The following is a 66,563-nucleotide window of genomic DNA, read 5'->3' as shown; positions in this document are numbered from 1 at the left end:
GCTCATCTTGGTCCCCGTACAACCTCACCCAATGACAGAGCTACTGGATTCAATCAACTGGAGCTTTGAAATTGACAGAAGACTGCTAGGAATAAGGACATTTACTGGAGCAAACTTCCTTTAGGCCCAGTCACTGGGGTTTCCAGACGTGTTATGGATTCTAAGGCAACAAAGGGAAGTTATTTTGAGATGTTTGACACCTGTGATAGTTAACGCTTATTGTGCCAACCTGGCCGATAAACACATATGGGATTAATTGAAGAGTGGAGAGATAATTGGTTCGCTGAGCCTCACCTTTCTTGTTCTCTGGTCTCTTGCTCTCTGATGGCTGGACTATTAACTAGTTCTCTGCCTCAGCTAGCAAGGCTCACTTACTGTGAGCCATCCCTGGGGAGAAACCATATGGACCTACCCTGATGCAGCCCTGGGTGCAGGAGAAGCTGAGTGGAGACCCCTGCCAGCACTGAGATGCTTCCATGTTCACTGGTTTGGCGTTCCTCTTGCATTTGGCATCATTGCGTGTGTATTGTGAGTTTGAGGAGGACTTTGTCGATCGACATCAGACATATGGGCTAATGTTGGACTTATGGACTTGGGAAGCTTAATGTATAGTTATCCTTCACATAATGCTCTCTTATAAAATATGAGTGTTTATGAATTTTGTTTCTCTAATCTACCTAGACTAACACAACACCTTTTAATGAAAAGATGTGAAAGAAGCAGTAGACAGAAGTCCAATTGGGGAGTTCTGATTCGTGGTTTCTGCAAGTCATGTCTTCTTAAAAATATAGAATCATTAAAATGTGATCTCACTGTGCACAGATGGGAAATATGCACTATTTATATTTATCAAAATATAATTTCCTTGTAATTCAATCCCTTATATATTTGGAGTAATTTTTAATAGCCTTTCCCCCAAGGAATCTGGTAGATAGTGATTAAAGAGTCAATGCCCATCTCTACATGCTCAGTTCATGCATGTCATCATTATTTACACATTCTATTCTTAAACTGCATTGAAGATGACACTAATAATGAAAACACAATGAGCAGCAATAAACTTAAAGAGCAGATAGTTTTCACATTTTCTAGTCCAAGCTTCTCCAGAAGTAATTAAGTCCTCTCTAACCAACAAACAAACCTGGGCTATGGAAAGAATATTTTGCAAATGAACCCTTGGAAATGTTATCATGACCCAGCAGTTTTGTTGTTGTTTTTTTTTTTTCAGCCAGTTTGTTTTATTGGCACGCTCGGCTCAGGCCTTGACTGTTTACTTGCGCAGTGGGTACAGCCACTCCTTCCACTGCTGCTTCCTGGTCTTCAGGCTGTCCTCGTGCTTGTTGAGGCGGCTGAGTTTTGTATCTCTGTGTTGGAAAAAAACAATGACCCTTCCTACTGCTTTGTAAGAATAGCTCAGGGGCATCAGAAAAGGTGGAGACCACAAGCCAGATGGTCAGCCAAAGTATTTGCGTAGTTGGCGTGATCAAAGTGATTAGCAAAGGTGGTTAATAATTGCTTTCCCCTCTTGGATTTATGAATCTTTTGAATGATCTTTTTCACAGTGCTATTCATTGACAACCAAGGGTAGATCAATGGGATAGAATTGAGAGTCTAAAAATAAATCCACACATTTATAGTCGGTTACTTTTTGACAAGGGTATTATGATAAGTTCATGGGGAACGAATCGTCTTTTCAAATAACTGTTCTTGGAAAGCTGGTTGTTCACAAGTATATGCCACATGCAAACATTAATTCAAAATGGAGCCAACACTTAAAACGTGAGACTGAAACAATAAAATTCCTAGAAGAAAACAAAGGTATGCCCCTCTTAAACCTTGGATATGGCAATGGGTTTTTAAAGACATCATACCAAAACAACAAGTAACAAAAGAGGGGGAAAGGTTTTAAAGAGACAACTTTCAAACAAATCTATTAAAAGATCAATTTATTAGAGGCTCCTACAGGTCTTACAGCATTCCATGCATCAACTGTATCAGGCATGTTCGTACATATGTTGCCATCGTCATTTTCTAGATATTTACTTTCTATTGAGCCCTTGATATCAGTTCCTCTTTTTTTCCTCTCTCCCCCCTCCCACCCTGATGATCCCTTGATAAATTTTAAATTATTATTTTCGTATCTTACACTGATCACTGTCACACTTCCCCCATGATTTCTGTTGTTTGTCCCCCTGGGGGGTGGTGGTGGTTATGTGTCTATCATTGTGATAGATTCCCCCTTCCAACTCTTCTCTCCCACCTTCCCCCTAACCTCCTGGTATTGCTACTCCCATTCCTGTTTCTGAATTCCCTGTTTTGGGAGCTCCTATCTCTTATCTGTACCTGTGCATATGCTCCAGTCTAGCCCGCTGTGAAAGACAGGACTGGGGTCATTATAGTGGGGGCTGAAGAAGCCTCAAGGAACCAGAGGAATATTGTGTATTTCATTGGTGCTATACTGTGCTCTGGTTCACTTATCCTTTCCTTGTGACCCTTCTGTGAGGGAATTCCCCATTGTCTACAGATGGGTTTGGGGGCTCTGCTCTGACCCCTCTCATTCTCAAAACATAGTTTGTTGCTGTTGTTTATTTGTTTGGGTCTTCTGATGCCTATTACCTGATTCCGTTGATACCTCATGATCACATAGACTTGTGTGCTCTTCCATATAGGCTTGTTGCTTCTCTGCTACATGGCCACTGTTCAACTTCAAGTCTTTAAGACCCCAGATGCTATATCTTCTGATAGCTGGGTACCATCCGCTTTCTTCACCATGTTTGCTTATGCACTCATTTTGTCTTCAGTGATGGTGCCAGGAGGATGAGCGTCACAGAATGCCAGGCTGTTAGAACAAAGTGTTCTTGCCTTGAGGGAAGGCATGCTCAGAGGCCTTAAGTTTGCCCACTACGTCAGTGTATTGCCATATAAATATATGTACATATGCCAATGCCTCTATTTTTATTAATTAATGTAGTTATATATGCACACAACTATGCTTATCTCTTTGCTTCCTAGATCTTCCTCTATTTCCTTTTACCCTCATTCTGCCACATCATCATGCTTGCCCTTTTTCCACCTAAAGATGCAACTTTTAAAAATAATATAATAACAAAATCACAAGAAACAAAAGGGGAAAAAAGATTAATTGAACTTCATCAAAATGAAAAACTTTTATGCTTCAAAGGATATTATCAAGAAAATGAAATGACTACCCATATACTGGGAGAAAACATTCACAAATTATATATCTAAGGTCTAGCATTCAGAATTTATAAACAACTTCTACTCAACCAAATAACGACAACTCAGGATTGATGGAGCCACAGGGACAGCTGTAGAATAAGGGTGTGTGTATGTAAAAGGCAGGCAATGTCAAGGAGTCCATGGAGAAAAAGATTGTATGGAAACTGTAGTAACAATTGTACAGTTCCACTGGATATGATGGAAATATGGAATAATATGATATCTGTTGTATTATATCACATCCCAGCTAATAAAAAGAAAGACAACGTTCTCAAATTAATTGTGGTAATGATTGTACAATTCTTGATATGATTGAACTATTGAATTGTATGATGTGTTAGTCTGGGTTGACTAGTGAAACAAATCCAGGGACATTCATATGTGTATAAAAGAGAACTTTATATCAAAGAGCAATTATATATTAAGAAATATCCCAGCCCAGTCCAGATCAAGTCCATAAGTCTGATATTAGCCGATATGTCCAATACTAGTCCATAAATTCCTTTTCAGACTCATGCAACACATACAATGATGCCGAATGCAGGAAGATCACAGGCTAGTGGGTGGAAAGTCTTGTGGATCCAGTGGTGATGGAAGCATCTCAGCACTGGTGTGGATCTCCATGGGGTTCCTCTAGCTCCAGGGCTCTGGCTCCATCATTGTGTCTCCATGAGGCTTGTCAACAGGAATGTGAAGCAGAGAGTGTGTCTCCCACCTCCAGGGAGGAAGACAGGAGTTCCCAGAATCTTCAGGAGAAGGCCATGGCCACACAGAGGCCTCATTGGCTATGACTTGATTGACAGGCTAACCTCCACCTCGACACTCAAGTTGACAGGAGATTATGTAACTGCCACATATGATATGTGGATTATGTTCCAATATTGCTGCAAAAGTGAAAACAATAAAAATACAAATTACTTAAAAATGGGCAAACTCTTTTAGTAGAAAAGAGTTTTATCCAAAGAAGAGATATACAAATGGCCTATAAGCATATTAAAAGATGTGGAGCATCATTAATCATTTGACAAATTCAAATCAAATTCATAGTTAGATGCCGTGTCACAGCCATTAAGATGGCCTTAATAGAAGAGGACAATACTTAATAAATATTGTCCAACATGTGGAGAAATTAGAACACTTGTACTTTGCTACTCAGGAGTGTAAAACAGTACAGCCACAGTGGAAGCTTGTCAGTTCCTCAAAAGAAGAAACATTGAGTTACCATATCAAAACAAACAAACAAACAAAACCCCCATGCCATCGAGTCAAGTTCAACTCCTAGCGACTCTAGGTGGGTTTGGGGGGCTGTAAATCTTCACAGGAACAGAGAGCCTCCTCTTCTCCCCACAGAAAGGTTGGCAGGTTTGAACTGCCTAACTTTTGGCTAATAGTTCAATGTTTGCCATACAGCCCAGAAATTGCCCTCCTAGGTATATACATATGAAATGTATGTATTGATTCTGAAAACATTAGCACACACAAAGTGGTATATTAATGTTCATAGCAATGTCATTCACAATAGCTAAATGGTAGAAGCAGTCTAAAAAGCATATCAACTGAGGAATAGATAAACGCATGTGATCTATCCATACAATGAGATATTCTTCAGCCATAAAAGAGAAAAAATCCTGATATTGCAGCAGCAGGGACGAGCATTGAAAACCTGAGACTAAGTGAAAAAGGGCGCACACAACACATCACATGTTGCATGATTCATATAAAATTTATATAAATAAATGTATATAAAACAGCCAGAATAGGCCAATCTGCAGAGAGAAAATAGACATCCCTGGGAGCCCCATGGGGCCGTGCTACGCTGTCTTACAGGGTCACAATGAACCCGAACCCACAGAGCAGCAATGGGGCAGGGAGATGATTTCTAAATGAGTAACATATTGGGCATTCAGGCAAGAAGATTTTTATTGACAGAGATACAATTAACAAAAGGTAAAGACTACTGCTTTGATGACTGGCGAGACAGGGCAAAAAAATCAAGAAAATTGACAGTAGAAAATTAGCCAAAAAATACCTTGGATATGATGATGTTAAGCTTAGCACCATGTAGTGCTCTTTTCAGAACAATTTTATCAGTGAACAGTTGTTTTTATTTTGCTTCCCAAAACACATGTGGATTCTGTCTGTTCTGTTACTGTAACAATAAAAGAAAAATATTCATAATAAATACGCTGAGTTTCCCCGCCCCACCCCAAAACAGAAGAAACTTAGTAAAAGACACTAACACTAACTTCTATAAAGTTTAGTTTCTATGAAGACTATTGAGGTAATGTTTGTACATGATTAAAATAAACACAAGTCTGAGAGTTCCCGACTGGAAAATTCTCCAAAATGATACACAACTAAAGAGTTTTGACTCACTTCTACTGATCATGTAGTGGCAAGTTGGTAGTAAGCAAATTTCCATTCTGTGTGGTCCCTCTGAGGAGGCTACGCCTTCTATATTATGTCCCAGATGGTATATTATGCACGAGACTATGTACTATAAACGGTTTACTTTCAGTACCAGGGGCACCTGACCCCAGTCATGGTATTTTCAATCGCCTCATGGGCAAGTTGGACATTGGCTAAGGAAGACCGAATAAAGAATCTGCACATTTGGATTATGTTGCTGGTGAAGAATATTGAGGTACCATGGATGGCCGTAGAACGACGAAATCTGTCTTGGAGGAAGTCCGGCCAGAACGTTCCGTAGAGGCGAGGATGGTGAGACTTTGTAATTCGGACATGCTGTCAGGAGAGAGCCGTCCTTGGAGAAGGGCTTCCTGCTTGGGAAAGTAGCAGGGCAGCAAACAAGAGGAAAAGCGTCCAGAAGATGGGTTGACACAGTAGTTCTATTGATGGGCTCAATCATAAGAACAGTTCTGAGGATGGTACAGGACCGGGGTGTTTTGTTCTCATCTACATTGGGTTGCTATGCATCAGAACCAACTGGACAGCACCTATCAATAACAACTTGGGCTATTTGAGTAAAAATCCAATATATATGGTGATAGACATATATTGTCCTGCGAGAGACATATTCTTCTGTGAAACAACACAGGATGGAAATTTCCTTAGTCCCAAGTTACTCCTCCATGATCCAAAGCAGACAAATCCTCATGAGGAGTAGGGTTGGATCAGGAACATGATCCCTTCTATGGAGGAGGAAAATCCAGGATCAGAGAAGTGGGGCCTCTTCCCCAAGGGCAGTAATCTTCCACAAGCTCATGCTACCAAAAGGAAGGACAGAAGCCTTTCAGTTCAGCTGGCTTGGGCTGCAAGGTGGCCGTGGCAACCTGGCTCTCAGCTTGGTGGCTGCTCATTAAATATGAAGCCCAAGCTGGGAAAGAGCTAGTGGGGCAGGTCGGCCAGCAAAGGGGCAGGCATTCCTCTCAGCGTTAGATTCTTGCAGAAAAGTGTTCACAGCAGGGTTTTGGAAGCTGAGGCCATTCGCCAGCATATTGCTCATTCGTTTTCTTTGGGAGTACACTTGGAAAACCCTGGCTAATAAAACCTGGCAACTATGTTTGCCAGGGCTGGGTAGACAGATCATTCTATTTTGCTTTGTCGCTTTCAAGGGTGTGTGCAGGCCCGTCACAGACCCAGGGCTGTGTGGCAGACTTCCCATACAGAGCACTCTGGAGAATGAGGTCCGTCAAACATTTGAAGAGACAAATCACAGACTACAGGGAGACTGTTGTCTTTTCCCAAGGCGAACGGGGAAGAGAAATGAGACGTTGGTCCAGACGACGTCTGTGGTTCCAGCTGAATTAGTCAGTCATGCCAATACCTGGCTAGCGGTCAGAGACCTGACTGCAGAAAGAACTGCAATATTCTTCTTCTCAGAGGACATATTTACGTTGTTGTTAGGTGCCATCGAGTTGCCTCCAACTCCCGGGGACCCTGATAGACAGTGTGAACAAGTTAGCCTGTTGTTAATTCAGCACTGGAAATGTAACACCGTTTGGGATTTCATCTGTAGTTACTCAAGGATGCTCTGATTCAAGAAAGGGGAAGCAGCAACATTTAGGAAGTAAAGGAGCCTGAAAGCTTAGGGGTACCGGTCTGAGGAAGGTGTAGGGGGTACTAGTCTGACAGTTAATGGAATACAGAGGGACTGGAATGATGGTTGGATAATCCCTTGGGCAAATGTAAACTGTGTCCTGTAAACCTTGCTCCCTTTTGTCCCATTGTTTGAAAGTCCGCTGATCATTGTGTGCTTTTAAGGGTCATCGAGTCCTCTCAACCCATAGTGACCCTATGTGCAACGGAGCATAACAGTGCCCGGGCCTAAGCCACACTCACAATTGTTCCTACGGTTCAACCCATCGTTGCAACCACTGAGTCAATCCATCTCATCAAGGGCCTTCCTCTTTTTCACTTCCCCTCCACTTTACCAGGCATGGTATCCTTCTTCAAGGACTGGTCTCTCCTGACAACAGATCCAAAGTACTTAAGATGCAGTCTCGCCTTCCTTGCCGCTAAGGAACATTCTGTCTGTACTTCTTCCAAGACGGATTTGTTTGTTCTTTTGACAGTCTATTGTATTTAGAATATAGCCTCTAAGACAAGTGGCAGACTCTTGTGCAATAATAAATTGTATGGCTGTTACTCACTGAGCTTTGGGATCTGTTATTACACAGCAATAGCTAACTGATACAGTCTATGAAGTATAAGGCATTGGACGGACCTTCAACCAATTATGAGGTGCATCTTCTATTACTACGAGCCCTGGTGCTGTAGTGGTTATGCATTGGTCTGCTGTGGTAGTTACATAATCTGGTGTCAATTTGCGACTTGAGAGGATTAAGAATGAAGGGGTGAAGGCTAGTCTGTCAATTGAGTTATAGCCAATGAGGTCTCTGTGTGGGCATGGCCTTCCCTCTGAGAATTCTGGGAACTCCTGTATTTTTTTCCTCGCAGGCAGGAGACACCTTTCTGCTCACTCCCTGGGAGACTCTCTACTGACAAGAAATATGCCTCTACGTTCTGGGAGCTAGAGAAGCTACATGGACCTGCTCTGACGCAACCAGACCTCTGGAGCCAGAGAAGTCATGTAGAGACCCCTGCCAGCACTGAGATGCTTACAACACCACTGGATCCACAAGATTTCCAACCCACTGGCCTGTGATTGTTCTGTATTCAGCCTCGTGGCTTGTGTTTTGTGAGTCTGAAGAGGACTTTACAGATTGGTATCGGACATATGGGCTAATATCAGACTTATGGACTTGATCTTGACCGGGCTGGGGCATTTTCTCAATATTCAACTGCTCTTGTTTATAAACTTCTTTCTTATATACATATGAATGTATATGAATTTGTTGCTCTTGCCTTCCTAGACTAACTCAGCTGCTATCTGCATGGTTGGCAGTTCAAAACCACCAGCATCCCAGGGAGAAAGAATGGGCTTTCTATTTCCATGAACGGTTATAGTCCCAGAAATTTATAGGAGTCACTATGAGTCAGAATTGACTCAATGGTAGTGAATTTGTTTGTTTTTTCTCCTATGGGCTAGTAGTACCATGTTCATCTATAATCGTTCAAAGTAGTCTCACACAGTTGTTTTGGGTGTGTGCATTCTCTCTGTTTTTAAGGGAATGTGGCTCTTCTCTAACTGAATGATTTAGAAACCAAGCAAGTTGCTGTCGAATCTGTGTTGATTCCTGGAAACCCCATGTCTGTCAGAGTAGAACAGTACCCATTATGTCTTCAACAGCTGACTTTTAGGACATAGACTGCCAGGTCTTTATTCTTAGGTTCCTTTTGGTAAAGTCACACTTTCAACCTTTTGGTTTGTATCTGAGTGGGTTAACCTTTTGCTCCACTCAACTCCCTCAAGAATAACTGGGAAGTTTATTGATCACCCTTCAGGTATGGAAATGGACTCACACCCATGGTAGAAGAGAACCCATTTAAGATCAAAAGGGCAGCATTTACCCAAAACTGGAGAGTTAGGACAAAGGCGGAATGGAAACAGGAACTGGAAGGAAGCAGGATAAGTGATGGCACATGGAGGGGATTGCAATGGACAAGTTGAAACAGCATGGGTATGGACTGTTGAATGTAAAACTGATGATCTATAAGCCTGCGCCTAAACCACAATCAGGTTGGTTCTGTCATAGAATAACTGGATAGTGTGCTAATCCTAGCATACATGTTCTACACCCATCATATTCCCAGAGCCAGAAGGACACTTACAGGAGGTGTGGTGAGAATTTACTGTGGACTTTGGGCGGGCTCTGCTTCTATTATCTCTCCACCCCCTTCCAGCAGCACAGGGCCTGGCATGTGTGAGCCATTGAATTTTATATTGAAATCTGCTAGTGGCAAACTGAATGACTCTCTTCAAGGCTGTAGTAACCTCAGGTTTGTGAACCAAACCATAAAATATCCCCAGTCCAAAGTACTCAGAAAGCTTAAGTCTGTTCTAGGATCACTTTTAGAAACCCAAAATTCCCAAACCATCAAACTCCAACGTACAATAAAAGAACTGGTGAGAAATAGTGCCTTTTTAAATTTAACGATTTTCTTGTCACTTAATTCATAAACCATACATTTCAATAGCTCAATCATTTTAAGAAGAGTTGTAAAATCACTACCACAAGCAATTTCAGAACATTTTCTTGCGTCTTATATGCACTGTTATTAGCTCTCGGTCTCCCCCCAACCTCCCCCACCATACCCACAAGGCGCCCTTCATCGTTACTGTCTCCATAGATTTACTCATCCTGATTTCATACACAGAAAAACATTAAAATAAAAGCACACCAAAATAAATAAAAAACCCAAACCCACCTAACAACAATAACAAAGTAAACCAGAGAAAATGCTCCATCTAAAAGAAAACAGAAAATATTAAAAATTAGAACACATTTAAAAGGGTCAAAGGGAGATCAAATGATAAAATACCAAATTTTAACCTCACTGTGTCTACAAGGAAGAGAAATAAGTAGGTTTCAATGAACAAATTCTCCTTCACAGATGGGAAGAAGAAAGCTGGGTAATGTGTGTGCTGGATTCCCCCCAGTCTTTAAAATAAAAAAAATTAAGCTCTATCTTTTAAACTGGCCCCTAAAGCCAGTGATTCTTTTTTTAATTTAATTTTGATAAATCATTTTATTGGGGGCTCTTACAGTCCTTATAACAATCCATACATCCATGTGTCCAGCATATGTGTACATTTGTTGGCATCATCCCTTTCGAAACATTTTCTTTCTACTTGAGCCCTCCTCATTTTTACCCTCCCTCCCTGACACTCTCAGCTTCATGAACCCTTGATAAATTATAAATAATTATTTTCATATCTTACACGGTCCCCTGTCTCCCTTCACCCATGTTTCTGTTGTTCATCATCCTGGAGGTGGGGATGGGGTCACAGGTCAATAATGGCAATCATCCCCTTTCTCTCCCCACCTTCCCCTTCCTTCATGGTATCACTGCTCCACTATTGTTCCCGAGGGGTTTATCTGTCCTGGATTCCATGTGTCCAGAGCTCTTATCTGTACCAATGTACATGCTCTGGTCTAGTCAATTTGTAAGGTAGAACTGGGGTCATGATAGTGGAGGGGGAGGAAACACTAAAGAGCTAAAGGAATGTATGTTTTGTCAGTGTTATACTGCACCCTGGCTGGCTCATCCCTTCCTTGTGACCCTTCTGGGAGGGGATGTCCAATTGTCTACAGATGGGCTTTGGGTCTCCACTCCAAACCCCCCCCGCCTTGTTCACATCAATATGATTGTTGTTTTTTTGGGGGTGTCTTCTGATGCCTGATACCTGATCTTATTGATACCTCGTGATCACACAGGCCAGTGTGCTTCTTCCATGTGGGCTTCTTGCTTCCAAGCTAGATAGCCACTTGTTTACCTTCAAGCCTTTAAGACCCCAGACTCTATATCTTTTAATAGTCAGGCACCATCAGCTTTCGTCACACATTTGCTTATGCACCCATTTTGTCTTCAGCGATCATGTCAGGAAGGTGAGCATCACAGAATGCCAGGTTATTAGAACAAAGTGTTCTTGCATTGAGGGAAGACTTGAGAGACCCAATGTCTGTCTGCTACCTTAATACTTAACATATAAATATATGTACATAGATCTATGTTCCTATTGTTCTATAGAAATATATTTACTTTTGTATGTGCCTATATTTATAACTCTATAAATGTCTTTTGCCTTCTAGTTTTTCCTCTATTTCCTTTTACTTTCCTCCTGCCCCACTATCATGCTTGAAGTTCATATGGCTCTCATTAATTCTACTCAGCTACATTGCACTTGATCAAACCCCACCAGACATTCTCTGCCTTCCTTGCCATCGATTTCAGATCACTTTTTGTTCCCTGGTCCCAGGATTTGTTGATTCCCCTCTTCCTTATCCCCACCTCCCCCTCTCCCATGTCACCCTGGGACTGTCAGTCCCACTGTTTTCTCCTCAGAATGGTTTATCCTGCCTATCTTATATAGACAGACATGAAAAAAAAAAAGGTCTATACATAATTCCAGGTGTCCTTTATGACTGTTTTCCGATCAAGTCTGATGAGGTGCCAAGCCCTGCCCCCAAAGTCTACTTTGGGGAGCCCTCGGAGAATTCATGGCTTTGCTCCCCTTGCTGCTCTGTTGCATACCCTTCGTGTTTCACCCTGGTGTGTATGTGTGGGGTGGGGATGGGATGTCAGACCAGGCACAATTCCTGCATTGTGTCTCCAGTGTTGTCCCTGATAGCGCTATGGGTCAGTGAGGGGACACCATGTCTCATAGTGGGGTCTGCCCTATAGTTAGTCTCTGTGCATTGGCTGCTCTGAGCAGGAATATTCTTCTTGGGGCTTGGCAGGCCAGGATGCAATTCTCTCTCTCTCCTTCTTTCTTAGTTTGCTCCCCTGTGTTCTGAGCAGACCCGCCCCTCTCCCCGAGCTATATTGTCAGTGTTGTCCCCTGTAGTACATGCTTCTGGGGAGGGGGAATCCACGTAACTTAGATTGGGGCCAGCCCCATAGACCTCTCTGTTAGTTTGCTGCTTCAAACCCGTGTTATGCCCTCAAGTCTGGATGCACCAGGTTGAGGTCTGGTTCCTCTCTCCATTTTCTGTGGCGCCATAAACATCCCTTTTCCATGGGTGGGTTAGTGCCCTGTTCCACAACGCCCCCCACCCCCCACTACTCACATCCTCTTTTGTTTTCCCCTTCTTTATAGTTGGCTGACATATGTATCCTTGGGTTGGGTCTGACCCCTGCCAGAGCACCCGGACCTTGCCCTGGGAATTTATGCATTTAGTAGCTTTGCCCCTATGTCCCTTGTGCTTTTAAAGCTCATGTTGTACTTGTCCTTTTGTACTTGACTTACTTTGCTTAGCATAATTTCCTCTAACTCTTCCCATGTGATGATGTGCTTCATGTATTCATCACTGTTTTATAGGGATGTGTAGTACTCCATTGTATGTATGTACCAGAGGTGTTTCCCCACCCCCCACCCCCAGAGTTTTTTAATCCATTCATCGGTTGATTAAAATTTAGGTTGTTTCCAACTTTGTGATTGTGAACTGTGCCTCGATGAACATTGGAGCACGGGTGTCTGGCCGTGGTTTGTTCCTTGCCTCTTCTGGGTATATGCCCAGTAGGGGGATTGCTGGTTCATGTGGTAGCTCGATTTCCATCTGTTTTACATATTACCAAATTGATTTCCATAGTGGCTGCACATACCTACAGGTCCACCAGCGGTGGATGAGAGTTCCTATCTCACCACAGCCCCCCCAACACTTGTTGCTTTCTGATTGTTTGAACTGGGCTCTCTTTGAGGTTGTTAAGTGGTATCTTGTAGTTATTTTAATTTGCATTTCTCTTATGGCTAATGATTGGGAACATTTTCTCATGTGTTTATTGGCCATTTGGATTTCTGCTCTTGTGAAACTTCTGTTCAGGTTCTTTGCCCACCTCTTTAATGGGCTATTGTTTTTTGTTTTTCTTATTGAAGGCTAGCAGAGTATTGTAGATTTTAGTAATATGGCCTTTGTCTGATGTGTCATTGCTAAAGATGTTTTCCAGTTTGTGGTGTCTCTTATTGCTCTCTTAAGCCAATGATTCTTCCAGCAGAGTATAATTCTTGGAACTGAATGACAGGAAGAAATAAATTCAGTACATGCCCAGCATTTACATTATACAAAAACTTTTCTAACAGAAGGTAATTCTGAAAGATCACTCGTAACTTTAATTTCTGGTTCCAACAGGCTTTAAAGGATAGTTTTGCTGATTCATTCAGCACAAAATAAAAGGTAATTCTGAAAGATCACTCGTAACTTTAATTTCTGGTTCTAGCAGGCTTTAAAGGATAGTTTTGCTGATTCATTCAGCACAAAACACAGTGAAAATCCACTGGTTAAACGAGTTTTCCAGTGAACAAATACATTCTGACAGTGGTTGTAGTTACAATGCAAAGCCCGCCCCCAGATTCATAACACATCTGTTTCCTCTGGAATAACATCTTGATACGACATTTCTTCCAAAAGACACAAAAGAAAGAACTGCTCCAGGCTGTCCCTGAGCGCTGTTTATTCATTGTGAGCAAAACCTGGCACTCTTATAAAGTGATAGAGGCGGGGCAAGCTGACCAAACAGTCCACAGTCTAAGAAACTCGAAGCCAACTCAACAATGCCATGTTTTCCCCAGCTTACTCTATGCTGTTTCAGAATTGTCAGGCAAAAATTCTATTTCATAAATTATTATTTCAAAATAGTCTATGTCTGGAAGATGGGACACATTGTATCATAAGGAACAACATGTTTTGGGGACAGAAGAAGTAGGGAGTATAATCAGCCCTGATCGAATTATCAAAGCAATCATACAAATCCACCCTGACATAGGATGCCTGTCTTGAGCAGGCCTAAACCCTCACATCACCTAATCAGAACCAGTTGCCTCATGTTGGTGTTCTCTCATATTGAGCAATAACCAAAGAATACTTGAGACTGCTCAATGAAACCCTGAGAAGCTCCATTTGCTTAACCCTCGCAGTGGAACGCAGGCTCCAGACCAGAACTACTAAGGGGAAAATAAGAATTGAAGCTTTCCAAATTCAAAGTACAGCTTAATTGGTTATTGATCTGGAATTTCCCATGTCAAAGCCCGAGTCCCCACGCAGTTCTCACCCATGCTTTTGCATCACTGTTTAAGCTTCAAATGAGAAACCTCTGGATGCTAGGAGTCATGACTCTAGGGAATTTCTATGCTTTAAAAAAAATCTGTTTCATCTCCAATCTTTGAACACAACACACAGTTCTTGGTTTATCTTTTTAATAAGATTTGAAGGCTAGCGAGATCAAACTAGCTCTCCAGTTCTGGAAGACTATTACCCAGGTCAGGGCTCAGAACATTAGCTTCACCGCAGAGGTTTCCCTGGGCCCTGCAGAGTCCATGGCTTCAGAAGCTCTGCATTTTCTCCTTTTTGATCAAGATTCTTCTTCTTGATCAAAATTGAGCATATGTTTTAGAGAGCATGCAGTACCATCCCTTTCTACTAGAAAAATACCAGAGCCGTGTTTCTGTGATTTCTTATGAGTTTGAGAAGAATAGGACTTTGGCCAACAGGTATTGTATCATATCTTTCAAAGTAAAGCAAGAAGATGACAAAATAAGTCATTAGAAGGGTTGATTGCTCCTTCTCCATGCCATTTCATGTTCCTTTCTCCTGCGTTCATGTCCTCTTTTGAGTGTTCATTATGAACTAGACACTATCATTGCAGGTTATCCCCACATGTGTGACGGTTACAGTTGTATGTCAACCTGGCTCATTTATGATTCTCAGGGATTCGGGAGATGCTATGCAATCATCCTCCATTTTTTGGTGTGATGGGAGCAGCCAATAAGTTGAAAGAGGAATTCCCTGGGGCTATGGTCTACATATAATACATGGGATGTTCTGGCAACCCTCTTTCCCTCTTGATACAACATCAAAATCATCATCCTCTGACCTCCAGTTCTTGGGATGTGAGACAACCAACAGCCTGCCATCTGATCTGCTGATTTCAGTTTCATCATCCCATGTAACCATGCATGTCAGAAAACTTCTCCAGCCTAAAATTTGACCCACTTGTGATAGTCCGGGTAGACTAGAGAAACAAATCCATGGACATACATATGTGTGTAAGAGAGAACTTCATATCAATTGTACATTAAGAAAACATCCTACCCCAGTCCAGATCAAATCCATTAGTCTGATATTACCTCAAATGTCGATACTACTCCATAAATTCCTCTTTAGACTCACACAGCAATGCAATGACGCTGAATGCAGGAAGATCACGGGCCAGCGGTGGAAAGTCTTGTGGATCCAGTGGTGGTGAAAGCAGCTCAGCATTGGCGTGGTTCTCCACGTGGTGCCTCCAGCTCCAGGGTTCTAGTTTATCTCCATCTGCCTTGTCAGCAGGAATATATCACAGGGAGTGTCTGTGTGTCCTGCCTCCAGCAAGCTATTTATCTTTTTAGCGCCTCCAAATGAGGTAATCAAATTACAACCTGATTGACAGACTGAACTACACCCCTTCACTCTTAAGTCTCAAATTGAAAACAGGTTATATAACTCCCACACCATGGATTTTGGATTTACTAGCTTCCACAATCAGGTGTGCCATTTTCTTGCAATCAATCTCTACATAGATATTGATACATATGCATTTCAGTGGGTTTTCCCCTCTAATCACCCAGCGTAACACAGGGCGGTTCAGAAGAATTTAGGATTAATGGACAAACACTATGTGCCAGAAACCACTTTAGGCATTTACATATTTAGTGGATCTGCTTGTGTTCTTATACTAGCATAGAAGGTCACTATTGTGGCAAAACAGCACATGTAGTCCTCAAGGACCTCCGGTGATTATGTATTACTGTGTTCATCTGAAGTCCTGTCCCAGGTCCTCTGAGTCAATTCCTTGACAATTAAGAGAAAAGATGTTATTTGCTTTTTACACAAATATTTCTATCTGCTTTTTAAAATTTTTACATTATTTGCTTTTTGGGTTTTGTTTGTTTTTTTGCTAGAAGGTGGGTTTTGTTTATTTTCAAATATCAGCTCCCCTTTATCCTTCCCTCCCCCACCTTACCCCCCAGGCCTATCTTACACCATCCAATATATCCATTCATGTACAATTCTGCTGTTCACTCCCTTCCAGTGGGGTTATACAATCATCGATGCTATCAGCTCCCCCTTACCCTCTTCCCCACCCCTCCTCTCCCCAAACCTCAGGGCTGTATTTGTGATGTTTGGGGTTGGAAAGAGATGTGAAGGCAGTCAGTCTGTCCACCTTGCTGCTGTCAGCTGAGGCTGTCCTTGGAAACCGACTTGGCTCCATATCGACAGCCAAGAGAAGACACGCACTGTTCCTGATCTCTGGCCTGTTCATGGGTCTCCAGGCTGCTCGGGCTCTCTGGCGAGCAGCCACATTCTCCTGATTTTCTTGGAAGGTCTGTGCTTTTAGCAACAACAAAACAGATTAATAAGATAACTTTACATACCAAACCAGAGTACCAGCTTCCTGTGTTCAGAAAGTCAGTCTGCATTCTCCTATTAGTTGGTTTCTTTTCATTATAAACACGATTCTAATCCTCTCGTGGAGGGGAACTGTATGCAATAAGCCGAGGTTGAACGTCCAACTGAAGTGATGCAGAGACACTTCATAAACAACCCAAGTTGTTTGAGAAAGCTTTCTAGAAAGATTTCTATAGGCACCATTTATCCATTGGGTTTTAACATGGACCCATGTTACCTTAAAATGACATGCTTTCCAAGACGTTCAATCTTGGTCATGCATCAGATTCACATATAGATTTTTTTAAATGCTTGGGCCCATCATTGGACATTTGGATATGAGACCCTGGAATGAAGCCTAAAAAACACAAAACTACCGTCAAGTTGATGCTGACTCATAGGGCCCCTACAGGACAGGGCGGAGGCTACGGCTTCCGAGACCACAGCTCTTAATGGAGTAGAAAGCCCTATCTTTTTTCCTTCGAGCAGCTGGTGGTTTCAAACTGCTGACCTTGTGGATCACAGGCCAAAGTGTAACCACTACACCACCAGGGATGGGGCCTAGACAGATATTTTGTCATGTTCTATTTGAAGTTCAAAAGATGATTCTGTACAGACATGCATGAAAACGAAATGTATTTATTCAGGGTGTGTTTATTGGGTGACTAGGAACACTGGTGGTGTAGAGGCTTACAAATTGGGTTGCTCACTGCAAGGTCAGAAGTTCAAAACCGCCATCCACTCTGCCAGTGAAAGATGAGGCTTTTTATCTCCATATAAAGTTACAGTCTGGGAAACCCACAGGGGCGGTTCCACACTGGCCTCTAGGGCTGCTAGGAGTCAGAATCAACTTACTGGCAGTGAGTTTGAGTTATTAGTAAAAATAGCCTATGTCTTTAAAAAAGTGTCCAGCAACTATACGTTTGTAGTCTGCTAAACATTTCTAAGTTTCAAAATGCCGAACTCAGATCCTATCGGCATGGTCTTTAAACAAACTTATTACAGAGTAGACTCTGTTGCTGCTGCTGCTGCTGCTCTTGCTAGCCAACTTGAAGGAAATTCTTTCTGAAAGAATAGGCCATTACTCCTGGGAAAGCTTCTAGATTCTGAACGCTCATTCACAGCCTCCACCTTTCTCCCCATTTCCTCTCCACTCACAATATGCAGCCCACAGCCACGTGCATGGAGAGCCTTCTCTTGCTGTTCAAAACTCCTGTTTTCTCCAAGGCCATGCGTTCCCAGCATAAAATATCCCCAGCATACCAATACCTAGTCGAGTTGCTGTTTGCTCTGTTAGGATTGCCAGGGAGAGTAATGTAGGGCAGGCACCTAGTTAACTTCAAATTTCAGATTTCAACCCCCCCCAAATAATTATTTAGCGAAAATAGGTTCTATGGAAACAAGAAGTCCTAATACACAGGGCCTGTTCTCTTCCGTTTATTACGAGAATCAACCATCACTACGGTTGTTAGTGTTCATGGTGAGATTCCCGATCCACCACTCTTCACTCTGCCGAGCTTGGATTCCATGCTCCTGGTCTCACCCTGTGAACCCCATCAGCTGATGGCTTGCCTCAGGAGTCCCCTCATGCTGGGGGGGGGGGGGGTGAGGGCTTCCTCTTCCTGCTCCAGACTGGGCGAACCATTCTATTCAACCAGGACCACACTTGCCCAGTGGATTGCCATGGCTTACTGAGAGGCAGTCCACCCCAGCAGAGCATGAGTTTCCTGAGACGGGGACCATGTCTTGTGTTTGCAAGGCCTAGCACAGAAGTAACGCCGTGGTCCAAACCCACTGCCATCGAGTCGATTCTGAGTCATCACAGTGAATGTTTATGGGAGGAGACTGTGACCTTTAACACATCAGTCCTTGTGTTATCATTCCATTATACTGAATGGAAAGTCTGGGAACTAAGCAACGTTGGTTAAAATTTGTAAATATCTAGAGAGGGAAGAAGGAGGAGTGAAGAAAGCATGGACCTTCCCCTTTTAGCTCAGTAAAGTTCAAATCAGTCCTCCCACAAAACCCATTTTGCCTGAAAAATGAAGTCATTTTAAATGCCAACTGGAAAATACATGGAAAAAAAACCAAACCCACACAAGGATGCATGTGCTTAGCATAGGAGGGTGTTATTTCTTAAAGTGGTTCCTTGAATACATTCCAAAGACATTTTTCCCCAGGTGCCAATTACCCATTTTTAAAAAAATTCACATTTCTTATTTTGTCTATGACATGAATTCAGATTTTTCACGCGTTTAATTGATACAACAGAGCAATCAATGCATATGCATTTTTGTTAAAATCAGATTAGTCTTGATATTCATATACATATCTGCTTGGCTTCCCCAGTCTGTGTACTCATTACTCCCCCCAGGGTACACTTTGCAGCCCTACAGTGAGGTAGATATTTTGCTCAACTCTCTTGTCCTATTGATGCCTCACAGTTTGTCCTGTGGGCATATTGTGGAACGTGAACTAAAATGTCATTGGATGCTGGAGGCACTGCCACATTCGCTGTCTTCATACAAAGATATTTTAAAAAATCATCTGAAAGCTCACTCTAATTCTGATGAATACAGGCTTTTCGGTGTCTCTCCTCCTTCTGGGCAGACAGCAGAGACTTCTAAGGGCACTCTTGTCCCTTGGCTGACCTATTAGCCAATCTGAACTAAAATCATTTTTAGTGCCAGCGAAGTCTTATTTGACTGAGACCAGAAATACACCCAATCCCTCTGAGGTCAAGTCCATCTTAGTCCATGCAGTTCTTTAAATGTTTGAAATGTTCCAGATAAAAAGAACAAATGGTCAACGGCCTTTCCAAAATGATACGTTTATGCTGCAAAAGAAGGTACTTGTGCTCGTCAATCCATAGTCTGGGTTCATGGAGGGTTAGCAGCGCAACTCAGATTTTGAGAATTTATCTTAAGAGCAAGTAACGATGAGACCCAACTGGCAATCATCCTTAATAGGAAGCACAAACATATGGACCTTCTGCTCGAAAACATCTAAATTATTTGCTCATACTTAAGAGGTGACCGATGCAGTTTGGTACGTTACTGATCTCTCTGGTATTGGATACAGCAAGGAGTCCTAAGGATGGACCCCCAGACATCAGGGCCACAGTGTGGCAGCGGTTTCAGCGGCAGAGAAACCTTCCTTCCACCCTACAAGTTCACCTGTAGGCCAGACAGGCTGCAACTGTAAGATCCAACAAATTGGAGTCAGATCACTGGGAGTTGCCTTTTAGACCAACCAGCTCCAGACCTTGAACACGGTCCTTCTTTCTGAATCGAATTGTCCTCATCTGTAAAATGGTGGGGAGGGGGTGAGTTGTTGTGAAGGGACTGTAGGTAAGTGACTTCACCCAGGGCACCCCAAACCAAACTGACTACCATGGCATCCATTCCAACTCCCAGTGCCCCTATAAAACCAGGCAGAACTGCCTCTGTGGGTTTCCGAGACCATGACTCTCTATAGGAGTAGAAAGTCTCCTCTTTCTTCCATGGAGTGCCTAGTGGTTTTGAACTGCTGATTTCGAGGTTAGCTGCCCAACGTGTCACCACTTTGTCACCAGGGTTCCAGCACAGCACAGATTTGCTAAACCCCCGTGTAGGCAGTGATGAGCTGGACTTGCCTGTGTGAGAGATTGCATTCCAGTGGCTACAGGCAGGCGTGGGACTCCACAGCAAAGCCGTGCCCCAGCTCTTTCCTCTCAAAGCCCCTGTTCTGTTTCCTCTGAGTTTGACTGCTGGAGCTGAATGCAAAGGGTGGGCCCAGCAGAACTAGGAAGAAAGTCAGCAAAGAAGCAGCCAGTCTTTCCTCCTTCCCTTCCAAGCTCCCCTAGAGCTCAGCTGGCGCACGTCTGCTCAGGAGGTGAGGGCAGGCCCTAAGATTCCTGGCCCACCAAAGCCAATCAGAAAGAGAGGAAAAGTCAGAAGGCCGAGTCAAGAAACACCAGCCACAGAACTTGAAAGTCATTCCATTTGTTCAACAAATATTGCATTGAACCTTTGTGTGTGCGCTAGGCGATTGTTCCAGGTGCTGAAACCATACCCCACTCTAGGTTAAATGCCCATTAATTACAACCAGGCAGAGCGCTCAGACCTGCCCTTTACATCTCAGAATTTCACTCCCTCTTTCTTCACGATAACAGCTTTGCTCTTTACCCTGACCCACCCTGAGGGCAAGGAGCAAAAGAGGGCAGGTGTGGGAGCAGCAGGGAGGTTTAGAGTCCAGAGCCAATAAATAACAGAGGTCATGCAGCGAAGGCTTCTACTTTTGCTTTCATCACAGCTGCCACAGAAGGGATGGTAATGCTGATCGGAATAGAGACCCACCCTCACAGGGCCCTGTAGGTCTGTCCACTGTGGTTACATGCCATTGTGCCTCCCCAGCTCGGGGTAACCCTTTATACAACAGAGCAAAATGGTGCTTGACCCAACACCACCTTCACGATCGTTGGGAGGCTTGGGTTCAGCCACTCTGTCGTGTTCAATGTAAAGCAGTTGAGATAGGTAAAAGTTTATTGTGTCAACCTGGCCAATAAACACGTGTGGGGTTGATTGAAGGGTGGAGGGATAAATGACTCAGTGAGCCTCGCCTTTCTAGTTCTCTGGTCTCTTGCTTTGTGATGGTCGGAGCAGGGTGCAGCTGCTTTAGCCAGTTCCCTGCTTCAGCTGGCGAGGCTCACTTCCTGCAATACATCCCCGAGGAGAAGCTGCATGGACCTACCCCGATGCAGCCCTGGGTGCTGGAGCAGCCGTGTGGAGACCCCTGCCAGTGCTGAGATGCTTACACATTCACTGACTCAGCTTTCTTCCTGCAGTTGGCATCATTGCGTGTGTTTTGTGAGATGGAGGAGGACTTTGTGGATTGGTGTCAAGCATACGGGCTAATGTTGGACTTGTGGGCTTGGGAAGCACTGGGTTGGGATGTTTTCTTGATGTGCACTTTATATAAAACTCTCTCTTATACATGAGTTTCTGTGGATTTGTTTAGCTAAAGTACCCAGATTAACACAGAGGTCATCTTCCAGCAGACAAGAGTCTGTTGTGATTGTGTTTTCCTTGACTAATTTTCAGAAGTAGAACCCCACATCTTCCTTTCTAGTCTGTCTCAGTTCTGAAGCTCCGTTGAAGTCTGTCCACCCTGGGTGAGCCTGCTGGCATTTGAAGTATTGGTGGCACTGCTTACGGCACCCGAATGACACGGAAGTCACCACAGTATGACAGACTGATGGATGGCGGTGCCCCAACTTTGCCTTTGCCTGCAAGGCTCAGAAGCCTTAGTTCGCCTCCCTCTGTCTGAGTCATTATAAATCCCACACTTCTGTCACTGGGCCCATCGAATTGATGACTGTGAGTTTTAGCATCTTTATGTTGGGCTTTGCAATTTAACTAAGTCAGCTAGGCCCTCTATGTATAGACACAAAGAAAGGAATTCAAAGAGACAAAAAAAAAAAACATTCAGAACTGCTGATAGATGTTTTGTTTCTTTTTCTAACACTAACATACCCACACTGGAACTCTGCATTTTCCGGATGACAAGATGCAACGTTAAGTAACGCAGCCCCAGTCATGGAGCTGTTACTGGCAAACATCGTGCTAGACTACAGGCCTAGATTTTCAGTCTAGTTCTTTCATTTTACTTTGATTTTAAAAATCTTCCTCTTGTCCATGTTCTTGTGTTATAAGCAACTATATTAAATAACTGTTAGCATGTCAGAAATGAGTGCACAGATTTCTTTAATGGGATAAAAAAGAATTGTAATCAGTCACCTGAAAGCTTCCAGGTTTTGTGATAGTAAAATTCATCTCTTTAGTGGGTTTAAGACCCTACAGGACAGGGTAGAAATTTCCCTGTGAGTTTCGAGACTATAACATTTTTTTCCCCAAATCATTTTATTGGGAGACTCGTACAACTCTTATCACAATCCATACATTCATCCATTGTGTCAAGCACATTTGTACATTTGTTAACCTCATCATTCTCAAAACATTTGCCTTCTACTTGAGCCCTTGGTATTAGCTCCTCATTCCCCTTCCCGCCCCACCCCACCCCCCTGATACTGTAACTTTTTAGGGGTACAGAAGCCTGATCTTTCTCTTGGAGCAGCTGCTTGATTCAAAGAGCTGACCAATTAGCAGCCAACACTAGCCCAGCATACTCTCAGGACTTACTAGTTGGCTCACTTGTAAGTCGAAAGCCACAGGTATCTTTTAGCGAGGCTCTATTTCAGGATGATGTGCATCGATCGGGGCTGTATCCTTTCACCATCGTTATTCAAGCATAGATGCTGAGCAAATCATCAGAGGAGCTGGATTATGTGAAAAAGAATGCAGCATCAGGATTGGGGGAAGGCTACTTAGCAACCTGCTAAATACACAGCGCCTTGCTGGCTGAATGTGAGAAGAAGTACCACTTGTTGATAAAGACCAGGGATTACAGCCTTCAGTATGGATTACAACTCGTTGTAAATACATTTAAAAAAATCTTCACAACTGGACCATAGGGACCATCATGATAAATTGAGAAAAGGACTTCATCTTGCTTGAATCCACAATCAATGTCCAAGGAAGCAACAGTCAAGAGGTCAAAGGACACATTTCATTACACAAGACCACACAAATCTATCACACAAGACCACATTAAAGTGTTGTAAAGCAAGGATATTACTTTGACGACTAAGGTGCGCCTCACTCAATCCATGGTATTTTCAATTGCTCACAGTCACGTGAAAGTTGGACATTAAATAATGTGTTAGACAGGATTCTCTAGGGAAACAACCCTTATGATTTTATATATATAGATATAGATATAGATAGATATTAACAACATGAAGGAATATAACACCTAATTAGTCCACAGAGCAATACAGAGGACTCAGTTCAACTCACTTCTGTGGAACAGTTAATATACTGGAAGTCCTTCAACTTACGAGGATCACTGGATCCAATGTCAAGGAAGCTGAGTCTTCTGTAGGGCAACGCAGTCAGTCTGGCCACAGGTAGCAAACAGCAGGTTAGGTCACCAATAGTCAGCAAGATGGCAAGGTTTGACAGTCCCAAGCTCAAGCAATGTATATACCAGCAGCATGGCGAAGCAGGTCTCAAAGGAACCTCAAGCTCTAGCGACATGATCCACAGGTTGGCAGTCCCACAGGTAGTGTAGTTCAGGAGCTGAGGCAGAAAGAACTAGCAGCCTCACGCTGGTCCAATCATCAGAGAGCAAGAGAGAGAGAGGTGGAGCTTGCCAAGCCGTTTCTCTTTGCCCTCCAATCAAACTGCGACCTTATTAATCCCACATGTTCTTATTGGCCAGGTTGACACGACAAACCTACCTATCACAAATAAGGAAGACAAAAGAAAAATGGATGTGTTTAAACAAATGGTGCTGTCAAAGAATACTGAAAGTACCATGGATTGCCAAAAGAACAAACAAATGTGTCTGGGAGGAAGTAGCCAGAGTGCTCCTTAGAAGCAAAGATGGCAAGACGTCACACTTGTTATAAGAAGAAACTAGTCCCTGGAGAAGGAATGGTACTTAGAAAGTCGAGGGGCAGAGAAAAAGAGGAAGACCCTGGACCAGATGAATTGATGCAATGGCTGCACCAATAGGCTCACACATCAGAACAACTGCGGGCAGGGTACAGGACTGGGTGGTACTTCCTTCTGGTGTATGGAAGGCCCCTATGTGTTGGAACCAACAGCACCCAACACCAACTTCCTTAATTTAAAAAAAAATCACTGTCATGGGGTCAATTCCAACCCATAGTGATCCTGTCTAGGAATTCTGATGCTGTAACTCTTTATGGGAACAGATAGCATCATGTTTCTCTAGGGAACAACTGATGGGTTTGCAGTTAACTATACTTACCTGACAGAGCCACCAAAGCAGTCCTGGTGGCATAATGCGTTGAAAGTTGGACTGTTAACTGCAAGGACAGCAGTTCAGATCCACTGGTAACTCTGGGGGCAAGATGAAGCTTTTGGCTCCCATAAAGATGTACAGGCTCTGAAATGCACAGGGGAAGTTCTACTCTATCCTATAGAGTTGTTATGAGTTGGAATCAACTCTATCACTGTAAACTTTGAGTTTTAGACCTTCTTAATGCAGCAATTGTAAATGCGTTTGACTTAAGAATCATTACGTGGTACTTCTCCTCAATGGCATCTCTTCCAGTTCTGCTCAAACACGTTTATTTGATGATTGCTCTATGTTTTGTTTTGTTTTTGCGGTGCCAGAACCATGTCAAATAGCTTATTTCTCAATTTCTGTCTTTTGTTCCTTGTGAAAGAATTTTTTTTTTTTTTGAAGGCTGATCCAACTTACTGTTGGCAATTATAGAAAGCGGTAAAAGAGCCAGTTTTCATGGAGGAAAGACTGGGCAAATGCTCAACTTTCTAGTTAGAGGGCTGGAACAGATAAATGTGGCATGTCATGACTGGAGTTTAAATAAATGGCCCTGTTTGTGGGAGCCCTACTGCTGCACTGATTAAAGCACTTGGCTGTGAATGGAAAGGTTTAGCAGTCTAAACCCGGTTGGCCACTCTACTGAAGAAAGATGTGACAGCCTGCCTCTGAAAATACTGACAACTTTGGAAATTCTATGGGGGAAATCCTACTCTGTCCTATAAGGTTGCTATGAGTTAGAACTACCTTTGGGGGTATTCCAGGCCCAATTTTTAAATGGAAACAGTTACGTTACATAACCCTTGTTTCAGAAGGCAGGACACATGAGTTCCAAGATCTTCACACTGCAAAATCACACAGTGAGCATGAACACGGTGATAAGTTGAAGGTGACAAAATAACAGAATTTAGAAATTGAATGGGTTTTAAGGCCATAGTTTTGAATAATTAAGCCTCAGAGAAATTTAGCAACTTTTTTTTTCAAATTTAAAAGTAACTACTAAAATTACAAATGCATCGAATTTCTGGTCAAGATGTCTCAGGAAGTGCACATGCTGACAACCTCCCTTTGCTCAAATGCTCATGACTGAAATACAAAAATTAGATGAAAATAAAGATATACAAGGCCTCAAAAACAAACTGTACTTTCCAGAGAGCAGAAGCAGAAGCGTAGCATGATCAATGAGAGGGCTGATGCACATGGCCAGGAGGCAGGCAGTACGGCCAGAACTATGACTTTTGAAATTTAATGGGGACTAAGGATCCAAATGAAATGGGAAATTTACTGGTTTACTGCTTGAAACCAGGACCCAGGATTGCATACGATGAAGGAAACAACAACAAAAACTCCCCTGCTCATAAGCCACAGCTCAATTAGAAACAGTGGGCCAGGAAGGGCTTGGGGAAGCAAGAGTCCCCACACTATCATTCTAAGACATAGTTTTGAAGTGAGCATCTAGGTTCAGCTATTGGGAAACCACTAGACAGCCTAAAGTGATTATATACATATACAGATTTAAGAGAAGGATGAGGAGAAGGAGAAAAAGAGACAGAAATAAACACAACTACTATGCCAACCAAGTACTTCCAAACCATTCCAAACCAAAAAAGAAAATCTAGTATTAAGGAGAAAAAAAGAACATGAATTTATTCTAAATAAAGGTCACTTTCTGGAACACGTTAACAAAGGCCTGTGTACAGACGCTCAAGGAGATGAAGTGTCGATTAACTTCTTTTTAAAAAGAATGAGAAAATAGTAACAAAAATAGGCAGGAATATAACAGGTGGATTTGAAAATGAACCAATTAAATATATTAGAAATTATTTTTTACGTCAAAACACGAATCACTGCTATTGAGTCCACTGTGATTGAACTGCCCTTGCGAGTGCCTGTGATGATCACACTTTGCAGGAGTAAAAAGCCCCATCTTTCTCCCACGGAGCAGCTAGTGGTTTTGAACTGCTGACCTTCTGGTTAATAGCAAAATGTGTAACCAAAAACAGAAAACAAACAAACAAAAATCCTGAACAGATCAAATAAACTCTAGACTACACAACTATAGTAAGAAAATTACTCAAAATAAAATAAAGAAGAGACATCTATCAAGATGGCAAATAGGCAGCTGGGCTACTTAGGTTCTCTACAAAAAAAAACAAAAAACACCGCAAGAGAACAAATGAAATCGATACAGGTGATAACACTGAAAGCCTGAGCGGCAGAGGAAAGGACAGGGACTGGGATCAAATATCTGCTAGGAGAGGAAGCTGGGCGGGGGCTGGGGGGAGGCAGAGTGGGCGAGTGGTCAGCTGGTCCAACACAAAGCAACCATTCTAAACATTACAAGCAGCACGCCCTCAAGGCATTGATCTGACAATCAACTCTGTCCGTCCAGGGTTGCACAGCACCCAACTGGAAGCTGGCAACCAGAAAGATGCAATCTTTCCCTTGCTCCCGACACCCGCCAAGTAACCAGAAGGATGGCCAGCCCCCACTCTCAATTACCCAGCAGTGACACACTGCACAGCTCTTGTTTCAGCAGAGATCGAAGGTGTTCCCTCTTGGGTCGGGGGTGGGGTAACTCCGGCCCCATGTTTAGAGGTGCAAACTCGTTGTCTCTGAGGACATGTGCAGTACTGGATGGACAATTACCCCCACCCACTCTTGGGTGGGCAGGAACTCCTTCCAGGACCAAGTAGTCTGAACTGGAAGAAACACACACTGGGATCAGGTATCCTGACCCCAGACATCTTCTAGGACAAAGGAACATCATCTAGAACTAAGAATCCTGCCCTGCCCCACTACCCATGACCTGACTGGCTGGTAGAGGGCACTGATATTTAATAAAAAAACAACAAAAACAAAAAGAAGACAGGACCCATCAATATGATGTCTACAAGCGGCACACTTTAGACACAAATACAAACATGCACTCTAAACAAAGGATGCAAAAGGCAGCATCAGTGACAAGGGCATTACACAATGATTAAATTGTCAATTGAATAAGAGGGCAATCATAATAAATATCTATGTATGTAAAGAACAAAACAAAAAAGACATCCAAACCCACGGATGTTGTCAATTCCAACTTATAATGGTGCTATGTAGGGTTTCTGAGGCTGTAAATATTTTTCTTTTTTAGAAATCATTTTATTGGGGGCTCATACAACTCATCGCAATCCATACATGTATCCATTGTGTCAAGCACATTTGTACATTTGTTGCTATCATCATTTTCAAAAGAGGCTGTAAATCTTTATGAAACTAGAGCACCTCATCTTTCTTCCATGAATTAACTGGTGGCTTCGAACCTATGACCTTGTTGTGAGGTGTCCAGGGCTTACCTGACAGTGCTGCCAGGGCTTCTTATGCATGCAGTGAAAAAGCTTCAAAATGCATACATCAAAATCTTGCAGAATCGAAGAGATACATGGGCAACTCTGTCATAATAGTTTTTTTAAAAAAAAATACCCTCAAACTCATTGTCATTGAATCAAGTCTGACTCACAGCCCTCTTGTAAACAGATTAGAGCTCCCACGCTGCAGGGTTCAGAGTGTAAACCGTTAGTTGAGCAGAATGGCTCATCTTTCTCCCACAGAGCTGCTGATGGTTTTGAACCGCTAACTTTGCAGTGAACCCACCTTGCCACCAGGGCTCCTCACTATACTAATAGGACATTTTAATACACTCGTTTCTATGAAAGGCAGAATAGTTGAAAGAAACGCAGCACAGACACAGGATAAACAAAACAATTCACTCTCTTGACCTCACAGACAGAAACTCAATCAGTACACATAGTAGCTACACAATACACATTCTTTTCCAGTTTCCAGCATTTCCTGAAAGAGAAGATAAAGGCATCAGGTCATTAGCACAGCCACACCATTTTCCTCGCACACCTTCATACCACTAGCCAACACAGATCACATCCTCTGTCTTCACACATCTACATACCAATGACCACCGAGGTGGCTATACGGCCTTATGTAACAGTGTAACCAAAACACTATAGCACTGTCATAGTCTGTTGCGTTTTATAAAGTGACCAAAGAATCAAGGACTCTTCAGTTAATGTGTCAGGCAACAAGTTTACTTAGATGATCCAAGTAAATTTCACGATCATCTCCCCCTTGGATGAAAGGGCTGCAGTCATGTCTGCATGTCCATCCAGAAAGTCTAATGGCTGCCTATGAAAGGACTCAGCAGGTATTGAAGGTATTCATTGGTAACAAGTGATCAGGATCAAGAGTTTTTAGAAACAAATACAGCAGCGAAAATCAATCACTCATTCAGGCATGAGATGCCTCATTTAAACCCACTTATCGAAAACACATAATACTGTAGAAAAATCTGCAAAAGCTGTACTGTATATAAGGGTAGGATCCTTTCAGAAATGGAAAAAGCAATTATTTTCCACTAATAAGAGACTGGGAAAACGGTACCGTGTTAAAGGTAGAAAACTTGCGAGACCCAGCAAAGCGAAGCAATCCCACCCAGTTCCTGCTCTCAGAGGTGTCCCTGAAAACTGAATTTTATGTTGGCGGCTATGTCTGAGTGCTGGGTGAGGGAAATAGGACCAGTGAGGTACACAGAAGGCCTCTGTCATCTGGATTTAAAACAAATGTGACAGTGTTCGTTTAGATAAAGCAGGATGCGAGACGTGGGACTCCTTATAGCACTGTCTTCATATCTGCAAAACCCAACAAGACAAAGAAACGGTACATCATTCTTGAGAGAGTATTGGAATGTTGCAGGAGCAGGCAGCTCCAAATGGATGACTCATCAGCATTTTCCAAGTTTTTATTTTATGTAGGTCATTCCTTTGAATATGAAAGATAACCCCAAATTTACCAAGGTCATCTGATTACAGGATGGTTTTTGTGTAACACCTGTATCTTCTTTCTAGAATTTGTGTTCTGAGAACAGTTCATCAACATCATGCACATGTCTGATTTCAGGAACTCAGCATTCTGGAACTGAATTACTTCTCAAGAGCCCATGCTGGAAGAATCCATCTTTTTATATCGCTCAATTGTTGGCTCACCTTTTAATCATTAATGCTATTTTATTTTTTATTATAAAAAAACAATCAGCAGTTAACCTGATATAATTTTAAAGCTTCTATCCATGTCTCTGTACCTCCTACCAAATGATTGTGTGGGCCCGTGCAAACCTGGCGTATGAAGCACCAATAGAGGGGTCTGGTCAGTTTGGTTGCCATCACTCTGGCTATAAGGCAGTTATCTCAGAAGCAGAACAGAGAGAATTCCCAAGGTCATCAAGGAAGAAGAGTCATCGGTGGTGCACATTTGAGATCCCTCTCGGCCTCCAGCTGTGGATGCCCAGCCCAGAGGCACCAGAGGCTGTGGTCTGGAACCAGGAAATTGCAACAAGGAACTGAGCAAGGCCAGAGGCCAAGGCAAACAGTAAGGTGGAGCAGCTGGTGGGCTTTCTGACCTATGTAAGCAGAGGCCAAGGGACCACATGACCGAGAACCAGAGAGGACTGGCTGGTGGCTGATGAGAGGAGTTGCTATGGACCAATGACTACATCCTTAGCGTTTCTGATCCTCTGGATGTTTTCTGGTCCTGGCTTGTGGTCATCTGTTAACTTCCCTAATAAGAGTATTGTTTGTGAGTTCCCTGTGGCCACTGCAGTGAATTATCAAACTTGGCAGAGAGCAGAGTCATCATGGGAGGTACAGTTGGAGTCAGAATAGGGTAAAAGGATGGAGGGCGGAGGCATGTCTGACCTCTGCCTCAGGGCAAAGGCCTTGAGTTGGTGAGGAGCTGGATTTCCTTTCTTCCTTGTGTAGCCAGAAGAGGTCAGATGTGGCCTCCAAGCTGATGGCTAGTCACATTTTACAAAAGTACAAGCAACAAGGTTTTCTTACTGATAAAGAAGGCATTTTTGAAACTGTTTAACTGATACCCTCCTTAGTGGACCATTTAAGCACTAACAGAAAACATTTTGCTTTCACTATTGGTGCTGAAAAGATGCGTTGTTTTTAGTAAACCAGGAATAGAGTTTTGTTTTTCCAGCTTTAAAAACTAAGAGTGGGCTACAAGTGTCATACACAGTTACACTCAACACCTCACACAGGCTGGTGTGCTTCTTCCATGTGGGCTTTATTGCTTCTCAGCTAAATGGCTACTTGTTTACCTTCAAGCCTTTTAGACCCCGGCTGCTTTATCTTTTGATAGCCAGGCACCATCAGCTTTCTTCACATTTGCTTATGCACATATTTGTCTTTGGTGATCCTGTCGGGAAGATGAGCATCATGGAATGCCAGTTTAATAGAACAAAATATTCTTGCATGGAGGGAGTACTTGAGTGGAGGCCCAATGTCCGTCTGCTACCTTAATACTAAACCTATAAATATATGCACATAGATCTATTTCCCCATCACATGTAAATATATTTACATATGTACATGCCTGTATTTACACCTCTATAAATGCCCTTTGCCTCCTAGCTCTTTCCTCTATTTCCTGTTACTTTCCTCTTGTCCCACTTCAAGAGTGGGGCATGCTCAACCTTCATTTGGGTTTCAGTAATTCCTCAGACGCAACAAAGCCCTCATGGAAGAAGCACACCAGCCTGTGTGATTATGAGGTGTCGAAGGGATCAGGTATCAGGCATCAAAGAACAAAAAAATCAGGCAACAAAGAACAATTGGGAGGCACACTGGGGACCCAAAGCCCATCTGTAGGCAACTTACAGAAGGGTCGCGGGGAGGAGACAAACCCGTCAGGGCGCAGCGTAACAACGATAAAACATACAACTTTCCTCTATTTCCTAAATGCTTTCTCCCACCCCACTATCATGATCCTAATTCTACCTTACAAATCCGGCTAGACCAGAGGATGTACACTGGTACAGATAGGAACTGGAAACACAGGGAATCCAGGACAGATGATCCCTTCAGGATCAGTGCTGATAGTGATGATACTAGGAGGGTGAAGGGAGGGTGGGGTAGAAAGGGGGAACCTATTACAAGGAACTACATATAACCTCTTCCCTGGAGGACAGACAACAGAAAAGTGGGTGAAAGGAGACGTCAGACAGGGAAAGATATGACAAAATATTAATTTATAAATTATCAAGAGTTCATGAGGAAGGGTTCAGTAGGGAGGGGAGAAAATAAGGAGCTGATACCAAGGGCTCAAGTAGAAAGCAAATGTTTTGAGAATTATGGCAACAAATGTACAAATGTGCTTGACACAGTGGTATATGTATGGATTGTGCTAAGAGTTGTACAAGCCCCCAATAAAATTATTTTTTTTAAAAACAACTACATTCAAATCATAAGCAAGTCTTAACCTGTGCTTGCTTTCCTATGGTCTGTGCCCTCAAAAATAAACTACCAAAAAATCAATGCTGTAGGTTCCAGTTATTAGTATTATCTCATTGCACATAGTTCTAGAAAATGACGACACATTTTTCACCAAAAAACTCTAATGCTTCCTTTGTGGCAGCTGAGTTACTTGGTGTGGTTCTTCTCTTCAGTCCTTATAACTCCCACCAAATAACTGGGTAGGACCAGGCAAATAGGGTGCACAGGACTCCAAGGTGGGGAGAAGGCAGTGGGAATTCTAAGACAGTTCTCAGAAGCAGGAAGTATGGAATTTCACAACCATCCAGGAAAAACCAAGTAGCCTTCCTGGAGAGGTAGCTGTGTGTGGGGAAAGGTGACAGCGAGGGGCAGTATTTAGAACATAAAACAGAGTGGTGGCCTTCTTGGCCCAGGGAAGCAGTAAAGCTGAGTGAGTGCCTTCTGGCAGAAGGCTGACTTGCAGAATGGGACATCATCAGGCATCTGTCAGTGTTAACAGAGTTTTGTTAACACTTGCCCAAGCAGGGAAGAGGCCAAGGGATTAAGAGGCCAAACTGAGAGAGGTATGCCTGCTGGCATGGCTGAGAAGAGGCACTGCAGACAAAAGAACCATATGCGGAACATTTCTGATCCTAACTTGTAATCTGTCAATATCCCTTGTAAATCTTTAAAGTCCTGAGTATTGCTCATGAGTTCTGGGTAGCCGCTGCAATGGATGGATCATGTCGAGCAGAGAAGTGGGGGAGAGTTGGTGGCAGGATAGAGAAGGTGCTTGGAAGGTGTAGCACATCTAAGCACTGTCTCGGGGAATTATCCTTGGGCAGATGTGGTGTTGGATTATTGTTCCCTTTAGTGAAGCAAAGGGGTATCAGACAGGGCATGCATACCAATTCCTCACCCTTTGAAAATAGTCTACCGTTAAAGCAAACACTATCTAAAATACATGAACAAAACCTCATATACTTAAGAAAACTTACATTAGAAGAAAATTACCTTACATTGCCTGATTGATTCAAAGCTCCGTTAAATGTCACATTTTTACAATTAATCATGCTTGTATATCAATATGGAGACCATGAGAGATTTGGTATTAAAATTACTAAGTTTTTCTTTATTATCATAGTAAACACTTGCATGACATATTATATTACCCAGCACTAAGTTTTGAAACGGGTTCAAACCTGTGAAGCATAGTCACCAGGTCGAAATCTTTATTTTAAAAAAGAAGATAAAGAAGTCCAACAACCAATGTATATTCCATACTACAGCAAAATACAAAAATAGAAGCCATGTGGCAGAACTAGAGAGCTAAGTAGTGGATGTCAGAAATTTTTTATTCTGCCCCCTCCCTAACTTGTTTGTGAACTGTCCTCCTTGTCTTTCCATTGTTACTTATGCAAAACAGGGAGTAATAATTTAACACTAGTGCTACAAGACTTAAACCTACCCAAACCAAACCCACTGCCACCCACTCAATTTGGACACACAATGATAAAGACTGTACATCTTGTGGGAGCAGAGAGCCTCATCTTTTTCCCAAGAAGCAATCAGTGGGTTTGAGAAGCTGACCTGCAGTTAGCACCCCAAGACCTAAGTCACAGTGCTACCAGGCTTCTGTCACGAGACTTTAAGAGGAAGTGTTTAAAGTGTACAAATACTTATATAAATAACGTTTATCGTCTTTGGTGAAGGTGTCCATTTAAATACGATCCGGGTTATTTCTTAATATTGTTTCAAACTCTGAACGATAATTCCAGCTTATCAAAATATACAGGGTTAAAAAGACAATTAACTGTCCTACCCAGAGGAAAAAGAGAGACCTGCAGTGCAATTGGTGAAGTCCCAGACTCAGTTTAACCATGCCTTGGACAGTCCAACTGATGTCATTATGGTTACTGAAGAGTTTTCAAGCATCATTTTGAAATCATACTGTTCAGTGAGGTTTCTTATAGAAATAGGAAGAATTCCTGTAATGTCTGCAGTGCCACTGTTTCTTCAAATAGACGCCCCTCTGTTCGCTGCCAGGAGGGTGCTGTGCCAGTGAGGAATTGTGTTCTACACATCCACATTAGGCCAAAAAAGAAATTCAACCCTTTTCTGTGAAGAGACAGAAATAACACGTGGAATTGTTGTCACCAAACACATGTAATTACGCCCTACGGAGTGTTGGTGAGCCACACAGATCCTCCGTCCTCACAGTTCATCAAACGTGCTGTTGGCCTTGGGTGAGTCACAGTCATGGTTGGCACGGCAACCTGTGAGGGTGTCCTCGTAATGGTTCTTCAGATCCTCATAGCTAGAGACATTCTTTTGCGAGTGAGCAAAAGGCAGCACCTTTTCATTCAGTAACATCTGCACTTGAAATTCTTCTTCAGGAGTCTTAGCATTCTTACAATGGTAAAGCAGAAATATCAAGTTTGAGGCATAGGGGACAATGTGACCACTTCGGAACTTCCGATGCATTTGCTGCTTGTAATTAAAAGCTGTTAAAGGCTCCCTGTCTTTGAAGTAACCCATGAGAGAAAGCAGTGGGAGAAGGGTCTCTGCATGGCCGAATTGCAGGATGACTGGAGAAGAAACTGGCTGAGACCTGGAAAAGGAAATTGAGGGAGAATATTAGGTGTATACATTCATGCCATAAAACAAGAACTACACTTAAAGCTAAAACAGCAAAAGGGGCACAGGGGAAAAGGTACTAAAATGCATACATTCCTGGGGTGAGGTCCAGGTACTATGGCAGAGGTCAGACCCAATCCAGGGGTACATATGGCAGTCAACCAAAAAGGAGGGGAAAAGAAAAAAAAGACATGCATAGCGGGGGAACAGGGCACTAAGCCACCCAGGAGAGGGGACTGTTTACATCTCCACAGGAGAGGGATAGAGGGACCAGACTTCACACTGGTGCGTCAAGATGTGAATGCAACATAGCAGCATGAAGCAGAGAGCCAATACACAAGTTTGCCGCCTCAATCCCAGCTACATGGATACCGGCCCCCTGCCCCCCACACCCCCCACACGAAGAATGCACTGAGGAAGACAGGACTGAAGCTACAGCTCAGGGAGAGGGTTGCATCTGATCAGAGCACACAGGAGCAAACAAAGTGGGAAGGAGAGAAAGTAGAACACACTCTGTCCCGCCAAGCCCCGGGGATGATATTCCTGCTTGGCACAGACAGGCTGGCCCCACCACGCGACACAATGTCCCTCACTGACCCATAAGGGTCAACATTGGAGATACAGTGCAGGAATTGTGCCTGATCTGATCCCACCACATGGGCGAAACACTAAGAGACTGCAACAGAGCAGGAAGGAAAGCAAAGCAATGAAGTCCCCAAGGAACACCAAATGTAGACTTTGCGGCCAGGGCATGGCACTCATCAGACTCGACCGGAAATCACTCATAAAGGTCAACAAACAGACCTGGAACTATTTATAGGCTTTTCTGTTTTGTTGATGGTTTTGTGCTGATTATTGTTTTTGCATGTCCATCTAGATAAGCTAGGTGGGATAAACAATCCAGAGGAGAAAACAACAGACTGATGGGTCCGGGGGAACACAGGGGAAAGGAAAGGGGGTGCCAAGAAACCCAGGGACAAGGGAACAACAAGTGATCTAAAATCAGTGGTGAAGAGGGTGTACAATGCCTGGTGGAGCTTGATCAAGTGCAACGTAGCCAAGCGGAAAGTAAAAGGAAATAGGGGAAAGAACTAGGATTCAATGGGCATTTATAGAGGTCTAACTATAGGCATGTACATATGTAAATATATTTCTATATAACGCTAGGGAAATAGATCTATGTACATATATTTACATGTTAAATATTAAGGTAGCAGATGGACACTGGGCCTCTACTCAAGTACTCCCTCAATGCAAGAATACTTTGTATTAATTACTTGGCATTCTGTGATGCTCACCTTCCTGACACAATCTCTGAAGACAAAATGGGTGCATAAGCAAATGTGGTGAAGAGAGCTGATGGTGCCCACTATCAAAAGATATAGCATCTGGGGAATTAAAGGCTTGAAGATAAACAAGCAACCATCTAGCTCAGAAGCAACAAAGCCCACATGGAAGAAGTCGATGGGATCAGCTATCAGGCATCAAAGACCCAGAACAAAAAATTATATCAAAGTGAATGGAGGAGGGTAGAGTAGAGACCCAAAGCCCCTCTGTAGACAATTGGACATCCCTTCACGGAAGGGTCACAAGGAAGAGACGAGCCAGTCAGAGTGCAGTACAGCACCGATGAAACAGACAACTTTCCTCTAGTTATTTAATGTTTCCCCTCACCCCACTATCATGACCCCAATTCTACCTTACAAATCTGGCTAGACCAGAGAATGTACACTGGTACACATAAGAGCTCACAACACAGGGAACGCAGGACAGATAAACCCCTCAGGGCCAATAATGAGAGTAACGATACCAGGAGAGGAAGGGGAAGGTGGGAGGAAAAAGGGGTGACTGATCACAATGATCGGCATATAAACCCCTCCCAGGGGGATGAACAACAGAAAAGTGGGTGAAGGAAGAGGGTGGTTGGGGCAATACATGAAAAAAAATAATTTGTAAATTTTCAAGGGTTCATGAGTGAGGGAGGGTGGAAGAAGGGGCAATGAGCTCAAGTAGAAAGAAAATGTTTTGAAAATGATGATGGCAGCAGATGTACACATGTGCTGGACACAACGGATATATGTACGGATTGTGGTAAGAGCTTTGAAGTACATTTTGAAGTACAACGCAACTCTCTTTCATATTCATCTTTATTACTTAACCAAAGGGCTAAAATTCTTTATGAAATAAGCTTTTTATATTAAAAGTCCCAAAATTCAGGCACAGCCATCTACACCAGCACACATATTTAATATCCTTTAAGGTTAAGGAAGTTGTTTTTGTTTTCTTATAGGTTTAGAATGCTGACAGATACACTTCAATATTGTATTATCTTTTTATGAATGTGGCGAGAGTGGTGATACCAGGAGGGTGGAGTGGAAAGGGGGAACCAATTACAAGGAGCTGCATATAACCTCCTCCCTGGGGGATGGACAACAGAAAAGTGGGTGAAGGGAGGGAGACATCGGACAGTGTAAGATATGACAGAATAATAATTTATAAATTATCAAGGGATCAGAATGGAGGGGGAAAGGGGAGGGAGGAGGGAAAATGAGGAGCTAATGCCAAGGGCTAAGTGGAGAGCAAATGTTTTGAGAATGACGAGGGCAACGAATGTACAAATGTGCTTGACACAAAGGATGTATGTAGGGATTGTGATAAGAGTTGCATGAGCCCCCAATAAAACAATTTTTAAAGTTATGGAAAAAATGAACAATTAAGCCCTGAGTAAATATTGATTACTCCATGGGGGCTCTTCTGAGAAAACTGAAAGAATATTATCGTATCTGTCTAGGGAATATGGATATGCAGTATTGTATCAATTTCTTGGTGAAAGCCAAGAATAAACAATGAGTACCGAGTCACCTAACAGTCCTATTCATAGGCCTGCGCACTTGAGCAGGGCACCAGATTCAGTACAGTGCCACAACCTATTGTGACTGATGCAGTGACCTCTGAGAAGGAGACCTAGGGGTGCAATGGTTAAGAGCTGACGGACTCGTGGCAGCACACTTCTCTAATTTGTGCAGTCTTGGTAACACCACAGCACAGTTGTGCTCTGTCCTTAGAAATCAGAATTGACTTCCTGAAACAGGTTTGGAGTAGGAGTCTAAGCACTGAGAGAAGCATAATTTTAATACTAGAAATTTCAGTCATTTTCTTCTTTTTTTTCCTGATAAAAGGTTGTGTTGGTGCCTTAATGAAAAGCATCGTTTTGTAGGGGATCCTCTTTCTGCGAGCAGAGCACCACACCTTTTCTCCTCTGGAGGAGGTAGTGGGTTTGAACAATCTTCTTGCTTCCTCTCCTTATAGGATCACTCTTCTCCGTAGTAACCACTTTCTCCATCTGCACTTCTCATTCTCCAAATATAACTCAAATCACTGTTTATTTCTATGACACCCAATTAAAAGTATAGAATATGCTTTACATTAGGATCATGATAGTACCCAAAAGATGGTACACATTCTTTTTCTTTTTATCATTTTTATTTCCTTTTTTAAGCCCCTTTCTTTCTGATGGCCATACTACTAATTATGCATATTATAAAGAACATAGACACATAAAAGTATAATCACTTAAAGTACTACTTTCTAGACATTTTTAGTGCTTTATAATCTTTCCAAAATATAAGGTACGCATTTTTCTTTTTTAAGCACAGACTAGGAAGACAATTGATGAGTGTCATTTGTGTCTTTAAAAAAAAAAACCAAGGTAACAGAATCTGGCTTAAAGGAATCCCATCTCAGCATATAAAACAGAAAAGACTACCTTCTAACGATTTATGAAGTATGGTGTCAATATGAACACAAAACTGAAAACTAAGAGGGAACGAACAATCATTTTTCAGCATGTACACGCTTTTTACAATTTTAAAAAATCTAACTTATTCTTGAAATTTTTCTATTAAAAAAAGAGCACACTAAATGTCCAGGTTGAGTTTCAAAAGTAAGAAGCAAAATCTAGCTTACTCTAAAATGAAAGTACAGTAGGGAAAAAAATTAAGTATTCTGTTTTAACTCACATGTGTTTCCATTTCCGAATAGCTCACTGCCAACCAGCAGATTCCGACTCCTAGCCACCCTCCAGGGCGGGGGATAGAGCCCGGCCCAGTGGGCTTCTGACACTGGAACGCTCCACTGGAAGATGGTTAGCATCCAGGCTCACAACTCACCAGGCCAGTGAAATCACATACGTATACACTCGAGTATAAGCCAACCCGGATATCCGCCGAGGCACAAAGTTTTACCACAAAACTGCATTAAAAATATGCTGAAAAACTCAGCTTATACTCGAGTATATGTAGTAAATGCTTTTTACTTTTTTTCCTATCCCAAATTCAACAGAACATTCTTAATGGCTCAAATGTTAAAACCAGAATACACACAACAAGGCACTCTTTCTTATCATGGTTCTCTGGAAAAGTAAAAAAGAAAAATCTAACTCATAATTATTAACTATGAAATTCAAGCGCAAAAAAAAAAAGAAATTCAAGCGAATATAGCCAACGATTTTTGTTGTTATTTAAAATTAAACGGGGAGGGGGGCTTCAAAGAGTTGTGGAAAAATGAAAAGATGAAATTTTTCTATACTTTTTGAAGCTGCATCATATACTTCAAATGAGGGGCCCATTTGTAGCTATGAATATCAATATGCTTTGCTTATAAACAAAGATAAGCCAGGTGAAAGCAGATTTTTATCTCATGGAAACTCCACTGCCAAAATATCCAATTCTGGTATATTATTAAAAAAAAATCAACTGTTGCCATGGAATTTGTATATAAACAACAACAACAACAACAACAAAGTATTGTTGTTGAGATGCTTCCTATCAGAGTAGAGTGAACTGTTGAAAAGTCTGCCATGGCTTTCTCTGGGGCAGTGGTTCTCCACCTTCTTAATGCCGCGACCCTTTAATACAGTTCCTCATGTTGTGGGGACCCAACTATAAAATTATTTTTGTTGCTACTTCATAACTGAAATTTTGCTACTGTTATGAATTGGGTGATCCCTGTGAAAGGGTCGTTCACTCCCAAAGGGGTCGTGACCCACAGGTTGAGGACCACTGCTCTAGAGGCAAAGAGCTGAATTACTGTGCCTCACCAGAGCTCCTGAGGGTAATATAATCCCTCTGAAACAGCTGTTCATGCTTCTACTTGTTTGTCCTGTTATAAAACTTGCTCACATTTCTGTTTTCTTTGACCAAGTTGTTAAGTAGCATAGGTGTCAAATGGACAAACATATCATGTTTCTATTCCAAATTACACCTGAGCCGCAAATAATGGGGAGCTTTGTGTACCTCCTATAGATGAAATTGAACAGCTAAAGATCAAATCCAAGCCAGTGGCAGTGAGTCAATTCTGACTCATAGCAAAGCTAAAGATCTTTATGGGAGCAGCTGGTGGGTTAGAACTGTAGACCTTTTGGGTGGCAGATGAACACTTTCCCACTGTGCTGCAACCAAGGCTCTCTGAGAGCAATAGGACTTCAATTAGCAGAGACCAACAAGTTGTAAGGCTTTGTGTATGCAGACACAGAGGAGGGGGGTCTATTGCTTCTGGACCTGTACACACCTCAGAGAAAATATTCAAGAGCACGTGTGGTCCAGGAAGTTTTAAAAGGTATATACTATGTGTCTATTTAAAAAAAAAATGCATTTCTCGCCATCCCCACCTCATATGATTTTAGTAGATACAGTTAGGTTACAAGGTCACATCTTTATTTGATTCCCCTTTTTGACTCATTTAAACCGATCAGTTTAGGAAAAAGGTGTGTGTGTGTGTGTGTGTCAAGGAATACATAAATAGAGTAAGCCTCCAGTCTCTAGCCCTGACCACAGAGCAGGGAGGGGAGTAGTTTCCCTCTCCTGCAGACAGAGCTCGGAACGAAGATTCGCCTACTTGTAGTCAGGTTAAACTTTAACACCTTATCATTTGATCTCCATTTGGGCCCATTTTAAAGTTGCCCTTGTTTTAATATTCTCTGCTTTCTTTTCAATTGAGGTTTTTCTCTAATTTATTTTGTTATTGTTAGCTTTCTTGTTTATGTTTTCGGTATATGAAATCCTGTAACATTCGCCTAAGGTGACCCTACAAAGCAGTAACTGGATTAATGCTTTCTTCGGGGTATGGCAGGGGCGTTGGGGAAATGTGAGCTAATAGCAGGAATATAAGAAAGAAAACATTCTCAAGTGGATTGTGGTCATGATTGTATAACTCTTCTCCATGTGATTGAATTACTGAATTAATGATATGTGGAGTGATGCCAATAAAACTCTATAAAAGAATTTGCATGCTAATGGAGACCCATTGGCTTTTGTTATTTTGGATAATAAAGGGGGAAATGTGCATTTTAGTTTTTAAAAAATCCAACAATTGGAAAATGCAAATTTCCAAGACAAATGTAAGAAAGGAAATAAAAATCTGTATGAATGTATGTATGTATAGATAATAAAATTAAAATGCTTAACAATTGAGATCTGGTCAAGTCCTTTTATTTTTAGAAATAAGAAAAAAAGTATAAAGTGGTTAAGTGAGTTACTTAATGTTATCCAGCAAGATGGCAATGTAATTCTTCATATTAGTGAGCTTTAATTTATAGAAGTTGGTAGAGAAACTTTATTAAATTTTCAATCAAAAATGAAATTTAATATGAAGTCCAAAATTGCTAATACAAGTAGAAGCCTCTGTGTGTGTGTGTGTGTGTGTGTGTGTTCAGAGTAAGTTCAAAGTAAAACACGCAGAGCACGAACTTAAGCACATTCCAAAAGCTCAACCAGAAAAACAACTAAGAACTATGTGTATTTTCCCCCAAACGTATTCAGCTAAAGTCTTCTAAGCTCTCAATTCACGTTTCACACTCAATGTTACGCAAAATGTTCTTTGAAATATGAGTCAGGAGTACCAAACAGCTTTAGATAATTCCTAAAATTCTCACAGTTATGTAAGTGTACAAATGCACAACAGAACTACTAGATAAAGGAGATGATTTAGGAAGATAAATAACGTTAAAAAAAGCCCCGAGCCTTTAACAAGTGTATGGCTGAGTCATCCGCTTCACCGAGATGGTTGGAAAAGCACCCCACCCACCAACTTAACCCAAAATCAAGAAGTGAAACCAACCGATGCATAAAGTTTTTCTTTCCTTAATCAAAAACAGCAAAACAAGGTCTGCTTCCATTCAAGGTGGAGTAACAGGATGAATGTGACGTCCTATCTTAAATACTAGAAAACCAAAGTATCTTTAGCAGCAACTTGCAGTCACTCAAAAGTGGGGGAGTTAGAGGCAGAGAAAGCACAGGAGCGAGTTACGCCCAACAACTGCCCTAACCGACTGCCTACAGTATCCAAGCTGAAGCCAAGGAAGAGGGACCGAACAGTGATGGAAACCTCCGTAAGTGGGTGGAGATTTGGAGAGGCCACACAGCCGACATTTACAGGACTAAGTACAGAGAGGAAAGTGCTCTGGTACTAATCAGTGCATGTACGTAAGACAACCACCCGTATATCCAAGGAAAGCGTCATTGGAAAGGAATAGGTAAAACAATTTCCTGAACTCCAATGCCAGGAATAGTTTGTATCTCCACAAGCCAGGCTGGAAAAATTTCATAATGCACAGAGTGTTATCAGGGAACTGCCAAGGTAGTGGGGCAAAATCTGCCCTTCAAATTCATGGTTATAAGACAAGGCAACGCACTGCGTAGGAGAATATAGTAATAAATATAAATCCAACAAAGGGATTGTATCTAGATCATAGCTCTTACAACTTGGAAGACTAACAATCCAGTAGGAAAAACTGGGCAAAAGATGTGGACAGGTATGTCACCAAAGGAGGTATGCAGAAAGCAACTAAGTACATGAAAATAGGTTCTATATCATAAGTTATTCGAGAAATGCACACTAAAAACACAATGAGACAGGCTACTTGAGAGCCAGGACAAAACAAGGCGGCCCTATCGCGCCCCAGCTCTCCCAGGTTTCACTGGTCTGACGGCGGATATGCTGGGGTTAGTGAAACTGAACTCAAATATTCCTTTCTCCCATAAAGCCTTTACTAACCTGCACAGTTCAAAGTAGTCCTCCCTCATCACTATCATTTGAGCCTTGTTTTTAGTGCCATTATGTAACTATGTCCTAAGCTGGGTCAAGAGTTCCTTGAGACCGCAGTTGAAATGTATTCATCTTTGTATATTCTCTATTACCTAAACGTAACAGGTCATGAAAAATAACATGAGAGATGCAATATATTTAATTTCAATCTGTCCAAATAGTTTTAAAAAGTATAAACATAGCTTTTACTTGCCAAGGTTTTAATTAAGGCTATCTCTAAATGTTCATCTCAGAATGCATGATACTATAAAATCAATATGAATCATAACAGCACAAATAAAAACTTTAAATTTTATCTGGAAAACCAAACCAAACTCACTGCCATCAAAATCGATGCTGACTCATAGTGACCCTATAGGGCACGGTAGAACTCCCCCTGTGAGCTCCAAGAATGTAACTCTATGGGAGTAGAAAGTCTTATTTTTCTCCCTCAGAGTGGCTGGTGGTTTTGAACTGCTGACCGTTCAGTTAGCAGCCAAATGCATAAACGCCATGACACCAAAGCTCCGCAAACCCAATCTGACTACCATAGATTTGATTCTGACTCACAGTGACCCTATATAGGGTTAAGACCATAAGTCTGTATAGGAGCAGACAGCCTGCTCTCTTGTCCCCATGGTGTGGCTGGTGGGTTTGACCCACTGACCTTGCAGTTAGCAACCCAATGCCTATCCCACAACAGCAGCAAGTACACCATTTTTCTTCAGCATAAGTAACACCGTACCTAACACAGCTTATTTCCCAATGTTTACCTCACACTAGGTCAATTTCCTGAGCATCTGACCACTGCTTAATTTTCATTCTCACATAGGCCTTTGATCAATACACTTCTTCCTTAGAATGTCCTCATCAGGCCTCACTAAGCAAAACTGCTGGAGAAAACTGTCATGATGATATAGACAAGTAATCTTTTCTTAAAATGACTATTTATTAATCATTTAAGTGAAAGGCTCAGTGGTGGTTATGGATAAATGTCACACACACACAGATGGACACACAGTTGCATGCAACCTTCTCAATACCATGAGTATTTTTTATGGTTCAAAGGGTTGAACAAGTTGAACATGGATTTGAATCTGGACAGGATTCTAAATGTAAATTCCATCACACTATGCCCCTAATACCCCTAATTCAAATCTTGCATTCACAGAAAACCTACCCAAAGAAACAAATTTTCTTTAAAATGGGCTATAAGTTACAGAGTTAGAAATCTGGAACATTAAAACAAAAGAGGAAAAGAGAAAAAACAAATCAGTGTCACCAACAGCACCTTCAAGACCAAAAGCAGCAGGGTCTCATGAAGCTTTGAGGTGTGGTCTTGGAAGTCACCAAATGATTCAATACAAGAGCTGGATGTGATGAGACGGGGATTTTAGCGAGGAGACTGCAGTAGAGTGGAGGAGGAATTGCACTGGAATCAGGAGACTCATAGGAGGTGATGGTAAAATCCTGGAGGGAGGAGCTATTAGTTTACCTTGAGGTGGTAACAGTGGGTGGGGCAGAGAACGTGAAAGGAACTGACCTGAACTGAAAACAAACACCCCCCACCCCCTTGAAATATGTTGGTGATGTACAAGGTTGGGGGAGAGGGTGCCAAGAATAAGGCCTAGGTTTGGGGCTTGGGTCCTTGGGAGGTGATGGTGGTTACTTATTATAATAGGGACAACAGACCAAAAAGAAGGCTTGAGAATATTATCGAGTACCAATTGCATCCGAGCTTTGTTCTAGGAGGTGGGGCAAGAGCAGTGAATTATACAGACCCGGGTACCGAGCCCCTAGAAAACCAGTCAATAACTGGGCAGGAGAATATGAGCAAACCCAGGCTACTTACACACATTTTATCCTTATTTACTTTCAACAACTATCATTGAAAGATAATCTTAGTAAACCTAGCTGAACTCTTTGGAACGCAGATTTCAAACTGCAAAAAGACTAGCAAAAACAGGTTCCGAGAGGCAAGAATCTACTAACTTGTGAGAACTTTAGAAGACAAAGCTCCCAGTTTACAACGGGCTAAGTAATAGCTTTGTGAGATCACTGGGCGCCACTAAATATTTGTTTCAACGCTGCCATCTTATGTTACAATAAGGAACTACACAACCTCCAAAAGCTAGACCTTTTCAATGAGGAAATCTGGAAAACAGACTGGAGAGCCAAAAGGTTCACCTCAAGAGATGGCTTATTGACTAATAACAGGAAATATATTACTAGAGTTAATTGTGATGTCTGAGAGTATCTCTGATTAAATGAACAGTTCACGAGGCAAGTAATTCCAGACCACAACATAAACCTATTTTGAGAAAGCAGGAAGTGACTTGTTGATTCACCCAATAGAAAATAGATAAACATGTATGAACAGAGACAGGGTGAGGAAAGAGAGATGAGGAAGGGATAATAAAAAACACCCAGAAAGGTCTTATTAGTAAATTCAGTGTGCTTTTCTTATCACGGCATCACAATAGTCATACCTGCTTAAATTCCCTTACATCCAAAAAGAGTAATTAGTAAACTTATTGCCTTTAACTTTACCACCAATACTTTAATGAAGGTTTATGAAATGAAACAAAATTCTCCTAAAAAAAGATGATGGTCCTAAACTTGGAAGTCAACGTTCTTTAACTAAAATATTGATGCCTGCCAATTAACATTATGTGTGATCTTCAATTTTTGCCTCAAAATGATGCTTAAAAATACTCAGTGACATTGAATACTGTCTGATTTAATGCTAAGAAAAAAACATGAGATGCAGTATCGACCCAATATATAATGGAGTGGAGAAAACCAGACCCAGCCAGGCACCCTAGGAGCAGCAACAGAGGAGTCAAACTACTGCTGGGAACCAAGACTCTGGGAAGGCCTGTCCCGATTTCAGCCAATGACGGAGAGACCTGGTCAATCCAAGAAACTCTATGTTTGTGTCTGTTTCAGTATTTTGATTAACAACAAGCTCATTCAGCCCCTCTATCAACATCAATAACAGAATAGCACAAATTTGCAGATATAACTTTAAATCATAAGATTTCAATGTGAAAGATGATTTTAAGAGTTATATAAGAAAAAAGGTTACTATTTTATAAAACAAATCAGAAGAGCCAAACATAAAATAATCAAAATATTATTCTCTCCCAGCTGAGAATATGTCAGTTTTCTTCAGAAGCACTCTTAATTTTGCATTGACAAAGTTGTGACACTGGACAGTCAATCTAGTTATATTTGAGTGAGAAATCTTATAGATATCTCTAGGTATACTTTCCCCCCATTTACCTAAGTAAGATTTCATCTTGGTTTGGTAAAATAGATTTTTAAAAAATCTTCAACAGCCCTTTATTACAGAGCTCTGATGTGCCTTTGAAAACCAACTGCCGGACTACTCACAATCACTGCCGACTTTCTCCTCCGCCAGTGAGAAGACAGGGCAGCAGCCAGACCCATTTTCTGTTCTACAGGGTCAAACTCCTTCGTTTAGCACTTTTTACCATCTCACAATCTTACATAGCACTTGTAAAAACACTTCTATGTTCTTTAGATCGGAAGAGCTTGTCTTACTGAGTCTACCCAGGTCCTAAAACTTGCCCTGACATGCAGTGGAATTGATGCTTCAATAGTTGATGAATGATTTTTTTTCTTTTCATTCATAAATAAATAAGTTATTATCCAAAAGAAGTAAAGACTGTCTCCATCTTGCTGAAAAAAGTTGGACTGGTACGTTAATAAAGGAGTTCAAGGGTGTAAGTGCTAGAAAGTCTGTATGTTTATCATTTGGACACCTACAGGGAAGATGGGTTAATATCTGAGAAAGAAACTAAGGACATGTTTTAAGCACGGAAATGTCACACACAGTCATAGTACATTTTATCTGTATCACATTGTACCAAGTGCTTTCACAGACGTAATCTCATGTAATATTCTCAACTCCTTTTTGGAAGTCAAGAATCTGTAGTATCATAAAGCAGAATAAGGTCTCAAACCAAGTTTAAGCATCTGCCTATGACATCACACTGCTTCTCTATTACTGCACCTGGCTCCACAAGCTCTGTATAAGAGTCAGCCTCATGAGCTGGTAAGTATTTAAAAACTACTATCTAGCATAAAGCCACACTTAATTGCATTTTCCCCTCTATATTACACTTATTTTGAGAAGCAAGTTTTAAGAAAGCATGTTAAAAACTAGAATTTCATTAAAATTAAAAGAAAACCTCCCAAGAGATGATCTGGACAACCAGAGGCAGGCCAGGTTCAGACCATGTCTTGGAACCACTGCACGTCAGTCATGCACACCCACTGTTTTAAGGCTCCATAATAACCACGGGCTTCCTCTGACCTGGGGCTTACTGACTCTGCAAGGCACTCGACAGTGTGGATCATAAAAATCATGGGTAACTGTGGGAAACTGACACTGAGGGAAATATGACCAGGATTATATTCCCTAACTTGTAACTTATAACAGAAGGAATCTGGAAAGCCACAGCTGGAAAGCCACCACTTTGGTAAGTTAGAGATAACGTCCAAGTATATTATCCTATTTAAATATCATTCCCACAGATTCTCCCCTACAGCTATGCTGCCTTGAAGTGAGCACATGTTGATTCTGTCTCCCTATAGAAGCAGACACTCTTGTTATCTCCTCATGCCTTTCCCCAATGCAGGTCTTAGGTTTCCTCACCTGTGAGCTCAGGGACTTCACTGTGGTTACCACCACCTTGTGATATACATCGCTACTGAATATGCATGTCTTATGGCTGCCTACAAATATCCCAAGACAGGAAAGACCTGGCTGCTGAGATCATGGCCAACCACGTGTCTGACTCCTTGATTTTATTTCACTCTCCTATATTCTACGACTTTACTATAATCTCTATAGATTACAGCCACACAGTTGCACCTCGGAGCCCTGCGGTTGTTTGAGGCTGATTTACTCTAACAGATAACACTGTGGAAAGGGGGATTTCAAAACACTTCATTGTGCTTCTTACAGAACCTCTACATGGACCAAGGGCAGTTGCTTACACAGACCAAGCAGACGGTGCATGGTTTGAAACCAGGAAAGATGTGTCAGGGTTGTATCCTCCCACTGTATTTATTCCATCTGCATGCTGGGAAAGCAACCCCAGGAGCTGGACCATAAGAAGGTGAGCGCGGCACCAGAATTGGAGGAAGCCTCGTGAACAACGTGAGATACCACGCTTGCTGACAATGAAAAGGACTTGAAACACTTGTGGGTGAGCATTGGCCTTCAATGTGGGCTCCATGTCAACACACAGGGAGCACGATTCTTCAGCAACTGAACCAGTAAGTAACTTCAGGAAGACTGAATCAAAGACTGAACTTGTCAAAGATTGCACTTACTGGATCCACAATGTCCATAAAAGCAGCATTCAAAGGGGGAAAAAGAAGTATTGCATTGGGGCCAATCTGCTGACAAAAAGCCTGACTTATTAAAAAGCAAAGATGTCACTTGGAGGACTAACATCAGCATATTTTCAATAACCTCAAATACATGCGAAGACTGGGCAATGAATAAATTGAGACCAAAGCAGGACTGATGCCTCTGAATGACAGTGTTGGTGCATCGTACTGAATACACCACAGACAGCCAGAAGGTCCGTCGTAGAAGAGGTAAAGGTACAGTGCTCCTTATGGTGAGGTTTGGGCGCACTTTGGACATGCGAGGAGAGATCTGAAGAAAGACATTAAGTTTGTCAGAGGATCGGTGAAAAAGAAGACTCTCAATAAGCAAGACTGACACAAAGGATGCAAGACAACTTCAACAACAGGTTCCAACACAGCAATACTTATGAGGGTGGCCCGGGACTGGGCAGTGCTCCGCTCTGCTGTACGTAGGGTTAACTACGTGTTGAGACCAGCTACACGATACCTAACAATCACTGATGGTCAACAGTAACAACCCCATTCCCCCCTTACCCTGATACTCCCTTCCTAGGCATATGCTCAAGCAAAATTAAAATACATGTTTACACAGATCTGTATGTAAATGTTTACCAAAAGAAAATGATGAAGTTTAAAAACACTGGGCTACGGCAAAGAAAAAACAAAACCAAAGCAAAATTCCACAAATTTATGATCCCATTTATACAAAATAGCCAGAATAAGCAAATTCAAAGAAAGACAGAGATTAATGGTTGCCTACAGCTGGAGAGAATGTAGAGGGGGTGGGGGTGGGGGTGGGGGGGCGAATGCTAAAAGGGCGCTCTGAGGCCGCTGCCCTCCATTTGTTACAAACGTATGACTAGATAAATGTACACAAGTTATTAGTAATGTTCTCCTTCGTGCCCGAGTGGACAGTGTGTATATGCAATATCACTCACATACATGTCACATAATTTCTTGGTGTCAATTATTATATAAAAGAAATACAATCAAACACTATTAAAAAATCTGGCCATTACACCTTTTTTAAAGCTTAGACAGTCACTATACACAACCTTTTTCTAAATGCTTACCTTTGTTTCTGTTCAATTGCTTTATCCAAATGCTGAAAGATATACTCAAACAGGATGCAGCTGGATTGACTGTTAATAGCATAACCATATCCTCTTTTCCAGTACTGTTTCAGATCATTTAAATACTCTAATACCTGAAAACGAGAATTTAGAAAATCGTTATAATACATGTTGACTAATGTTACAGAAAATTCTCTGGGAAAGGATTGTGACTATTTAATTATTACTCAGCCAAAGGAGAGTCTCATCTCAGCCTGAACAGACTGTACACATTTGCCATTTCAAGCTCTTTAAAAGAGTTAATACTAGATCCTGACATGAAAGGATTTATGCTAAGTCATAAATTTGAATCATGGGATGCAGAAGCTGATGTGCAAATCCTCAGCCTGTAATCCAGCATCCCTAGAGGTTCAGACCAAGTATTAAGGATTTATAATCACCCCTTTCCTTGCTCCTAAAGTTCTTAAGATGTTAGCAATTCCTGATCCACCCTGGGGTCAGGAATTTTCAAGATTTTAGGTAGAAACTAAATAGAAAAGAAGTTACTCTGATATCGGGTTGGCAAAAGTAAAGTACACTAAGACTATGGGAAATGACATACTACTGGAAGGAGTGTATCTCAGTATGGGCCGTGTAGAGAGAAACTTGGCACAATTCATGGAAATAAATATGTGGGTATACTCAAGGCCCACTAAAGTCCTTATCACATAAAGCGAGCGTGCCCAAGAACGCCTTACTAGCACTCTCAATCCATTGTTGTTAAGTCAAGCCCCACTATAGGCCAGAAAACTGTCTCCTGGGGTTTCCAAGGTTGTAAATCTTTAAAGAAGTGGAGTGCCACACATTTCTCCCATGGTAGCTTACTCAAACTCCAGCTTTTTGGTTAGCAGTTGAATGTTTGAGCAGTGGGCCCATGGCGCATCAGCACTCTTCCTTAGAGCAACCAACACAGAAGAAGGAAAAACATCCGGTTGGAATTTAACAGGTCCAAAAAGAACAAAACCCACTGCTATGGAGACTTCTAACTGGAGATTGAATAAAATGGAGTTGATGGCTGTGGGCATCCTAAGTGGTTTCAAAGGACGATGGTATGTATATATAATGAAGCACTTGTACTATAAACCAGTTGCTGTCGAGTTGATTCCCATGGTAACTCCATGTGTGCCAGAGAAGAACCGTGCTCCATAGCAGTTCCAGGGGTTTGTTTCTCAGAAAAAGGTCACCACGTCTTTCTTTTGAGGCCCCTCTGGTTAGACTCAAAGTTCTAACCCTGTAGTTATCGAAAGAGTGTGTTGTTACCTGCCTGTACCACCCAAGGCCATGAGATTATTTAAAAGCTTCATACTGCAGACAAACATGTGCTGACATGAAATGATCTCTGCTGAAGGGAAAATGCAGGGGGAGAATGGTAACTACAGTTTGATACCATTTATTACCCAAACACATACACATACAAAGTAAAAGCAAAGCGAGCAGACTGCAAGGTAGACGTCACACCGAGAGCGGTGGGTAAGCTCAGCAGAAGGAAGGGTCCGGCGCGACAGCTGGTAACTAAAGCAGCCACCATCTGAATGCTGAGCTTTGAGTATTTGTTATCGCTTGATCAGAAGGACACAAAACCAGAGAACTAAAATCCTCAGCTCAAGAGCGGTAAGGAAAAGACTGTAATCATCGCTGCGTCGTTTTCAAGGAGCCCCTAGAGAAACGAAGGTCAAGAGCAGCAGTGAAACTAAGCATACTAAAAACAAAACTGAAACTGTAGTAAAGAGGCTATTAAATCATCAAGTTGGCAAAAGGAACAATATACACATTTAGGGTTTTTCTTTATTTTTTTTAGAAAAAGAATTTAAGAAAATATTAGATACGAGTCTGCCCAAGAAATCAGAGACTATCATATATTGGAAAATAGATATTTACAAAAAGCACATGTATATAATATTACAATTATTTAAGTATATATAAACTTTAAAATATAAATGAAATGGATGGTTTTTCTCGGAAAGTAAGCTAGGCAAGTTAACTCAGCAAAACGTAAACCTGTGAATTATCCACTTTGTAGGCCCAACTACAGGAGAACTGGCTTTAAAAATGATTCTCCTAAACTTCCAGAGAAAAGTTACTTCTGCATACATATCTAAACTCTCCCAGGGCACAGAAAAGAAAGGAGAGTATCTTAATTTATTAGAAAAGACTTATAGAATCCCCTTACAATAACTGGTCAAAGCAGGGGTCCTCAAACTTTTTAAACGGGGCCAGTTCACTGTCCCTCAGACTCGTTGGAGGGTCGGACTATAGTTTTAAAAAAAAAAAACTATGAACAATTTCCTATGCACACTGCACACAGCATATTTTGAAGTAAAAAACAAAACAGGGCAAAAACACCCAGTGGGCCGGATAAATGTCCTCGGCGGGTCGCATGTGGCCCAGGCAGGCCGTAGTTGGAGGCCCCCTGGGTCAAAGGAAACAGAAGAAAGAGATGAGGGGAGATAAAATTACGTACCAGTGTCTTGTAAGACAGTTCAAAGCCCTTGCCTTCCCCCACTAAATACAACTGGAACCAGAGTCACGGTCACAAAGAAAAATAACCCCTTACATTTTTAACCCCCCCAGAGAGGAGTAAAGTGAGGGTCAGCAATACATCTCCCACAAATGGGCACCACTAAGATAACCCAATCAGTTTACATGATTGAATAAATCTGAAATAGAACATTACTGAATAAAATTTAGCAGTTCATTAAAAGAATGTATCACCTGCCATGAGGGAGGAATGGATTCCATCTCGTGCCCTTCTGCCATAAACAGGCCAACTATATAAATGTCCTCAGCACTGTACTATAAGCAGTGAACCGTGGTTACCCAGAAACCGAAAAACCAAATCCGCTGCCATCAGGTCTCCTGTGACTCAGAGTGATCCTACATTGGGTCTCTAAGCCCATAAATCTTTATGAGAACAGATGTACTCTCTCCTTTCCCCCTCAGAGTAGCTGGTGGGTTTGAACCACAGACTTTATAGTTAGCCCAATGCCTAACCCACCACACACAGATTCTTGTGCTCCCTGACAGGGAAAAGTGAACTCTACACTGGCCCAGCTTCCTGCCCAGAGGCCCTTTCAAACTATGGAAGAGAGAACGGATCCCAGGCCGAGCACAGCAGCCTTCCCATATGAAGAGCCGAAGCTCAGCATTTGCAAAGGCTAACGGGACTGGAATTAAACGGGCTGTTATCAAGAGGATCAGTGGGCTCCAGGCATTTTTGTGAGGTTTCCTTCAATCTGGTAATGAGAGCTCTATTCTAAATTCTCAGAACAATCGCCAAACTAGGAGATATTCAAGTTCCAAGCAACCTAAATCTGCCAGTTTGAAATTTTCAAAATAAGTTGGGGTGAAAAAAAGAGGGGAAACATTAGAAATGAGATATAAAGAGTAAACCTAAAAAGAAAAGGAAGGAGGGGGGTAGAAATCAAGGCATAGAAAGATTAAATATTTCTTGAACCCAGGTCTTGACTTCCTGAATTCTGCAGCATACTCAACTACCTCCCCACGGAAAAGCTAAGAGGCACAAAATGCAAGAATGTTTGAAAGGAGGGCTTCCAACAAGGAAAAGGGAGCGAAGTATATGTAGGAGACAGAGCTTGAAGAAACACAGGTGGGTTATGCCCTGGGGTGTGTATTTTCACAGAAGGAAAATAATTCTGCACTTAAACCAGAGAATGGCAACCTTCACAATAGAAAGGAAGCAGATGGCAGGTAGTCAGTCACTACGTTATCTCACACATTACACCAACTAAAGTAATAAGTTCCTTTATTAAAATACACACTAATCATTTGCACCACTGTGAAAATCACTTCAATTATACTTATTGGACTTTTTTCTGTAGGAAAGAAATTTGAATAGGGAAGAAAGAAAAGTTAGGTAATTTTGACATATGTGTATGGTGACTATAAGTCTCATTTACATCTGGCTAGTCAAATTAATAGTGCTGCTTTCCCTATCCCAATTTGGAAGATAATATCATCATCCTATACACAGGACTTCTGTAAGTGGTGCTCATTAACTCAGCGCCATTGAGTCAATGCTGGCTCATAGCAACCCTCTGTTGGTTTACCAGACTATAACTCCCGTACACAGTCTTTCTCCTGAGGAGCTGCTGGTGGCTTTGAACTACCAATAATCGACACCCCGATACTTAACCACTACATCATCTGGGCTCCAATCTGACATGGAAGGACATGGGTAATTATAGGAGATGAATAGGGTACCGGGTACTCAGGACAAAGGGAAAAGGTGAGTCATCAGGAAGTGATTCAGGAATACAGAAAAGGAAAACAGAATCCACCTACTTACTACTAGGAAGGAGCTGAGCTGGCCCAGTGGGTTGCATGTTAGGCTTCTAACCATACAGTCAGTCGTTTGAACCTACCAGCCGCCATATGAGACAATGAGGAGGCTTCCTGCTTCCATAAAGATTGATCGCCTTGGAAACCCACATGAGCGCTTTTATTCTCTATAGGGCCAGTTAGAATCACCTGAAGGTGCTGAGGTAATTTGTTGTCTGATTACTACCTGTGCTCAGCATCCTAAGGTGCTAACCCACTACGGACCTCGTTCCTTTTGCCCCAACTCACCTCTGACTCCAAACCCTAACTTTGCACAATGTCATCAAACACCATGCTATCAGCTCTGATCTGGTTGCTTGTCACCTTTGTCTTTATGAAATAATATAAATCCCTTATTTTCTTTCAAATATACATTAGCTCTCAGTATTACGAACTCAATTTACAAGTGAGATGGGACCTAACCGAGAAATTCATCCTCCTTTATTCAAAGAAAATTCAAGTTAGTCACAAAAACAGGTCATTTCCCATTTTGCTTGCTTTCTGAAAAGCTGCCTCAGAGTTCGGAAGAAAAAGAACAACGCTGCCCTCCAGCCCGCCGGAAAGAGGCAGAAGAACAGCACAACACCTACCTTTGCATCATTTACATCAAAAACATCACACCAAGGAGATTGAATGCCTTTAATTGCCAGATCAAATGAACAGGTGAAAAAGGCTACTTGAATTAAATCTGAAAACAAAATAAAAAACGGTTAATTTGTTTAGTTTCCTATTCTCTGCAGTTTTTCAAAGGCTGCACATATCTACGGAATGCGATGTACAGCACAGGTGAAGAAGCTGGATACTTTTAGTTTGGATTGGCTATCAAAGAATTAAGATTTGCTCTATACAGGCCCCAAGGGGTAGAGCCAGAACTGTCAGGAAGAACAATTAGGAGGGTTTGAGTCCAATGAAAAGAAGAAAGCTTCTTTGTAAATCATCAACTTTCTTAAATAGCAGATTTGTTAAGAGGATATGTTTGCCTATGAAACCGTCCAGAATTTGCACTAAAGACTTGTCTATGTAGTAATATACTTGATCTTGTTTGTTCGGGGGTAAAAGATAAAGTTATAAAAAGTTTAGTCCCCACCTTAAAATTTTTAAATCACAAACTATATTTACTCTGATTTAGCACGCTATCCTGTAAGTTAAGAAGAGAACAAAGAGGACGCAAAAGGTGAGAGAACGTGACTGCGAGGGAGAGAAAGAACATAAGGGCAGAGTACGTGAGCAGCCACGAGGAAGGTGAGGAGAGAAGGGGAAATGTAGCTGCTCATGAATGTACAGATGTGCTTTACACAATTGATGTATGTATGAATTGTGATAAGAGTTGTATGAGCCCCTAATAAAGTGATTTTTAAAAAGCGCAAAATTTAGCTGCTTATCCTATGTAGGTTTTTTTCTTTCTTTTTCCCTCTTTTTTTTTTTAACCATGTTTTCTTATTGTTTGTAATAGGATATTGCTGGTTTGCTCACTTATATGGGACGGACATGGGAGAGAAGCTCTGGGAAAAGGCAATGGAGCCAATGGCCCCGGAAGGTCTGGGAAAAAAAGGAGGTGGGACAAAGGGTGTGGTGAGCGGACGGCGTCATGGACAGGGGAACAACTAGGGAATCGAAACCAGCATCTAGGAGAGGGTAGAGATCCTGTGAGTACTAAAGCAACACCGAGCTGGCAGAGAGGAAACACTAAGAGGTGGAAGAAGGGGGAAAGTGATGGCGGGCAGGAGGAGGCAAAGGCAACAGAGGTAAGCTCTAGGAAGCAAGGGCATGGATAGGGAGATTAATAGAGGGGTGCACTTATATAAATACATTAATCCATAAAAATAGAGGTATTGACCTATGTACATATGTTTATATGGCGATATATTGAGGCTGCAGATGGGCCTTGGTTCATACCTTCCTTCAACACAAGAACACTTTGTTCTAACACACAGGCATTCTGTAATGCTCGCTCCATCCCCCCACCCCCCGCCCATGATCACTGAAGACAAAATAGGTTCAAAAGCAGATGTGGTGAAGACAGAGGATGGTGCCCAGCTATTAAAAGACATAGTGTCTGGGGTCTTAAAGGCTTGAAGTTAAACAAGCAGCCATCCAACAGTGAAGCAACAAACCCATGTGGAAGAAGTGCACCAGCCAGTGCAATTGTGAGGTGTCATCAAGATTGGGCAACGGATATCATAAGATCCACAACAAACAAACAAACAAAAAATGCATGGGTGAGAACGGGAGGGGAGGTTGGAGTGGAGACCCAAAGTCCAACTGTGGTCAATGGAACATCCTCCACAAAGGCTCCCAGGGAAGGGATGAGTCAATCAGGGTGCAGTAGAGCATCAATGGATCATGCAATATACCTTTGATCCCTTCAGGCCTCCTCAACCGCCATTATCATGACCCCAGTGCTGCTTCCCACTCTGGACTAGACGGGAGTGTACACAGGTAAAGGCAAGAGAAAAAACTCACAGCACATGGAATCAAGGAACAGGAATGGGAATAGTGACATCAAAAGGGTAGGGGGAAGGAGGGGGAAAGATAAGGGGTACCAATTGCAATGAATGGCACATAACCACACACCCCCATCCAGGGGGAAGACCAACAGAAAGGAGACAGCAGTTGGTGTAAGATTTGAAAATAATGAACAATCTATAATCTATCAAAGGGCCATGAGGGTTGGAGAGGGAGGGAGGGGAAAAAAAAGAGGAACTGATCCCAAGGGTTCAATGGAAAGTAAATGTCTAGAAAAGAAGGATGGAATATATGTACTAATAAGTTGGTATAATTGATGTACGGATTGTAACAAGAGTTGTAAGAGCCCCCGATAAAATCTTAAAAAAAGAGAGAGAAAAAGAAAAAAAAATAGCTGCTCAAAGGGGCAGTGAGACCTCAGAATAAGCTGCTTGAGATTTCTGTCCCTAGCAAAGACACTCTGCTTAATACAGTGGAGGGCCAGTGCAAAAAGGCAGACCCTCAGCTAGAGGGCCGGACACAGTGGATGCTGTGTCCAATGGGCTCAACATGAGCAACACTTGTGGTGGTGGGGATGGGTGCAGGGCTGGGTAGTGTAGCTTTCTTGGTACACGAGGTCACTATGAGTTGGAAATGACTCAACAGCACACAAGAACAACAATTAGTTCATTGCTTTCAGATACATAGGATTTTGAGGAGCAAGGATAAGGGAATGGGTATTTGGACTACACAAAAATAATCTTTGCCAGTAGCAAATGCAAATACTGCTGTACAGTGAGTTAAATGTCGGCCTGCTAACTTTGATGTTAGCTGCTCTGAAGGACAAGGATGAGACTTCTGCTCCTGTAAAGAAGAATGAGGGAACAGTTCTACTCTGTCTTAAAGGGTTGCCTTCTGTCCCATAGGGTGGGTATGAGTTAGAATCAACCCAATGGCAGTGCATTTTTGTTGTTTTTTTATAGTCGATGGAAAGTGAAGTAAGTTTTATTATTACAATGACAGAAAACAAATCAACTCCAAGAGTTACCTACACAAGGATCATTCACACTCAAAATTCTAGTTCTACAATCGACATCTGCCCACAATTTCTTTAACTGGAGGGATGATGATTTATTTTTTTAACTGAACAAGTCAAGGAACACAGAGTCCCTGAGTTGTGGAACAAGATTGGTACCTGAGTGTTTAAGTCACTTGTAGAAAAGTGATAAATTTGTAGAGAAGTCAGAACAACTGCATGTGGTTCTTAATCAGAATTACCTCAGTGCAAGAAAAGCCTCAAAGCCTTTTCAAGTTAAAAGCTGTAGCACCTGTAGCAAGTGAAGATGCTTGTGATTAAGAAGTAGAGTAGAGGTTGGTTTCATTATGACAAAGTGAGGGTAAAATTATATGACATTAAAGGGCAAGTAAAAGTCGTCAGTGAGTTGGACATACACAAATTGACTTACTACAAAAAAAACCAACAAAAATCCAGTGCCATCAAGTCCATTCCCATTAATAATGATTCCATCGAGGTTTCCAAGACCATGCATGCTTATAGGAGCAGATAGTCTTCTCTTTCTCCTGTTGGGCTGCTAGCAGTCAGCCAGCCGTACATCGGCCTAGCCCACAGGCGGAGGCCGTAAGACCCGACCCTCCTACTAACTATCCTGCACAAGTCATTCTGCACTCTCTGGGTCTCAATGTTCCCACCTACAAATAAGGTTGACAAGTAATCTTCTCAATGAGTTACAGGTCTGATCGACTGGTTATAATGCTTCCGACTTCTTGGCCAATCTTTTGGAACATCTGATGAATTTGAGATTTATAAATTAAAAAAAAATTTAATAATCTTGGGGCTAAGGGTATACTTACACAAAATAAACCACATTGAAGCCATATTGCAAAGAGAATTGACTACATAAAAAGTATAGAGTTGTGTATAAAAGCACCATAAACACACTTGAAAGATAAACAAGGGAAAGCGATTAAGAAAAAATGTTAGCATAATATAAATAAAGGACCAGTCCTTTTTCAGGTAGTATTAATAAAGGATATATCAAGTATACATTATTTAACATAACTTATAAAGATTATCTATAACCAGTAACAAAAACAAAAAAAGAACCCAGTAAAAAATTTCCGGCTTTCTAAAACATAAAATACAAAAAATTACCCAATAGCTAGTATTAAATGAAGATGTAGAAAAATGAAGATTCTTATATACTGGTGTAATAAATTTTTACACGATCTTCTGAGAACAATTTAGAAGATGTCAAACTGTAAAATATGCATACTGACTGGCCCAGTTATGTGACCTATTCTAAGGAGCCCTGATGATCTAGTGAGCTGTGCACTGAGCTGTTAGCAAGGTTTGCAGTTTGAAACTACTGATCTGAACTGCAGAAGAATTCACTTCAGAGGACAGCAATGAAGCCACAGCTCAGGGAGAAGGACATATCTGATGAGAGCACTACGGGAGCAAATGAAAGAAGAGAGAGTAGAACACATCCTGGTCCAACAAGCCCTGAGGATGATATTCCCGCTAAGAGCAGCCAAAGCACAGAGATGACCATAGGGCCAGCCCCACTATGATACACGAAGTCACTCACTGACCCACAGTGCTCCAGGGGACAACACTGGAGTGTGGGAATTGCGCCCGATCTGACCCCACCACACTGAGGGGAAACACTAAGGGCGTGCAACAGAACAGCAAGAGCAACAGAGCAAAAGTCCCCAGGGAATACAAAAAATAGACTGGGGGCCAGGGCATGGCACCTCATCAGAATCAACTGGAAAACACTCCCAAAGGTCAACAAACAGACCTTGAACTATTTACAGGCTTTTCTTTTTTTTTTCCGGTCATTGGTTTTGTTGTTTTCTTTTCTTTTGTTGCTTTGTTTTGCTGTCTTGTTTTTGTGCATATTATTCTCTCTGGAGGTCTATCTAGATAAGATAGGCAGGATGAACAATCTGGAGGAGAAAACAATGGGACCAAAGAGAGAAAGTAAGTGGGTGTTAACAAATCCAGGACAAGGAAACCACAAGTGATCCAAAATTGATGGTGAGGAGGGTATAGGACGCCAGGTAGGGCTTGATCAAGGGCAATGTAAGCAAGAGGAATTATTGAAACCCAAATGAAGGCTGAGCATGATAGTGGGACAAGAGGAAAGTAAAAAGAAGTAGAGGAAAGAATGGGGAGGCAAAGGGCATTTATAGAGGTCTAAATACAGGTATGTACACATGTAAATATATTCATATATGATGGGGAACTAGATCTATGTGCATATATTTATAGGTTTAGTATTAAGGTAGCAGATGGAGATTGGACCTCTTCTCAAGTACTCCCTCAATGCGAGAACACTTTGTTCTATTAAACTGGCATTCCATGATGCTCACCTTCCCAACACAATCACCGAAGACAAAGCGGGTGGGTAAGCAAATGTGGTGAAGAAAGTTGATAGTGCCTAGCTATCAAAAGATATAGCGTCTGGGGTCTTAAAGGCTTGAAGATAAACAAACAGACATCTAGCTCAGAAGCAACAAAGCCAACATGGAAGAAACACACCAGCCTGTGCGATAATGAGGTGTCAGTAAGTTCAGGTATCAGGCATCAAAAAACAAAAAATCATCATTGTGAATGAGGGGGAATGCAGTGTGGGGACCCAAATCTGTAGGCAATTGAATATCCCTTACAGAAGGGTCACGGGGAGGACACGAGCCAGTCAGGCTGCAGCATAGCCTCGATGAAACATACAACTGTCCTTGAGATCTTTAATCCTTCCTTCCTCCCCCACCCCCACCCCCACACTATCATGATCCCAATTCCACCTTACAAATCTGGCTAGACCAGAGCATGTACACTGGTACAGATAGGAACTAGAAACACAGGGAATCCAGGACAGATAAACCCCTCGGGACCAATAAGGAGAGTAGTGATACCAGGAGGGGAGGTGGAGGAGAAAAGGGGATCTGATCACAAAGATCTACCTATAATGCCCTCTGGGGACAGACAACAGAAAAGTGGGTGAAGGGAGACATCAGACGGGGTAAGACATGGAAAATAATAATTTATAAATGATCAAGGGGTCATGAGGGAGGGAAGGGGGAGTGGGGAGGGGAAAAAGGAGGTGCTGATACCAAGGGCTCAAGTAGAGGGCTCAAGTTGAAAGAAAATGTTTTGAGAAAAATGATGGCAACAATGTACAAATGTGTTTGACACATGGATAGAAGTATGGATTGTGATAAGAGTTGTACGAGCCCCCAATAAAATGATTTTTTTAATTGTGAGTACATGGTATTTATAATATTAGCCTTCATTCATATTTAAATGCTTAAATTGTTTCCCAATTAAACAAAATTTAAAGCACTGCCTGTGACTCAAATATACAGCCAGTTTGAAAAAGCAAAAAAAATTCTATATCAAATGCCAATCTTTAAGTTATCTTTATATTTTTAAATCTTTATAAAACATCTAGGCTCCATGACATACACTTCTGAACTGCTTCCATTGAGGGCCATTTTATTTACCTAAACTCTACCAAACTCACTGACGAGTCAATTCCGACTCAGAGCAATCTTATAGAGCAGGTGGCACTGCCCCCGTGGGTTTCCTGTCCGGCTGCTAACTGTATGGTCATCACTTAAAAACCACCACTGGTTGCTTGGCAGCAGCACAAGGCTGCCTCCTCCCATAAACAGTTAGTCGTCCTTGACCCAGAATACGATATTTCCTTAAGGTAAATTCTATTGTGGGTCTTTAAAAAGAACAACTTTGTTTCCTTATTTTTTCATTTTCAGAGTTCAAAAAACGAAAACCAGAATCTCTAATGGAAGAATATAGGCACATTACCTGCATTTAAATCATTTGCTGGTACTTCTAAAGTAGCTGCAACTTTTTTAATAATGTCTTGCATCTCTGGCCCAGTTTTGAAGGCTTCTACATGGTAAAGAGCCGTGGCATTCTTTTCCACATCAGTTAAAAACTTCTTGCAATGATCAAAGAATCTCATTAGTTTATCATTAATTCTTGGAGGTCCACATTCCATGTCTGAAAGGAGAAAAGGAACAGAAAAGAGAGGGATGAATGACTAATTCATTCACATAGGTAGCAATTTAGGGTTATTGAAAATAACCATATACGGATCAATAAATATGGAGGGCTAAACAAGTGATCCTCCATTTATAACCACTGACTCATGAGAGAATATGCTGGAAAAGATTAAAGAGATAAAATCTGTTACTGCAATACTATGTGACAAAATAAAGATAACTGCAATGACTTTTCTCTAAAGAAACCAAAAGTAATTAGAAAGTCATAAAAAAGTGAAAAAGAAGCAAACAATACTATTTACATTTTGTTTCTATCGGGTGCAGAATATTTGAGAAAGCAAGCACTAAAAATCTAATTTTAAGGTGAGAGATAGTTCCATCTATGAAATGTTTTTCTACTCTACACCCAAGTCTAAATGGACTATTTGTTTTCTCAATTAACTTTCTCAACTCTGTATTACTTTACAAAGCAATTTGCTCCAGGTAAAAACTACCAAAAACAGCACTAAAAATATATTAAATGTTGTACGTCTATCGCGTTCCAACGTGTTTGCTGCTTCTGGTTTGGTGTATCTTTGAATTGGAGCTCCCAGCTTTTCAGTTAAAATTTAATAAGGTACATTATTTCCCCAGTTTGACACCAAAAAGCATATGGGCTTATACTATAAAGCACTGGATAATCAACTACTGGGGTGCCTTTTAAGGTTTGTCAGGGTCATATTCAATATACATATCTCAATCATTTCTCCAATAATTCACCATAAAAAGAACACCAATGTCATTACTATATATATATACATATATATATAGTAATATATGAGAAAATTTAATGCTGTTATAGCATTTAGCTTTCACATGTGTATATCCAGTGGACCCACAAATGAATAATTCAATCCCGATGTGAATGTTAAATGGATTAGAGTTCCCAAGAAAATATCTCAACTAGGAAAAAAAGTGGTCTCAAAATATGACTGTTCATGTGGATCTGTATATTGCATCCTTGTTGTAATGCAACTACCATTATTCTTTAAACTGAGGCACTGTCTTGTTTTGACAAGAATTCGAATTCTAATTCAAAAGCCCAGATGTACACACTAGACAAAACTATTGTCCTAAGAGAATAATAATGAAGTAGCCAGGCAGAGGGTTTTAACTCAGAGACTGAAAAACAGTGAGTGGTGGACTTACCCTGACCTACTCTGATCCCTGGGGCTTTGTATTTCCAAGCACATGCCAATTCTGATAATGTCACCTAAAGACAGACATGTATTCATCCCAGTAGGCCCCTCTGTGGGATGTACTGCGTACTATGCTATGTCAAAATATGTCCGGCTCTCAAAACTCAATTTCATAGCTTGATGGAGAATTTTTAAGGGCCTTGGGTGGCAGTTTGCTGTTACTTATTAACTGCTGTGGAAGAAAGGTCTGCTTGAAAGGCCTGGAAGGCTACTTCCATCAGACTAAAGCCCACTCCCTTCAAGTCAATTCCAACTCCTGGTGATGGAGCAGACCCGCCCCACAAGGTTTCCAAGACTAATAAAGAAAGCAAAATGCCACCTCTTTCTCCCAAGGTGCTACCGGGTGAGTTCATAACCACCAACTTTCGTTAGCAGCCCAGTGCTTTAACTACTGGCCACCAGGCCTCATCTCCATAGATTACAGCCAATCAAAATCCTAGCATCCACTTCTACTTTATACACATGGGACCAACTCTAAGTGGGATTCAATGTCAGTAACAGGTTTGTGTTTTCGGATGGGTATGGGGAATTTACTCCATGTTAATGGAAAAGTCAAACTATCATTAAAAAGCACACTTCAACAAGTGACGTAGAGAATTCAGCCAATTGCGTTATCCACCGAACTGTCAGATATGACAGATGATGGAGGAACACTTTGGACGATGGATGGCTAACATGCTTCAGAGGGGATGCTACCAATTTACCTGCTTTTCACTTGGGCTTTGACACTATGGAGTGTTTGTTCCTCATACCAACTCTAACCTTAAAATGAAATAAAGAACATTTTTTACCCGAAAAGGGTTGGTAGGGCAAGAAAGTTTGAGAACCTATGGTACAGAGGCACGGTTAAGAGAAGAGCACTGAAACCAATTGCCGGAGTCCTTAGTTGCACATGAAATTGAGCAAAGTATTTAGTTTCTGTTTCTCCATTTAATCATCTATAGGAGGGAGGGGCAAATACAAGGGACCTTCGAAAAATGTGTGACACAATAAAAAGATAATGGAACTTTTCCATTAACTTTTTGAAGTCCCCATATTATCTAAAGAGCCCTGGTGGTATAGTGGTTATGCATTGGGCTACTACTACCCTTAAGGTCAGCAATTCGAAACCGCCAGCCACTCTGGGGGAGAAAGATGAGGCTTTCTACTCCAATCCAGAGTTACAGTCTCACAAACTGACAATGGCAGTTCTACAGAGTCCTATGGAGTCGCTGGGGCAGAATGGACTTGATGGCAGTGAGTCTGGTTTGGTTTACTATCGAGGAGCCTTGGTGGCTGGTGGTTCCACACTGGGGCTGTTAACCGCCAGGTCAGCTGATAAAAGGGTTATCATCTCGGAATCCCATAGGGCAGTTTTACGGTTCTAGAAGGTCACTATGAGTCGCAACTGACTAGATAGCTGCGAGTTTAGCTTTTGGTTTGGGGTTCTTGCTACCTACCTCATGAAATCGGTGTGAGGTACATCTGTACATTAAAACATTCTGAGGGGAAACAGCTCTGTTGTGGAAGAGTAATAGATTCTGCACTGGTTTTCAAACTAGTGAAGAAGAATCGCCCAGTCTTCTTCACTGTGAAACCAAAAACACTGCCACCGCGTGGTTTCCATAAATGACCCTATAAATTAAGAGTAGAACCCACCCTTCGGAGGCGGTAAATCTCCATGGGAATAGAAAGCCTCGTCTTCCTCCAGAGGAGCTACTGATGGAATCCAAGTGCCAACCAGGGTGCTAGCTGCTAGCATGCTGACCCCCTACACCACCAACATTCCTTGTGCAATAAAAGGACCCCAATAAATGATCCTTCAAACTCTACACATTCTTAACGGAATAAATCAGTAGGCCATGGCTTATGATCATGGGCAATCGCAAAGAGAACTCTACAGTGTAAGGGGCTTCAAAATAATTGCTGGAAAAACTCCATTATTTTTCAAGTTCATTTTTCCCATGAGCTTTCTGAAGTTCCCTCGTATATACAATACAGAAGATGACGAAGAAAGACTTGAGAACATCTGAAAAAACGCATCCACTGGCATAGAGTCCTTCCCAAGTCATTGTGACCATGCAAGACAGAGTCGAACTGCCTCTATGGGTTTCCCAGACTGAAAGTCTTTACGAGAGTAGAAAGCCTAAATGTTTTCTATCCCCTGGAACTGTTTCGAACTGCTGACCTTGAGGTTAGCAGTCCGCAGGAAACCCAGTATGGCCTCCAGGGATCCAGAGCTAGCAGGTATAAACTTGGCTACTGTCCGAAACAGCTTGAAAAAGCGTTCTAGACTAAAATGGAAAAGGGTAAGCGCACCACTTGTCGAGGAACTAACCCCAGGGCATGTGGGTGAGGGAGGGGTCGAGGTGGCATTGAGAATGGGCAAATTCAATTTGGCAAAAGAAAAACCAAATCTCACTGCCAGGACCACGCATAGCGACTCCATGGGGCAGGATCGAACTGCCCCTGTGAGTTTCCCACACTGTAACTCTTTCTGGGAGTAGAAAGCCCAGTCTTTCTCCCGCAGAGCGGCGGGTGGCTTCCCAACGCGCAACGACTGCACCAGGGCTCCAGCGAGCCGGGAACCTCCCGCCACCGGGAGGATGCGGGCCGGCAAACCCGGCGGGCGGTCGGCGGACGGTCACCTGCGACGTCGGGCGGCGGCAGGCCGGGGTGGTGGTGCTGCCACAGTCCCTGCAGGAAGGCGGCGCCGCTGTCCACGCAGCGGTGCTTGGAGCTGGTGAGGAGCTGCAGGCGGCCGAAATCCTCGCGGCGGAAGAGGCCCGGGAAGAGCGCGGCCAGGCGCTGCGCCAGCTGCCGCATGTCCTGCCGCCCCTTCTCCACCAGCTGCCCGTCCATCCAGTCCGCATACCACAGCGGCCGGTGGGCCAGCGCCGCGCCCGTGTCGCGGCCGCCGGTCGGCTCCCCGCCCCCGGGCCGGCGGGCCTGCAGCAGCCCGTGCAGCTGCCGCAGCTTGCGGATCTGCTTGGCCGTGGGGTAGCGGGTGCCGTGGCGGATGATGGCAACCAGCTGCACCGGCGTGCAGGGCCCCGCCAGCAGCTCCGGGTCCCGCCGCGGCGCCTCAGGGTCCGGCAGCAGCCCGGGGTTGACATCCTCGTAGCGGGTCTTGGTGCCGAAGTAGGGGCTGAGCGCCAGGGCCGCGGGGTCCCCCGACTCCAGGAGGGCGCAGCGCGCCAGCGAGGAGAGCAGCGCGGCAGCCAGGGCCGCGGCGGGCGCTACCGGGGCCCCAAGGCGGCGGCGCGGGGCGCAGAGCATGCTGAGGCCGGTCGGCGGCGGGCGACGCGCCGGGCCGAGGCCTCACTTCCGGCTCCGGCGGGCGGGGGGCGGGTCCCGAGGGCGCTTCCGGTCTGCGGGTCCCTGGGTGGTGATGCTCGGTCGCTGAGGCTCGCGCGCGGCGGAGACGGGAGCTCCAGGCCGAGTCTGAGGAGCCTGTTGGAAAACCCGTGGAAGAACCTCGACCAATGGCCGACGTGGAGGCTGCGCGGCGTCCCGGAGGCGCCTCCCGGACCTGCGGTTCAGGTGAAGCCGGCGTCGGTCGGCCCCCGGCGTGGGCGAGTTTCCTCAAGCCGCCGCGGGCACTACTCAGTCATTAAACTGTTTTGGGTGTGAAGAAGCTTAATTAAGGTTTAGCCCACAGAACCGCCTAAACAGGATACCTTTGAAGTCCAGGTGACTCGAGTTATCATCGCCCTCACTCTGTTTTCTGGAAGGATCCGCATCCAGTCCACGTGGTGGTGATGTGGGTGTCAGGGCGTCTGGATGCAGAGCCTGGTCCTGCACGTACACACGTGCAGGTTGTTGTGTGAACGCACCGTTGCAGCCACCGCGTTAAAATGTACATCCCTAATCTGTGCTCCTGGGGCCCAAGGTTTCTCTTCCCAAAAGAGTTTGCGAATAGGCGCTGGCGTAGGAAAAGAAGACCTTAGATAAAGACCCCCTTCCCCCCAGATTTCAGGCCTCAATTGTGGGTAGTCTGTAAATCCAAACTAAATGATATGATACAGACAGCTTGACAGCACCCCAAAAGTTAGGTGTGTTGACAAGACAGAGATAGCAATCAGACTGAGTCCTGCCTCAACAACTTCACTCCATTATTAAGTATGAGCTCATCTGTTGTGTGAAGTAAACATGCTATTTCATCCCCATTCCAGGTCACTACACCCCTCCCATTTCTCAACATATGCAAACTAGCAGCTGGGGTTTTCATAAGGTATTGCCCAGCATCTTACCTGACCCACACGGCCATAAATCCAAGCAGTATTTTTGTTACTCCATTGG

The 66,563-nt window shown here is 42.5% G+C and overlaps 1 protein-coding gene across 2 annotated transcripts; it reads right to left on the bottom strand.

The window, feature by feature from the left end:
• Nucleotides 1-33,182: 33,182 nt before the first annotated feature.
• Nucleotides 33,183-65,584, bottom strand: MINPP1 (multiple inositol-polyphosphate phosphatase 1). 2 transcript variants are annotated; one of them, XM_075533350.1, is made up of 5 exons: nt 64,910-65,574; nt 60,845-61,042; nt 54,141-54,238; nt 49,174-49,307; nt 33,183-34,583 (listed from the first exon to the last, which is right to left on the bottom strand). In XM_075533350.1, the coding sequence occupies exons 1-5, from the start codon at nt 65,538-65,540 to the stop codon at nt 34,187-34,189; spliced, it is 1,458 nt and encodes a 485-aa protein (XP_075389465.1). In that variant the 5' UTR covers nt 65,541-65,574; the 3' UTR covers nt 33,183-34,186. The 2 variants fall into 2 exon arrangements, with proteins under 2 accessions (XP_075389465.1, XP_075389466.1); XM_075533351.1 differs by lacking the exons at nt 49,174-49,307; nt 54,141-54,238 and having other exon boundaries at nt 34,330-34,583; nt 64,910-65,584.
• Between the last annotated feature and the right edge of the window lie 979 nt (nt 65,585-66,563).

Source organism: Tenrec ecaudatus, chromosome 16 (assembly GCF_050624435.1).
Source record: "Tenrec ecaudatus isolate mTenEca1 chromosome 16, mTenEca1.hap1, whole genome shotgun sequence".
Lineage (NCBI taxonomy): Eukaryota > Metazoa > Chordata > Mammalia > Afrosoricida > Tenrecidae > Tenrec > Tenrec ecaudatus.
This window is presented reverse-complemented; position numbering and strand designations above follow the sequence as displayed.

Excerpts from the sequence above, each read along its gene's own strand:
- MINPP1 (XM_075533350.1), bottom strand. The coding sequence starts at position 65,540 with ATGCTCTGCGCCCCGCGCCGCCGCCTTGGGGCCCCGGTAGCGCCCGCC. Across the intron at positions 49,308-54,140 it reads TTGATGTAAATGATGCAAAG|GTATTAGAGTATTTAAATGA; the intron begins GTAGGTGTTGTG and ends TCTCGTTTTCAG. Across the intron at positions 34,584-49,173 it reads GCAATTGAACAGAAACAAAG|GTCTCAGCCAGTTTCTTCTC; the intron begins GTAAGCATTTAG and ends TTCCTTTTCCAG.